General features: G+C 35.4%; 1 protein-coding gene across 1 annotated transcript; it reads left to right on the top strand.

Annotated features, from left to right (window-relative positions):
- Nucleotides 1-30961: 30961 nt before the first annotated feature.
- LOC133522364 (uncharacterized) lies at nucleotides 30962-50102 on the top strand. Its single transcript, XM_061857679.1, has 4 exons — nucleotides 30962-31138; nucleotides 47056-47135; nucleotides 48863-48940; nucleotides 49159-50102. The coding sequence occupies exons 2-4, from the start codon at nucleotides 47078-47080 to the stop codon at nucleotides 49665-49667; spliced, it is 645 nt and encodes a 214-aa protein (XP_061713663.1). The 5' UTR covers nucleotides 30962-31138; nucleotides 47056-47077; the 3' UTR covers nucleotides 49668-50102.
- The last annotated feature ends 21987 nt before the right edge of the window (nucleotides 50103-72089 follow it).

Below are 72089 nucleotides of genomic sequence, written 5' to 3'. Positions count from 1 at the left end.
CTTTAAAGGTATTTAAACAACGCGAAAACAGGAAAGTCGAGAAGAAAGATATTTGTGTGTAATCGGACTCTTGAATGGTGAAATGTTAAAAATAAACAGGAGTTTATTGGGACAAGATAACCTTCGAAAATCTTGGGTTTCAACAAAAAATAATCTCTCAGAAAATATGGTGATATTTTTACACTAAACTGCTATATATTAATAAAACTTTAAATTACAAGATATTCCTTCCATTCTTACTTAAATACATATTTAGAAATTCCTTCCTCGCACAAATCAGCATTGCGATAAAACGAGGAAGTGCCGCCAGCATCCTCGGTACAATGCCTCAAGGGCCTATTTGGATTTATTTATTTTAATCTTTATTGCACAATAGACGAAGGTACAAATGGCAGACTTCATGCCTTAAAGCATTAATTAAAGTTATTAATAGTAATACCTCTGTAGAGTCAAACCCAGACAGTGCAAGTGTTCATTTACACATCAAACTTCCATAAAATTATGACGTTTACTGTACACTTGCACTGGCTGTCAAAATCGCTGCCAAATTATCTTGGTCCGACTCTATATATCTATTACAATAATGTACAAGCAGGTAAAATGTATACAAGCGCTTATATTTCTGTACCAAATTTTCCTGGAATCATAGCTTATTGGCAATACGCTTTCAACGAACCTCAAATTAGCCAGACCATTACCAAAAGTATTTTCAGAACCGAGCGGTAATTGATATAACAAAATACTTACATGCTCTTAAACGTAAGTGGAACGCCAACGAAATCAGAGTTGCGGCAATCAGTACAAGTGCTTTCCAAAATTGCCCCTTAAAAGCCTACTTGACTTACCTCGGTCGTCTTTTGTTGAGTTTTTCATCGCTAGTCACTTCGAATATTAAAGCCTAGGCGATATATTATATGACATTATTACACAAATTAACTAAGTCCCAAAGTAAGCTTGATAAGGCTTGTGTTGACAACGATATATTATATAATATATACATATTTATAAACACTAAAATACATAGAAAACGCCCATGGCTCAGGAACAAATATCCGTGTTCATCACACGAATAAAATGCCCTTACCAGGTTTTGAACCTAGGATCATCGGCTTCGTAGGCAGGGTCACTACCCTTAGGCCAGACAGTTCTATAATGCTGTCCTATAAAAATAAAATAATAATGTATGCACCTTGCATTGCATTGGGGTAACTTAGCTTTTTCTTTTTTAAACCAAAAAATAAATGTTTTTTTTTCAAAAATTAAAAAAAAGGAAAACCTATAAACCTAGTGTTTCATTGTGTCAATAACGGGTGCCCTCTTTTTCGCATAAAATGGATTGTCATATGCTTACATGGCATAACACGATTGGCATAACGCTATTTTGCATAAATGTCATTATAATAATGCTTCAAATTGCCTAATCTTAATATTTAAACTTTGTTTTTATTTAAAAAGCGCACTAAAGCGCTAACATTAAGAAACAATACAATTTAATTTAAAACATTGCAGTCTTCTATCTAACGAAAAGCCGTTTCCTTTATTCATATAAAGTTTGAGGCGACAGTAGTGGTCTATTTTATTTATACAGACAGCCTGCAGTGGAAGATAAAGTTGGGGCTGCTTAAACTTTCTCGAGAAGCTGTCATTAAGCTCTTTAAGTTTATATAGCGATCTATGCTTGTGGCTTTACACTGGCATCATTTACACTGCAACCGCATCAGAACGGGAGTTGGCCGATGTAATCATACTCTGCACAAGTGCCTACAAGACCTCGCCTGGTTGCGACTGCGGTGCGCCGGACCAAACAATTGCGCATATATTAGAGGAGTGTCCTCGGAGACGGTATGCTGGAAGAGTTGAAGAACTCTATGAGCTTACAGCGGGTGCCAAGGATTGGCTATTAAACTTAGATATAGATTTATGTTATAAAAACTATAATGTAAAATGCCTATAACGAGGATAAAGCCATACGATAATAATAATAATTTCCACTGCACTTGTTAAGTGTTTAAAAATTCCCGTGTTTCAATGTAACTGGAAAAGGGAACCTTTGGTACAAGCTCTTATCGCTGACTGTACTTTTCTTTCCACAGACAATTAATACTCATCGAGACAATTTTAAAAACCTGAAACTGAATTAGGTTGCGTTGTTCCCACTGCACTGGGCACTTCCTGTCTTCATCATCAGACCAGTCGCATGTATCATAATTATTCAAATTAGTTACACATTACTCAGCATTACAGTATTGCAGTTTTACTACCAAGGCATTGCGAACTACAAAACATCAAAATATACGAGAAAACACAAAATAATAACAAAATACAATTTATATATTGGATTGTATTGTCATCCGATTTAGTAGTAGTAGTAGTAGTAGTAGTAAAATACTTTATTGTACAGAAAGAAACATAAAACAGGACAGAACATACATCATTTGTACAAAGGCGAACTTATCCCATTCAGGGATCTCTTCCAGTTAACCTTTGAGCAATTGAGGAAGAATTAGAAAACGCAGTGTTGTGTTCCTGCGGGTGAGTAAGGTTGCCAGAGCTCAACGAGGGGGGGCGGGTTTAGGGTCGGCAACGCGCATGTAACTCCTCTGGAGTTGCAGGCGTACATAGGCTACGGAGACTGCTTACCATCAGGCGGGCCGTATGCTTGTTTGCCACCGACGTAGTATAAAAAAAAAGGTAGACATCAAAACCGTACTAAACGTCATTAAAGAAAATATTAAATTTCCTAAAAGATAGGTAAACCTATAAGTCCTATAACCTACAATATACATGGGATATGATATAAAAAAAATATGTAAATAGTCATATATAGTTATAATATATAATACATTCTAAACTATATATGTATGCCAAATTTCAGCTCAATCGCAGATCGGGAAGTGGGTCAAATTTAATTGAATGATTGCCATCACACTTTATCTAGGCGATATAATTGTCTCTTAAATAAACAAGTTTGTATAAATAGGGAATCAATATAACGCATATTGAATAAAAAATTAACTAGCCAACAATTCCACGCAGACAGAGTCGCGGGTAAAAGTTGGTATTTTTACACCTCTAAGGGCCACTTGCGCCATCTAGGGTTAGCCACTAACTCGGGGTTAACCGGTTAAGCCCGGAGATATCATTATCAGGACAATTTAACCCTGGTTTAACGGTTAACTCCGAGTTAGTGGCTTACCCAGGATTAGTGCAAGTGAATCTAAATAAGAGAAATACCTCAGAAAAAAAACAAAATAGAACCGTAGTTGTAGAGTCTAGCAAACACAATTTGTCAGTAAGTAAGAGCAAATATATTATTATTATATATACATACTCATCCCTTTCTTTTGGCTGCCAGTACTAGCGTATGACAAACAGTATGATACTCTCTATCTATGTTTTAAATGTGACAGTCCTGGGCCAAACCGTACAGTTTTCCCAAAGTATATTTCAACCTCGCCTAAACGTATTACACACACCTACCGCAGTTCCCCCTACGTCCTAACCACAATGATTACGATCTCGTCCTGCGAATGAAAAGGGTTAATTAATTTATTTTACACAACAAGACTTGGGGCACTTCGTTAATGGAACTATTCGTTTGATGTATTGCATAATTCAAGGTATAATCCAATCTCTTGTTTAGAAGGAACTGAACCAAGAAAATGGATCGTAGTAAATAAGTTTTGTCAAAAATTTCATTTTTGTTACACGCTTTTATCGCTGCCGTACTTTTCTTTCTAGAGTCCATATTTACCTATTTCATATTTATTTAGATTTCCTATTTTATTCTAGTTTTAATTTTGCGATTTTGTTAGCATGATTGATTAACATATCTATGCCGAATAGCAGAGTCCTAGCGGTAACGACCACGGAACAAAGCCTCGGACAGATAGACAGGCAGGCGGACATGGCGAAACTATAAAGGTTCCTAGTTTACTACGGAACCCCTAAAAATGATGCTTTGTCCTTCTAGTCTCCTTGAAAACCCTCTCTAATAATAAAAGTTCCAGTTTTATAGCTGCTATGTTACAAACAAGTCCCATAAGCTCGTGGTTAACACGTAACTTGCATTTCCTCGAGGTTCTTAAAAGGGTTGCACTAAACTTCTCCGCTAAGTTTTAAAGTTGATTATTTTTGCGGCATGAGTTGCTTTTTGAAGCGATGGGTAAACTTTTCAGGTCATAATTCCATTTTAAGAGGGGATTAATGCAAAAAAGTAATTTTTATATTGAATTTTAACACGTTGCAGTCAAAATCAAATGGCATGAAAAAAAAAAAGAAACCAGACTATAGTAAGCGTCCCTATGGCACAGGCACCAGTAATGGGATGGTATAGACAACTCCTGTAAAATAAGTATATACCATCAGTTTTTAAACGTTGCCAACTTTTTACTTTTACTTTACATCCCATGTCTGGAGCAAAAATACCTAATTTTGTTAACAACATCGACTCTTTCATTAAATATATAGAAAACAAAAATGGACGATTAGGATTTTCAATTTATAACGCATTAAGCGGTAGAAATTTTACAGGTGTCGGTGAAATATCAAAATCCCATGATTGGTGCCGTTAACATATATGTATAGTCGTTCGATTTGAAGCTGGCCCGGAGCGGCTAATCTTTTGTCCATTGTTAACTTTTTTTATACGGCTCGCCTGATGGTAAGCAGTCACCGCAGCCTATGGACGCCTGCAACTCCAGAGGTGTTACATGCGCGTTGCCGACCCTTTAAAAACCTGTACACTACTTTTTTGAAGAACCCTATACTGTAAACCTCGGAAGGGATCTCATTCCACAGCCGGAGCGTCCGCGGGAGGAAATTCCTCTTGAACCGTACAGTACGCGACCATTTAGGTTCTAAGATGTGAGAAAAAAAAACTAAAACCGCGCTTGCCACTACCTGCAAAAAACGGGTCGTATAATTCTAATTGGCATCTGAGCGCGGGCTAGTCCAACGCTCAAAAAACCAGTGTTGGTGCGCTCTCCAATAACGCTCCTTTGTAGTGCATATCGAGGACACATTTTAGACTGGTTCGGTAGCGTTCGACTCGCCGGCCGTAACCGTATAGGGACCACATAAGAAATCGCAAATTATTTTTCCATTTGTTCATTTTGAATCTTATTTCAATTACCATAGGAGTTGTAATTTTATAACCGTTAAAGTGACCGGATCCTTTTTTTTGCAGGTAGTGGTACGCGCGGTTTTTGGTAACAATAGACAAAGGATTAGGGCTCCGGCCAGCTACAAATCTAACGACTATACAAGGTCTATACAACTTTGACGCCCACTATCTTTAGTTACCCGTGAACAAGATACATGTAATTGAAAACAAAAGGTAATTACGGTCCATATTCCGGTCATTAAAGCAAGAAATATTACTTTGCTAATCCGCGAGAAAATAACGTATATATAACAACCCACCACCGAAAGTACAAAACTCGACACGTGTTCGGCACCCGGTCTGCGGGATGCCAGACCGTCAACATCTCTAGCATCTCCTGAGGATGCCTCGTAGAGAGGCGGAACACGTGTCGAGTTTTGTATTTTTGGTGGTGGGTTGTTATATTTATTTGCGTATTTATTTTTGCGGTGGGAGGGAACATTAATTGCATGTAAAAATACGCAAGTAAGTATAACGGGTTAGCACTGATTGACTAACACGTTATTTTCTCGCGGATTAGCAAAATAATATTGCTTGCTTTAATTAGCATGGATTTCCGCAAAGTAACGCCTGATTCTAATGGTTTTATTTTTTATCATAGTTTTTTTTGTGTAATTTGACATTTAGAGACAGTATACATCTCTAATAAAGTATTTATTATTTCATAGATTCGATATTTGTAATTGTTTTTTTTTTAATTTATTGTTTGTAAAAATGGACATGTAAAAGTGCCCCTGTGGCCTATTTGCTGAATAAATGTTTGATATTTTGATATTAATCATATTCCGGTCGATTTAAGTCTATATGTAGGTACAAGGGCAGATTCAAACCAAAATTTTTAAACGTTAAAATTGCCTCTATAGAAATACGACACGAAAACATCTAATTTTCATTTATTTTCAATAGTTAGTCAGTGATAGTTTTAGTAAACAATAACATACATCGTGACATAGTCCAGGGATCCGAAAAAATAATTAAGAAGCATATTTTCAGAATAATTGAGATAAAAGCTAAACACTATCTATGTTACCATCAGGCGGGCCGTATGCTTGTTTGCCACCTCATAGTATAAAAAAAATACACACGCGCGAAATTCAGTCATTCAAAGCTATCGTATCTTTTGCTAATTTCTAACTTCCTGGCTAGAGTCAGTCTAGAATATGTTTTTTTGCTCTAAAATATTATACGACAGAACCCACGATTTTAGTAATTCACACATTTTAGCTACCAAAAACATAGCGGATAAGGAATGCTTACGAAGAAACATATTAGATTACCTAACAATTTCGAGGAAGTCTGATAAAAATTTAATTAACACATTTTAATTACATTAATAACATAAAATAGCTTGTAATACATTATATAGCGGTAGCAGAATTCAGTTTTCATGATATTTAAACACAATTTTTACTGAGAAATATATGAATTAATAAAAATCATACAGGCTATACTGAAATCACAAAATTATATCAATTTGATCTAGAGACACCCACCAATTTTGGATATTTTATGTATAAACTAATATTCAATAACATGTATATATATATTTAAATATTTACTCAACAATTTATTAATAAATAATGTATATACAAATTAAATGTAAGTTACAAGAATTATAACTACTTATAAAATAAACTAATATAACTAAACCTAACTCAAAAAGTAAAATAACTAATCTTGATTGATCTTATTTTAGTATCAATATAAAGGGTTGTGACAATATAAATTAGATACGATTTTTCACGATTCTCGATTAAACCTGTAAAGGCCATATAATCGATTCTATTGGTGACGTTTTATATTTTTAAGTAAACATACTGTCACAATTGGACGCGACTGAAACGATTTGATACGAGCGGAATCGATTCGGACGATAAATAGAATCAAACTCTATTGCAATTGAGTTCCGTTTTACATAGTAAACTCAACGATATTAAAATTGATATTTTTGTTTTATAAAATAAATAAATAAATATTACCCACAGTAAGCTCAATAAGGCTTGTGTTGAGGGTACATAGACAATGATATATATAATATATAAATATTTATAAATACTTAAATACATAGAAAACACCCATGACTCAGGAACAAATATCCATGCTCATTGCACAAATAAATGCCCTTACCAGGATTTGAACCCGGGACCATCAGCTTCGTAGGTAGGGCCCACTCACCCCACCCACCACCCACCACACACATATATATAATAATAATATATAAGTATTGGTGATTTTTGTCTATCATAATGTGATATTTTAAGCTACGAAGATATGTATTTTTTGCCTTATTGGGATTCAAGTCAATGTCACCCAATTTTTTTAACGCAAATACTATTATAACATAATTAACAACAGACTTTCAAAATTCGAATTCCGCGCCTAATTCCACGCTTATAAATAACGAAGCGTTCATTTTGTACGCGTCATATTCCCTCGTAAATTAAATTTCATTTTAAAACCGCGACGTCTTCAAGAGATTTATGTGGTCTTACTGTAATCAGATTACGGGGTTGTTCGAGGAGAATTAGAGGCTAATTCGAACGTACTGTTAACATCAAAACGATATCTAAATTATATCAGAGGGACTAGCCAAGATGCCAATCGTTTGCGCTACGACAGCTTGACAACACTATATATCTCTCTATCGCACTAATATCGAAGAGTGATAGAGAGACAGCTAGCGTTTCGTTGTAGCGCTAACAATTGTCATCTTGGCTAGGCCCTCAGTAATCATTCAGCATTCATTTCGCTCGGACTTGTACGTACATGTATTAGCGCGAGCGAGACGGACGGATGATAACTAACTGACATCGTTCATATATCGTTTTTAGGGTTCCGTAGCCAAATGGCAAAAAACGGAACCCTTATAGATTCGTCATGTCCGTCTGTCTGTCCGATTCTGTCACAGCCACTTTTTTCCGAAACTATAAGAGCTGTACTGTTCAAACTTAGTAAGTGGATGTATTCTATGAACCGCATTAAGATTTTCACACAAAAATAAAAATAAAAACAATAAATTTTGGGCGTTCCCCATACTTAGAACTGAAACTCAAAAAATCTTTTTTTCATCAAACCCATACGTGTGGGATATCTATGGATAGGTCTTCAAAAATGATATTGAGGTTTCTAATATCATTTTTTTCTAAAATGAAGAGTTTGCGCGAGAGACACTTCCAAAGTGGTAAAATGTGTGTCCCCCCCCCGTAACTTCTAAAATAACAGAATGAAAAATCTAAAAAAATATATGATATACATTGCCATGTAAACTTCCACCGAAAATTGGTTTGAACGAGATCTAGTAAGTAGTTTTTTTTAATACGTCATCAAATTAAAAAAAAAAAAATTTTTTTCATCATACCCATATATGTGGGGTATCTATGGATAGGTCTTCAAAAATGATATTAAGGTTTCTAATATTATTTTTTTCTAAACTGAATAGTTTGCGCGAGAGAACCTTCCAAAGTGACAAAAAGTGTGTCCCCCCCCCCTGTAACTTCTAAAATAACAGAATGAAAAATCTAAAAAAAATATATGATATACATTACCATGCAAACTTCCACCGAAAATTGGTTTGAACGAGATCTAGTGAGTAGTTTTTTTTTAATACGTCATAAAATTAAAAAAAATCTATGGATAGGTCTTCAAAAATTATATTTAGGTTCCTAATATATTTTTTTTCTAAAGTGAATAGTTTGCGCGAGAGACACTTCCAAAGTGAAAAAATGTGTGTCCCCCCCCCTGTAACTTCTAAAATAACAGAATGAAAAATCTAAAAAAAATATATAATTTACATTACGATGCAAACTTCCACCGAAAATTGGTTTGAACGAGATCTAGTAAGTAGTTTTTTTAATAAGTCATAAAATAAAAATATATTTTTTTTTCATCAAACCCGTGTGGGATGGTGTGGGGTATCTGTGGATTGGTCTTCAAAAATGATATTTAGGTTTCTAATATCATTTTTTTCTAAACTGAATAGTTTGCGCGAGAGACACTACCAAAGTGGTAAAATGTGTGTCCAAAGTGGTAAAATGTTGAACGAGATCTAGTAAGTAGTTTTTTTTAATACGTCATAAAGGAACCCTTCATGGGCGAGTCCGACTCGCACTTGGCCGCTTTTTTGTTATCATTTCGAATTGGCTACTTAGCCCCGCTACTGTACAGCAGCGGTATCATGGTCGTGTTTTTGTCACTTATCATATCATGCGTCACTTTCGCACTTACATATTTGTTAGAACGTGACAGGTATGGTGACAAATGATAGACAGCCGTCCATCTTAGCCCTGCAGATGAGCCATAGGGAAAATCATTCAATTATTTACAGTATTTTCAAGTAATAAATTCCAAATTCAAATGGGTTTCACAACGCCGGTTACAATCATGCGTAGTACAGTCAGCACCAATAGTAGCGAATAAAACAATGCTCTTATATATCTGCCAGCCTGGAATACTTTTCCAAATAGGGATATAGTTCGTGTCATCCACGATGACGCGCAGACTTGTCAAATCTAACCTTTAATAACATGACATTACGAGTCAAGGCAGGCGTCGTCGTGAATGACACGATCGATAAATCTCTATAGTTTTCTGTTTCATATCTGTTACAGTTTAATGAGGGCTACCGTTTTTATGCTCACCAGTTGGCGCCATTGTAGAGTGAGGTCCAGAAAAACAAATCACAAAATTCAGCTATGCTTATTTTTTTCAATCAATACGTTGTTATATACTTAAAGGTATTTTAACGTCTGAATTTGCCGTTTTTTTAAATTAACATTTATTAAACTATATCTAATGTTTACCACGATTAATCAAAGATGGAAAAATATTTACCACAATTTATATAAAATTATGAATAATGAGTGAAAATTTGCGACAAAAAAGCTTATAACCCCCAAAAAATTTGATGTATTTCGACATTGTGAAAGACAATCATGTGTCTACAGCTACACTAGCGCCCTTAGTGGCAAAATTAAACATTATAGCCCTCATTAGTCTACATATAGGGACATATCTCATTTTGTATTAGACAATTGTAGATACTTTTGACGCGTAGTCTGAGAGCCTAACCAAAATGACAATCGTTTGAAGAAAACGAAACGAAACGCTATCTGTCTCTCTATCACTCTTCCATATTAATTCGATAAAGAGACTTTTCGTTTTTTCAGAAAAAGATTGTCATCTTGGCTAGGCCCCCTGATCCGCTACTTTTGATGCCAACTGTACATACAGTAAACTCGCCAAGGGTGAGTTTTGCAAGTTATTGTTTGGGAGCGCCGGGGAGTTCGTAATACAATTATGTTAGGGGCAAAGGTGTAAGGAAGAATATGACGCGAATTTGGATCAGTCTTAATGAGCTCACTGGGGTGCGGTTAGGGAATGCAATAACCGGGCGTTTTTCATTACCGGTAATTTACCGACGCGAGGTCCCACTAACCGGTTAACCGGTAAATTACCGGTTATACGTTTATGAAATAAAAAACATTGATTTTGCATTATTATTGATTGTGTCCTTATTTTCGTCAGTAACCTTTAAAAGTAATCAACAGCACTTTATAGAAACATCGACAAAACAAAATAATGAAAATAAACTATAAACATTAAACAAGATATATTTACTAATCATATTGAATAAAAAATCAAACATGTATCATTTCAAAGCGAAATGAACTTGTACATTAAATAAGCAACATTAAAAATTTTAATTATTTAAAAATCGCAGTAATCAAATGGTAACAAAAAAGTGACAGTCGTCATTTAAATGTCATACACGTTTGCATTTACACATCTATCAATATAATATTGTTATTAAAGTAACTAAAACCGTAATCAACATTCATTAAAATCTAGTAAATATAAGAAAAAAAATATTTAACAGATTAGTTTCATATCATTTTAACACTAGTTACTTTAAAATTGCACTTTAAGAGGCCGTTATCGATTTTAGTCGCAAAAATGTCTAACTATTAAAAATAACAAGTACTGGTTTCTATTAGCACGTCTTGTTATCTTTCATTATAATATTATTTTTTTTAAAACAGACTCACTTAATTAGTAATGTTTTTTTTTCTGATGGACGTTTAGGTAAACGCGCGAAAAGCAGTGATTTTGTCGATCTTATTTGTAAATTTCGTTAAGTTTGGACTGCTAAAAATGGTAATTTTGTATTACACATATCCTGTACTTCAACTTTAATAAACTACATTTTTGTTACTATAAATTTGAAGTAGTGTAAATGAAAGTTAGACGAAATCAATTTTCTCCAGAAATTACTTCAAAACAAGTGACAATTTCTCTGAAAATTGACTTAATTTCAACGTAATTTTGATACTTAAACAATCTACAACATTTGCTGAAACTGTTCTTATACATCATTTTGTATAATTTACTACCATAATTTATATGAATTTTTAAAAACTATCCCGTCTCGTCACCTATTACCGGGGACGCACGCTTGCGACCTCATTATTAAAAGGCAAGATGAAAAAACGTGCTAATAGAAACCAATACTTGTTATTTAGATATTACGTAACAAAAGGTGTACAATTCCAACGACTAAATCTTTCAATTTAAAATTTTTGCTCTAAAATCATTACCGGGCTCTTAAGATAGGAGTTGGAATCAAGAACATGTCATCATCAAATCATTCTGTTAATTATATATAAAATATAGAACGTTGCTTAGATATTCGTGAACGATATCTTGAACACAAGTAACCAGCGGTAGAAAATGTTCTTTCGCATTCCACACTTGTCTGACACTACAGACTAAAACAAAGGACACTGAACATAGTAAGGCGGATCGGGTAGGGGTGGCGAGAAGGGAAAGGGTGAGGGATTAGCGACCACTCATTTGTCACAAAACATTGCTTCCTAGTTCCTACTCCGACGAGATCATAAGATGCAGAAAAGTAAGTATTTTAGGTGTCTCTTCGTAATCGTAAACCGTAGTAATTGGTTTTTTTTGTAAGTACGAAGACATAGATGGGCTAATTCAACAGGTTGTTACATTTTTATTTGCCTATACAACGTTCGGTAAATTCCCGGTTACGGCTGGAAATTACCGGTATTTTACCGACTGTAATATTGGTCAAATTACCGGGTAACCGGTTAACCGGTTAACCGGTTAGCATTCCCTAGGTGCGGTACAGACATCTGTATATAATTATATTGCATAACGAAGTGCGTAAATTTCTGATTGATTTAATTTTCCAAGACATCTTTGCATGATATTATATAATGTAACGTATCTGTTACAGTTACCAAGCAAGCAGTTAGCAAGCGGTGGTGGCCGAGTGGATATGACGTTCGACTTTCAATCCGGAGGTCGCGGGTCCAAATCCTGGCTCGTACCAATGAGTTTTTCGGAACTTATGTACGAAATGTCATTTGATATTTACCACCAGCTTTTCGGTGAAGGAAAACATCATCGTGAGGAAACCTGCATACATCTGCGAAGAAATTCAAAGGTGTATGTGAAGTCCCCAATCCGCATTGGGCTAGCGTAGGGACTATAGCCCGAGCCCTCTCGCGCATGAGAGGAGGCCTGTGCCCAGCAGTGGGACATATATAGGCTGAATTATTATATAATGTAACGGGACTGCGGCCTGGCATAAACTGGAGGAGACCTATACCCAAGAAGGGGTTCCGATCACTAGAAATCGTTAAAAATAAAAATAAATAAATACCAAATAAAAAAAATAGAATAAAAATTTATGAACTATAATTTATATAAAAGTAACTGAAATAAAATGCAGGCTAAAAGAAAAGATGCTGTTTGGAAATAAAACGGGCTTTATAATTATAATAATCGCTTTATATATATTTAATACTGTTTTGTTCTACAAGCACGTTAATTAAATTAAATATCGTTTATTTCAGGCATCGGGTCCGTAAGAAATGTAAGTGACAATATATTAGTACTTACTTGCATAAAAAGTAGGTAATAAAATAACAATAAAATTGTTAATAATTAAGCATTTACCAAATAATAATGTTCGAAAAAAACAAATAAATAAAAATAATCAAATTAATAACTCAACATACAATTTACAAAAATTGTACACCAACTTTTTGTTTAACAACTTTCAAAATTAAGTTTTTAGATTTGCCATTTTACCTTTAAACGAGCTATTCTTGTATATATTTATATATTTCGGGATGTCGGAAACGGCTCTAACGATTTCGATGAAATTTTCTATATGGAGGTTTTGAGGGCGAAAAATCAATCTAGCTAGGTCTTATCTTTGTGAGAACGCGCATTTTTGAGTTTTTACATGTTTTACGAGCAAAGTTCGGTCACCTAGATATTAAACTTAACAAAACACAAGTAATTTGGATATTTGTTCCTGAGTCATGGGTGTTTTCTATGTATTTAAGTATTTATAAATATTCATATATATTATATATATCGTTGTCTAAGTACCCTCAACACAAGCCTTATAGAGCTTACTGTGGGACTTAGTCAATTTGTGTAACCATGTCCTATAATATTTATTTATTTATTTGTATGTAAAGTAGCTACACAAATTTTGGTTAGTTCTCTACACAAATGAAGAAGTTACCCTGTATCCAACTCGCACAATAGTTTTTTTTTTTTTATTTTTTTTTTTTTTTAAATATATCGCCAAACTGCGAGGCAGTTTGTTGGCGATGAGCTCGCTCGTTATACTTATAAAAAGGTACATAATTTTGCACTATCCTACCGTCCCGGCATGGCCAATTTTTATGTAGGTATTACAATTATGAAGTAGGTAAACGTAGGATTGGTGACTCAACACTGGTGGCGCGGGCGCGGGACAGGAGCACAGCGGTGCGTAAAAAACTACCTTAACGCTAATTACTACGTTTGGTTATAAACTAACAACTCGTTATATTTTTACAATACAAGTGGCAAGAGGCACTACAATAGTTGATTTATATGAAGTTATTTTATGATACTAATATTAATGTTAGGTATTTAATTTACTATTCATGCTTTATGGAGTTATCGAATCTGTCTATTAATATTTCTTTAATTTTTTCTTTCAGGCTACCTATTTTTAATTTAGGGATATCTAGCAATATTGGGTATTCATTGTAAATTTTTGGGATTAAGTATTCTTGGGTTCTCCGACCATAATAGTTTTTTGGCTGCAGGTTGATACAATTTTACTTTTTTAGATGAGCGAGTCACACGTTTATTCTTTTTCTGTACTTTAAAATCATCTGTATAATACGTATTGATAACATTTAAGTATGTGACTTTGCAATGCACTGGGAGAATTCTACAATATGAGAACAGTGAGTCATACTGATGTTTATACCTATTCCTTGTGTTTCGCCCAACTAAATATTTAATTAACCTAATTTGGAGTTGTTTTATTTGGTCTAAATATGTTTTGAAGGTACGTCCATAGTAACTGAGTCCATAACTTAACAATGCGTCCGCCAGGGCATGATAGACAATATACAAGGTGCGCTTGTTGACTATTCTGCTTAAATGATAAAATTGCCCCAATATAGCTCGCAATCTATTACATACCTGATTGATATGCAATTTCCAGTTGAAATGTGTATCAATTAATAATCCTAAGTATCTAAAACTGTCAACTAATTCAATATTACTACATGTACAATTATTTTTATTCCAATGATAGGCGCCTCGCGAAACTAGAATGCTCTAGTAGCTAGTAGCTGAAGTAATTCCATTTCGTATATGAACGTTTGCTGTGTTCTAAGCAATATAGTGTTTGTTAGACACAGACAGTGATGACAGATGACAGATGACAGTGAACGTAGTCCTATAATCTATTCTATTGGACCCGGGTACGTCCTTAAACTACGTCTAAAAGAAAGGTATGGGCATTGTGAATGTCATCTCGCTTTGTGTGGTAGGACACAGCACAGCGGATGTCATTCCAGATCTAGAGCAGAGCCCAACTGGGGAAGTACCTCCACCTTACAGAAAATCGCAGCCAAATAACACTAGACCCTACTCATAGTGTTGTGTTCCTGCCGGTGAGTAAGGTTGCCAGAGCTCAACGAGGATGCAGTGTTAGGGTCGGCAACGCGCACGTGAAACCTCTGGAGTTGCAGGCGTACATAGGCCACGGAGACTACTTACCATCAGGCGGGCCGTATGCTTATTTGCCACCGACGTAGTATAAAAAAAATCTATTCTATGAAACCCGTTACCAAGCTGAAGCCGTGAAAATGAACTTTGGAAATAGATTGACGGCCAAACGGGAGAGTTATGCCGAAATGATTCGACGCGACAGGGGCTAGTGAGAAATAGAGAGACCACAGATCACCAACCAACTACAAGATAGACTCCGTCTAAGCTAATTTGGCACCGATTTGAACAGAAATAATTTTTTGGCAAAAATTTCATTTTTGGCACAGGCTTTTATCGCTGACTGTACCTAATCATCGAGACAAGTCTAAAAACCCCAAACACAATTAGGTTGCGTTGTTTTATCACAGAGTTCCTGTGGCTACCTCCTGTCTCCATCATCAGATCTGCTTGATGGTACCATAATATTACATTTTCACCCGACTTATATAATATGATAATGTATGCAAATTTTCAGCTTCATCGCAAACCGGGAAGTGGGTCAAATTTAACTTGCAAGATTTGTCCCATACATACTAACAGGGTAAGTTTAATAAAAGCTTGTAAAAAATGAGCAAGTGTTATTATAAATGTTATATTTTCATAGGAATTTGACATTAACGATTACATTGGCACTCTTTGTCATTGCAAATGATATGTAGAGTTAACTTGGTCCGACTCTAAACGATAATATAGTTCGAAAGGGTTGATTGTGATGTAAACAAAGGTAGAGAAAATAATCTAACTTGCTTGTTGTAACCCCAAAAATAAGGATGAATATAGATTTACATTTTATTGTTACTGACAAAACTTATTTGCCAGATTATGTATCTTGCGCTTAAATCATATTCATACGTTCATTCGCTCTTTTTTTGCAATTATTCTATAATAAAATAGCTTATAGCTGTACGTATGTATGAAATACCACAACAACTTTCCTGCCGATATACTATTACGTATCTATTCTATGGCACTACAACAGAGATGCGTTACATCTTATACCCGTTGCAGAAGCCGAAGTGAATAGGGTTGTTTCCACCTACAAATATTAGGGCAGAATTGTATCCCAATAAATTCTTTTGGATTAAAAGAACATGTTAAACTACTTTTAGGGGACCTGTAATGACCATATTTTTGTAAATATTGAATTTAAAATATCTTTTGGCACACTTCACGTGACCAAACTCGAAACGTTATTGAAGATTCTGATGACGTCACAACTCTCGGATTGACACTGTTGACAGTTAGGCAATAAACAACAAATGACAAATGTCAGTTGACAGTTCGTATTTTCTACGTGTGTATGTAGTTATGTGTCAAACCGTAAACTGTGACGTCACACAATTTTCGAAGAGCGTTTTGGGCGCGAAAGCATTTGTCAAAATATATTTTGTTAATTTAACATATTTAAAGCCGTTTTTAGTATAAAAGTTGAATTTTAGGGCAACTTTTAGATAATATAGAACGTAATACAAGCGTTTCAAAAAATTGGAAACAACCCTATTGAACACGGAAGAATTATCTCGAAATGATAGGGCGTGATAAAGGCTAGCGAGAAATAGCAAAAGGCCCATCAGATGGTAAATGGTCACCGTAGTCTATGGAAGCCTGCAACTTCAGCGATTTTACATGCACTTTGTCAACTCTTTAAAGTGTTATACACTTCTTTATCGGCGGGAGGAAATGCTTCATCTTGTCTTATTTATGTTATATATTTTTATTTTATGTAAATGAGTTTTTTCCTAACATTAGCATATTAAGATTAATTTTATTGTATTATTAATAAATGAAGAATGAAGAGCTGGTAGCCTAGCGGTAAGAGCGTGCGACTTGCAATCCGGAGGTCGCGGGTTCAAACCTATGAGTATTTCGGAACTTATGTACGAAATATCATTTGATATTTACCAGTCGCCTTTCGGTGAAGGAAAACATCGTGAGGGAACCGGACTAATCCCAACAAGGTCTAGTTTACCCTCTGGGTTGGAAGGTCAGATGGCAGTCGCTTTCGTAAAAACTAGTGCCTACGCCAAATCTTGGGATTAGTTATCAAGCGGACCCCGGGCTCCCATGAGACGTGGCAAAATGCCGGGACAACGCGAGGAAGAAGACTAACAAATATGGGCTTGTCATGTCTAAAATAAATTATTGAATTGAATTGAATAATGCGGTGTCTAACTCTAGTGTACCGTAGTCTATAGACCGTCCTCGACAAAATTCAATTATTGCTGGAGAGCAGTGTATTGTTTCCATTTCGCAGTTCAGACGAAAACTGAATTTTGTTCGAACTGACTTGGGCAAAAATCGAAACGAATGTCGAAATCGAAATATTAGACACTATCAGTATAGCAGTGTATTGACGGTGCATTTATTTATTTAAACTTTATTGCAAAATAATATATAAATACCTACCTACGTACCTACTTAATGCCTACTAGCATTATCTACCAGTCAACCAACTAACAAACCCACAAAAACATGTAAAAATGGTGCAAGAAGAAAATATTTAACCTGCCTAAAAAGTATGATATGTATTAAAACTATCGCAAATAACTTAAAACTTGATAAACAACTTTTCAATGCTATCCATTGTGTCTATTTAATAGAACGGTAAGTAGAGTTAGTAAGAGTCATAGTTTGTTTCTACAAAGGCCGGGAAATAGGGATTTGCCGAGCGATGCGAGACCATTTTAATAAGTACAAAAAGCCGGTATATTAGTAGGTATTTACGTGACTATTGAGGCCAGGAAACGAAGGGTTGCAGGCCAAGTGCGAGGTCGGAATGGATACGCGGCCGGCAACCCCGTTTCTCGCCGAGATTTGCATAGTGCTTTTCTCAAACTTGCAATGAAAAAAAATAGGTAGGCATTTTGTTTTATTAGTAGGTTTACACAGCTAAAAACAGATTACGAATCTACTACTATTTGATGGTTGAATGCCAAGACGTTATGTCACAAATTGATCTTTGAAAACAAAAGAAGGTTGCTTTACAGACCTAGGGCCTAGGTGTGTAAGAGGCTGTAAGAAATTCCTTTACATATCATCTTCTCTCATCGCACCGGAAACGTAGTATTTCCGGTTCTAATTTGAAATAAGTCATGTCAAAATTTCATTGCATTGCATTCAAATATCAAATTGCTTGAAATAAATAGCAAGCTTTGAGAAAGGTGCTTTTTTGAGAAAGGTACCTTTTACATCTCCAGATTTAATGTATTTTTAACCATAGAGACTATACATCTCTATTGTATTGTAGTAATTATTTATTTTAAGATTATTATAATGTAATGTTTACCCATGTATTTATAAATGTTGTTTTGTATTTTTCATGTCACTATAATGTTGTATTGACTTGTAAAAGAGCCCTTGAGGCCTACTTGCAGATTTTTTTTTTGAATTTTGAATTTTGAAATGCCTAAAAATCTATATTAAACTAAAACTTCAATGTACGGCCGCGGTGCGTGACGTGTGCACAAGCTAGGCTATGTATTCTTACTTAAGAGGCTGAATTCAAAATATATATATATGTTACCGGAAATGTATGTAATCCGTCATTGTATACAATTCCTAGGAAATGTATGTAATTCCTAAAATCGCACGGAAATGTGTAAAACAAATTATATTAGACACATTTCCTAGGAAATTTATACATTTCCTAAATAGCAATCGGAAATGTAAAATAGTTGAGTGTTTTATTACAGAAAGCATTGTTTTTTATACATTTCCTAATCCGATATTGGAATTATATACAATTCCTAGGAATTTTACATATTTCCTAGGACAAGTATGTATTAAATAGTTTTTGAAACCATATTTTATACATTTCCTAAATAGCTTCGGAATTGTATAAATTTCCTAGGATTTGTATACAATTCCTAGATTTCATACATTTCCGGTAACACAATTCCTAGGAAATGTATGTAATTCCTAAAATCGCACGGAAATGTGTAAAACAAATTATATTAGACACATTTCCTAGGAAATTTATACATTTCCTAAATAGCAATCGGAAATGTAAAATAGTTGAGTGTTTTATTACAGAAAGCATTGTTTTTTATACATTTCCTAATCCGATATTGGAATTATATACAATTCCTAGGAATTTTACATATTTCCTAGGACAAGTATGTATTAAATAGTTTTTGAAACCATATTTTATACATTTCCTAAATAGCTTCGGAATTGTATAAATTTCCTAGGATTTGTATACAATTCCTAGATTTCATACATTTCCGGTAACATATATATATATATATATTTTTTTACTTTCTTGCACGATATAAAAGTGTACAAATGGCGGACTAAGGCATTCTCTAACAGTCAACCATTGGGTAAAACAGAAACTGAATGAGTGAAACTTATATTGAGTCTAAGCTAAAAAATAAAGCTACACCTTAAGCTAATTTAACTTTATCACTCGTGTGACATGTGTCGGAGAGCTTAGATCTCCATTTTTAAGCACTAAAACTAAGGACCTGAATAAGCTACCTGCCACTTATCTGACGAATAAAGTCATCGTTGGCGTTTCATAATCTTCAAATAAGCTTAACTGGTGGATAAAGTGCTAAGTTTCTATGAAGTTTTATTTGCGAGTGAAATTATTTGTTAATTAGCTATCCAATACTTTACTTGGACATTGTGAAACAGGCCCGAACAGTGCCAGACAAGAGTAGCATTCACGATAGCCGCGCGCCGCGCCGCGTACACGCGTAGAATTCTACACGTGGCGTTTGGTATTCTTACCACGTTCTAACAAAAGTATTCTTGTGAAAATTTATAAATAATCCCGTAGCATTGCTCGTTTTGTTTTCGAATTCTTTTATTAATTTATTTCAAGAAAAAGCGAGGGTGTTTGGTCTGCAAAATAATCAACGTTGTCTGATTCATAAATATTCATGTTTTCACCCTTCGAAATTGAACAAAGACTGATTTAATAGGCCAATTTTTTGTTGCTTGAGTACAATTAGGTAATAATATATTTTGATTAAGATTGTTATAGGTAATAAATAATACTAATATAGAGCTAATATATAAAACGTTAATATAGCTTTTATATATTTTTTATTTTCTAGTCCTTAAAGTCATTTTAAAGGTATTTTCTCTACTGCTATTTAGTTTTAATTTAGTTTTATTTCACTTTCTAATTATTTAAATTAAGAGTTTCATTTCTCCACCACCTAAAGGTTGTCTGGAAGAGATCGCTCTGGATCGATAAAGTCGTTGTTGTTTACCTCTATCTTCATGTATTATATGTGTTTCCATATACATTTATTCTGAGGTTGTGCAACAAAGAGGATTTGTATTGTATTGTATTGTATTGTCATTCGTTCATTCATTCAGGCTGCTAACATTAATCAGTTGCTATTAACTGATGTGTTGCTGGAACAATTTGTTATTAGAGATAAGTTCACATTTGTACATATACTTACACCTTTTACTTTATTTTGTGTAAACTTCTTTATATGCAATAAAGTGACATTTTTAAACTGAGCAAGAGTACAGATTTATTTATAATTTTATTATACTTGTCTTAATTTGAAAAGTTGATTAATTTGGAAAACTAACACTAATCTTTAAAAAAAAATGCATTTATTTCAGACAAACATGGTCCATATTTTGTTAGTACTTCTTAAGAATTAAAAGCTACGACTAAGGTTAACTTAAAAAAATAAACTTAAATAACTATCTTAGGCACTAGAGATAAATGCAGAGAGGACCAGTGCCTTATCAGGCCACTGTCCCATCTGTCAGCCACGACGGTCAGGAGACTGTGGCGGCTGTCGCGCACCCTGCGGAGCGTCGCGGCGCAGCGCTTGCGCAGTGTCGCGTGGAATCCGTCCACAGGTGCATCGGCGAACATGCCTGACGCACTGCAGTATCGAGGCACAGACATTTTAACACGTTGCTTAGGAGTTATATTTAAAGTCATTCAAAAATACTACAATTGCATTATATTCATAAGAGAACAGCTAAGTAGTTGTCTTATGACATTAAGACAAGTGGACTTCAGTGCAACGACGCCGCGCTTCAAATGCAGTGGATTTGAATATCACTGTTAGGTAATCATTTAATTGATAGATTGAACATGGTACATGTACAGTTGGGTTCCAAAGTACATGGACAAGTTATGAATGAAATCATTCATAAATTGTTCATGCAAATTTGAACCTGATGGTACATACAATTAAATTTGAATCTAACTTTGGTAACATATTGTGAAGAGAGCTTCGTGTAGTCTGTATTGGTTTTAAGTAAGTATTTTTTTAAACTCAAACTGGAAGTTTAATATCTCAAACTTAATGTTTGGCATTTATTTAGTTATAAGGCCACTTTTACACGTCAAAGATTCAATTTATAGAGAAGAGTTGAAGTCATATATAATTTTATTAATATAGCGTTGAAACTCTAGGTCCATGGGGTCCCAGCGAGCACAAGTTTTTTGGAGAAATCGCGAGACGTCTGGTTGACGTAACTGGTGACCGAAGAGCTGGCGGCTTTCTCGCACAACGTATCAGTATTGCGATACAACGAGGAATTGCCGCCAGCATCCTTGGTACAATGCCTCGAGGGCCTATTTTAGATATAAGCTAGTTATAGTAATCATCTGTATATATCCATTATGTATATTGTTATTGTAAATAAATAATTAAAGAGTATCGAATATAATGGAAAGATTAATAACGGAGTGACATCAGGAATGGACCGATCATGGTCTTATAGATTCATAGCTTAGTCCGTCTACTAAGAAGCTTGCGCGGGCATTTAATAAACAAACATATAAACGGTTACATTTTAAACACGAGTAGAATAATTATGCTTAAAAAGCAAATTAATGTGGTTAGAATACAGAAAAAAAGCCTTTCTTGACCGCCAGAAGCGCCTAATAAGAACCGTGCATCATTAAACATTATACTTTCGACTAATTAGGTCAGACGGGTATCTTTACTTCATGAATAAACTACAGTAGGCTGTATAAACAGACTTTTCTGTACTGTTTTTATAATTTTTAACGGTTTAGACTTCAATAAAATGGAGAGAAATGAGCGGTCGCTGTTTGTGGAGATTGGTCTTTTGAAACTTACATGGGCTATATATTTTGTAACTTTATTTTTGAGTGGATTCGACGTAAAACACCTCCTTTGGTTCTTGCTTGTTTAGCCCTAAACTAATCAAAGATTGTACTATGCGTACTAGACGACGATATACATAAATTCATATAAAAATAAATACATACTTATATACATAGAAAACACCTATGACTCAGGAACAAATATCTGTGTTCATCACACATATAAATGCCCTTACCAGGATTCAAGCCCAGAACCATCGGCTTCATTCGGTTATTCAATCAAAACATCCTCTAAAAATCCCATAACCGGCTAATTCTGGCTTGCGGATTGCTACACCGAGTAAGGCGCTATACGTATCGCGCCTGCATTACACCGGCATGGCTGCTGAAGTGGTGGAGTTGTACTCCAGGAGACCGGCTCCACGCTGAGAGTGTATCAGCTTCGATCGCGCCACTACATGCACTTCAACTCTTGTGTGGTGGCGACGCCCGCGACCACTGCTATCTAATTCTTCATAATTTGGTATAAGTAGAACCATCGAATATCATCTGCCGACTAAAATTCGTTTATCTAACCTCTTTTGTTTAGCTAATGCTATTTTACGTTAGATATCTTTTGTTAAAACAAGCTCAACTCGCCAAAGTTGAGGCAATTAATTTCTAAATACCTGCTGAAAGCCACCATATAATTTGTTCTCATTAAGAGCTCTTAAAGCATTTTGTTCCTGATTACAAAGGGGCTTAATCCTTCTCCGGTTTTTGTTGAATAAAGGGCCGAGGTTACACCGCACCGTGCCTGGTACGGGCTTCGTCCGCTGCTCGGTCGACTTCAGAGTGGGATCACGCTAAATTGTAGTTTCCATATTAAAATACACGTAAACTATACTCTGTATCTTTAGGTATGTAAATAAAAGTAAACAAAATCTACCCTCAAGTGGCAGCTCATTATTTTTTCAGCAGCATTGCAGTCGGTAGTAATGTCGCGCTGTAATACTGCTACTATAATTCTGGCGTAGTAACGGAACCTTTATAGTAAGTCCACATTTTACGTAAGTGCACATTACGTTTCTTCCTAGAACGTAAAGAATGTGGAATGAGTTGCCTCTTGATGTGTTTCCTTTGCACTACGACATGGGATTCTTCAAGAAGCGGGTATTTAGGATTCTCAAGGGTCGGCAACGCTTAAGTGGCTCCTGTGATGTTGCTTATATCCATGGGCGACGATGACTGCTTCCTATCAGTCTTGCTGACTATCACAATATAAAAAAAAGGTACGTAGCGCGGCTCGGTCTCAGCACGGCAAAGAAGATTCTTTGACTCCCAAAACAAATAATCGATAAATCTCCTTCTCAAAATAAAGCTTAATAAATGAATCAATTACTGCAAAGTTCCACCTAAGACAGCTGACAAAGGACTGGAGTTCGCGGCTTCTGAATAGGTATTTGCTGCTAATCACCCAAGTTTTAATTAATGACATCATTCAGTGAATAAAAGTCAGCCATCCCGTAGCGCTTACTTTAAAGAGGGACCTGATTGTTCCGTTCTTGGGTCTTTAATCTGTATTCAACGTGAGAAACTGAGGCCCCTGATAAGGGAAATGAGAATGAGATTTTATTTGATTTGACCAAGAATCTAGAATGTCATATTTTTAATTGCAGAATAATTTTTGATCTCTGTCTATTGGTCTGTCCCTCTTTTTAAACCGACCACGGCGAAGCAAAAGTAGTTTGGCCGGTAGAATAGAGACGCTTTGTCTGTAATTTTCTGTACAAAACAATCTGCCGATTTTTGCGGGGCTGCGTCAAACGTATGGCTATTTGTACAAATACGAGTAGACATGTCAGGTAAACGTCAGCCCATACAATAAGTATGACATAAGTGTGACCATTGGCCAAGGTGTTCGACAGAGGGGTAAGCTCTTAATTGCTTGAGAACATCTCATGTTACTAGTGCCTATAATTGGTGTTTTTTCAACCAATGGATTTACTTAATCTAGTACCTTACGGAGCCCTCTTAAGGACGCGGTCGATCGGTGTAAAATTTCCCTAAAATATTTCCATATTTTATAAGTGTTGATTGACATTACTATATTTAAATACTAACCTAGTTTGAACGTAACGTAAAAAAACAAGGAATATCTCGTACAAACTAAAGTCGTTTGCGGGCGTGCAGTGAGACAGATGGTGCCAACTGAAATAGTTTTCGAGGCGTGTCTTCTTATACGACACGAAAGTTCCAAGTAATTTCAGACACCGGATGATACTGTGTTCATACGCCGTGGGTCCGGATAAGTTGACAAACTTTAATAGTAAATTATGATCACTAATTTTAGTAAAAATAATTTTAAATAAAAAAACATTCTTAAAATTTCTGGAAACTTCCATGAAATAATTCCTTTGCTAGTTTCCACTTAGAAAGTTTCCATACAGTACCCCTAGTGTAAATTTGATCGACATCATAACGTGACGAACGCGTTTGCGTTAAGTCTCATTTTGTATAGGATTTTGAGTTTCCAAAACGTCCCGCTTGGCGCGCTCCTTCTAAATCCAATACAAAATGAGACTAAACGCAAACGCGTACGTCACGTTTCGAAATCGAATTTATTTACACTAGGGGTACAGATTAGCGATTATACGCAATGTTCACTGTGGAGGACTATGTCATTTAGCAGAAGATGCAAAAAAGGCAGAACGATTTGTACGGTAAGATATCGCTGGGGCTTCTCCTTTCCGACATGTCGGAAGCCGGTGTTGCTCGAAGTTGCTATACGTACAAACGTACATGATAGGCAGAATAACTACTCTGCGGAGTGCCAGAGGTGAAAACCAATACTCGTAAGTAATATACTTCGAAAGGGAACCTTTTACTTTGTATTTTAATAGCTATTTACTTAACCACAGGGCAACCAGACCATAAATCATAAGTTCATAACTGGCAAGTCATTAATAATAACAAAAAAAATTACAAAAATAATCATAGTGATCGAAGTTTCGAAGGTAAAAATACGTATTAATCAAAATGCTTAAAATAACCTTCATTAAATAAAATTAAGCAGAAATTGTGTGGCATTCAGATTTTAAAATCTTGATATTGATATTGATTGCTTGCGCTTATTGATGTGCATGAAATGCGTAGCGAGTCGTGAGATAAGGCGTCTACCTCGCACTTTGGCGGTCTTCACGTTGGATGCGGATATGAGATCTGGGGACCTACCGTGAAAACCGAAATACGCAAATTGCGGGGATATATTTATCTTTTACTCTTACTAAGACGTAATTAGTGACAGAGAAAAATGCCCGCAATAGACGAACTTACAACCCCTCTGGTGTTGCAGGTGTCCATGGGCGGCGGTAATCGCTTACCATCAGGTGATCCGTCTGCTCGTTTGCCTACTCTACCATAAAAAAAAAAAACTTCGATTTTCGCGGTTATAGCCCTGCACCGGTGTGGTAATCATACCACACCGATGCCCGGTCCACATCTATTCCAGTGGCATTCCAGTCCACGGGAGAATATTGTGCAGCGGTTTGGCTTGGCAGTGCCCATGCCACCAAAGTGGATGTCTTGCTGAACAAAGCCATGCGATGCGAGTTATCTCCGGAACGCTCCAATCAACTTCTTGCGACTGGCTGCCAGTGCTCTCTCAAACTGCGCCACCGGACTGAAGGAGGAAAGACGGTTCATAATTCGTTGTAATTTTTTTTTACTGAGGCATATTGTTGATAATTTTATATATTTTTCAGTTTTTGTATTAAAGCTAAAGGATTAATATGCTAATTAATAAATAAGGTTGATTTTGAAGTTGGGTTGATTTAGAAATTTTCTTAAAGACAAGAAAAATATTCCTAAAAAAATTGTTTGTCATCGTTTTTTGGAGCTCCCTATCCTCCTGACACCCCATTTTTTGTACATATTCCATAATCGATTTTGAACTTTTACTGAATAACAAAAAGTTCGAAATTCAATAATAAAACAACTGCTTTTGTGTCTCAGGAGGCTATAAAATCTGAATACCGCTCAGTTTTATAAAAAAATAGCTGAATAACGATGATCAACCGCAGCCTTATAAATAACGGTATCGTATGCTGCGTGTCAGAATTGCGTGATTTATAGCGTGCGAAATTCGACTCACGGCGCGTTGCGTGTCGGGGGATCTTAATCCAAACGCTTGGGGGCGAAGCAAGTATTTTCAAGGCAAACGAGCAGGCGGATCACCTGATGGTAAGCGATTACCGCCGCCCATGGACACCTCCAACACCAGAGGGGTTGTAAGTGCCTTGCCGGAATTTAGGATGGGAGTACGCTCTTCTCTTGATGGTTTGAAGGTCATATCGGTCCGGAAATACCGCAGGCGACAGTTCATTCCACAGTTTAGCTGTGCGAGGTAGGAAGTTTCTGGAGAAACGCACAGTTGAGGATTGCCAACCATCTAAGTGGTGAGGATGGAAATGTTGTCGCGTAGGGCGATGGCGAAAATAAGCGGAAGGGATTAATCCGAACAATTCCTCGGAGCACTCCCCGTTATACATGCATTCAAATTGTAAAGAAACGAGATGCGACATGCAGGTTCTGCCAGGAGTCAGAGGAGACAGCAATGCACATTCTCTGTTCCTGTGGACCACTAATGTCAAAAAGAAGTACCTACTCTAGGGCGGCATGTATTGAACTTAGCGTGGGACTTAGTCAATTTGTGTAAGAATGTCCATATAATATTTATTTATTTAATTCCTAAATTGCTCGTGTTGCGGTGCAAGGCACGTGTCTTTGCGAATAACACGATCATAGATTATTAAAAATACATGTATTCTACTCTATTCTACAAACTATGCTATGCTATTGTCGCCTAGCTGATGGGACAGGACACAATAACATTATAAAAAAAATCTGCCTTTGGAGGTCACAGTTGATATTTTCTACCACCTTCACGCGGTAAATTGGAATGTGGTCGGGTTTCCTATCGGGCCCAGGGGATGCCAAAGAGGGCCTACGGTATGCAAGTATCTTGTAATTAAGACCCAGAATTATATATAAGTATTATATGTGCATCTATTGTACATATTAGTTATTATGAAAAGCAAATATAAAAAGGAAATACATAATTGGGTCATAATTGTTTTGAAAAACGGGTGTCTTTCCTATGGGCAGTAAAATAATTAGGTAATTTAAGTCCATTTATTGAGTGATGTCCACAGGAAAGACACGTAATCTACGTCATACTTTTCACAAAAAAGTTTTTGACATAATTAATAAGTACTTTTAAAAAAATTATCGCGAAGTATGAAACGATACGAAATTGCGTGCTGTATACATAGGTAAAAGTTCCAAGTTTTAGATTTTTTATTGTTTGTGTACTAATAATTCATTTGTTCACTTAAATACAATGTAAGTTTACAGTATGTCATCACACCGAAGCACTTACACGCTAAATTATTAATTATACATAAAGAGAAAATATGTCAGAGAGAGAAATTACAATTATTTATCGTTCACAAGAAAAAAACTAAATAAAGATAAATAAAGAAAAACTAATAAAACAAATCATGATTCATTCAAATTATTTAGGAACTGTTTGGCAATACAACATAATTGGGCAAATTTGGTGGCTTACATGCCAAATTTGAGCTTTCTAGGACTTCAGGAACTACCCTAAGAGTTTCGATGATCATCAGAGAATGAGTGAGTGAGTCAGTGAAGAAATCGTTTTTTTAGATATCCATAAAAATGTAAAGTATATAAGAGTAGTAGTAGTAGTAAACTCTTTATTGTACAAAAATGAAAACAAAACAGGTAATAAAACGCTTATCATTAGTACAAAGGCGAACGTATCCCTTTAAGGGATCTCTTCCAGTTAACCTTTGAGCAATTGAAAGAAGAACAACAAGAGCTATGCAATTGTAACTTTTTATGTTCAATAAGTCCACTATTAACATCATATCCCGAGAATTTTGTTTATCTGTGATAATACAAGCCCAAGTCATAGGGGTTAAAAAACGACGAAGCGCTTCGAGAAAAGGTAGGTAGTGCCCTTGCGCTTCACTAGGCTTGTCAGATGAATACTTAAATACATAGAAAACACCTATGACTGGGGAACAAATACTCATGCTCATCACAAAAATAAATGCCCTTACCAAGATTTGAACACGGCACATCCTCCAAAATTCCGCGCCCCTCTATAGGGAGCGTGCATAAACTGTAGGAGGCAGCACAGGAGCTGTCAGATTTTTGGCGCCAGGCGTAAATGTGATGTTTATTGTTCCGATGTAGCCCACAAGATGGCAGAACCTACTATGCACAACAAAACACGTGATGTGTAAATGTACATGTTTATAGTTCCGATTCAGGCCACAAGATGGCAGACCCTCCAACGCGCACGGTCCCTATTGTTATATGTACATATTAACTTCTTGATTAAGTCTGTAATGCACGCAGGGGTAAAGACAGGCGGAGCTGTGCCAACTGGCAAGAGGCCGAATCCGGTAATCTGCTATGTGTGGGCCTACTTAGTGGGATCTCCATATATTTTGCATCAACTTACCGTATCTATAGATGCTTATAAGCATGTTGTATTGCTAGTAAAATATGCCTCATACATCGTATTACAATCATCCGTATTTTTTTCTATGTAACTATTTCCATTGGTAATCACTCGTAATTAATTTTGTTTGTAAGTGTTTCTACTTGAAATAAAAACAAATTAAAATATTTTCTAAAAATAATTTAATTTGCTCTACCTTAATTTGTTGTTTGTTTAATTTGTTGTAGTATTTGTTTGTTGTTTGTGTATTTGTTTTATTTGTTGTTTAATTTGTTCTAATAATTCTAATAGTATTGATTGGCAGCGCCATCTCTCTCGCTAGCTCGGTATCACCTGAGTTGATCCAGTTAGAAGGTATGAATCATACTGTTCTACCTTAGAGATGGCTAGGGGGCGCCGTAAGCCTTCAGTAAGAAATGCATATACCTACTTGGAAAAATTCGCCTAATGCTGCCGTGACCCCGGAGGCCGAGTGGCTCAGGCACCTGCCGCGATAGCAGAGGACGCTGGTTCGATTCCAGCCTGGGGCACTGGAGGCCTTGGTCACTTTTTCTTAGAATATGACATTTATTTCAGTTTATAATAGCTTTGCGATCCTAACAAAATAACGGTACATTTTCTATGAAATTCCATTTCCGGCGAAAACGGTTTCCACTAACTAAATCTTAACAAATCACTTTGATATTGATGTCGATCGCTTCAGCATTATATATTCTAGGTTTCGCTTTAAAAAAAATGTATTGCTAATTATGAAAAAAAAAGGAAAATCTACTCTCTCTCTCTCTCTGTTTACTTACAGAGGCCCAAACAAAATGCCTACTAAAATGCTACTAGGGTATAAACTTAGTTTTTCATTGTGTGAATAACATAAAAAAAACATGGAGAATGGATGGATTAGAAGTGGAAAAACATTTTCTCTTTTTATTTTTACTTTTTTTTTTGGTAACACTTATAACAAATTAAAAAAGTAATGATGTATAGACGCGAACATTCGAAAATCATTTGGATTAGCGCTCAGACGGCGGCTGTCCGTTCTCATTTGGCTGATCTCCTCGATCCGGCCATAACGCAAATAACCGGCAAATAATAAAACATTTCGGTATTCCAATCTACCCATCGCAGGGTATCACGACAAAAGTCGGGGAAATCTAAAAAAAAAAGCCATGAAAATATCACAAAAAACAAAGCTGGGCTTACGCAGCATTTGAGAAGGGTTACTAATGGACATTTTTGTTAAAACGGGGACCGCATTTAATGATTTCGTTTTGTTTGCCGCACCGGAGATAATAAATGTTCAGCCGACGTAAATGACATAATAATGGTGGAGATTAACATATAAATATGATGACAGGCAGATGGTTGGGTCTTTCGTTATATTAGCCATTTTATTATCAACGAGTTTCTGCCCATGTCTTCGCTCGTTAAACGGACCTCCCCTTTTTCTCTCCTTAGTATTCTCGAATTAAATTGTACGCACTAACGCAGAAGTTTTACGTCGAGGCAAAGCCTTGAAAATTCAATTCAAGCAAATCATTTCATGTCAATTGAGAGCGAGAAATGTCAAAACAAGACAACCGAAAATAGTTAACAATCCTTAAAGAAAGGCTTTTAAAACCTATCTTTAAATACAATGATACTTATAGGTATTTATGCCTTCGAAATAAGTAGAGAATAACAAGAAACAAAACGATAACTGGTTCGTTAATTAATATGAACATAGACACAGGTATTGGAAATGGACGCATAAAGAATAAGCAAAAAAAAACTGACAGACATTGTGATACCAGAGTTAATTAACTTTAGACTTTTGAATGCAACTCGATACTCTCTACCGGTTTAAGGGCAGCGCATCTGATTGAAAAGCCCACCTTCTCTACAGACATACAATACAGGCTTAAGCACTTTGAATATAGGAGAATGTGGGGTGGCTGCAAAGCGGGCGGGTCCACCACCACGCAACGCAAACGAACGAATAAATTACCTTACATCATATCCACTGACGCGACCTGAACACAACTTAGAGCGTACGTTCTTATTAAGCACGCAATGTATGCTTTGTGGTTTGGGGTGTAGTAGTAATAACGGTAAGGGTGTTTTAGTCGACTATACGTCGGTTTCGACTTTAGTCTGCTACGAACTCTCCGGGAGACCGCGCGTACGGCAGCAGAGCCGAGATTCGTAACAAAGTAAAGTTTCGTGATTTGGAAAAAGCTTTATTTTCAAATTTAATTCGCCGTTGTTGTTGCTTTTATTGGCTACTCTTGGAAGTTATACGAGAGATATAAAGGTTTGTTTATTTTATTAATTCATGGTCTAATATTATATTTTAGGTTAATTCGTAACCTTGATTGCACATTTAAAAATATGGTTATTTTAAGAATGTAGTAGAATCAATAATTGATTTTCAATTGTTTGGTTGAGTTAAATACTCGTATAATGCCCGTGTTACAACAACGCTATAGGCAACATTTAATTACGTTTTATAAAAATAAAAATAAATAGAGTTCCTTATTTTGTACAATAAATATAAGCACAATTTTACTGTATGTCCTGCTAAATCTTCCTCTGAGTTTAAACGTATGGTATTTTCGTAACTCAACGGAATATTACATACATTTTATTATTCCAAATTTGAATTTATTCCGCCCGGAATCAGTAGCTGAAGACCAAATTTTATCGAAGTCTGGTTTAAAAAAAAAAAGTAAACAAAATATAAATCTGCCCATGAAATAAAAATCTAAACTATTAACTATCAGAATTAGTACGTATTATTGAGACCATTTAATGAAAAATTAAGAACGGTAATCTCATTGCTATATAATGGAAAAAAGATTATAGAAAAATCGCGTGCCAGAAAAATAATAATAATTGGGAAATCAAAAAATGAGACCGGTATTTTATGCTTTTGTATAACACGAGTTCTTAATTAGTTTTTCTTCTGTAAATCGAAATCGTTTCTAACGAATCGAAATCTCATTAAGTTGAACAAGAACCTCATTAGTAAATAAGTCAGTAGGTAAATATGCTTTTCATTTCTCATGGTCTGAAAGTAGGTAGTTTTCGTTCTAAAAACTGTGCAAAAAGATACGTTTTTGCACTAGAGCATTTTACGTTCCTAGTACGTTTTTTTCATTTATATTGCGATAAGCATTTTTTTTAATCGTATGGCAATATTCGAGTCGCTTAAGGTATTAGAAAGTATAATAAATAGTTAAATAAATAAATAAATATTATAGGACATTATTACACAAATTGACTAAGTCCCACAGTAAGCTCAATAAGGCTTGTGTTGAGGGTACTTAGACAACGATATATATAATATATAAATATTTAGAAATACTTAAATACATAGAAAACACCCATGACTCAGGAACAAATATCCATGCTCATCACACGAATAAATGCCCTTACCAGGATTTGAACCCGGGACCATCAGCTTCGTAGGCAGGGTCACTACCCACTAGGCCAAACCGGTCGTCAATAAAGTTAAAGAACTATAATCCAATGTCTTGGCCCATATGGCTGCGTCTTCACTAGGAGCGAGCAAGTCTTCATGGTTACCAATAAACTTTCTCTTAGGGCAGTCGACTGGTATGTGGTAGATAGTCTGTTTCAGAGCTCCGCAGTCACACTCTGGCGAGTCTCGCCACCCGCACTTGAACATATAATCGGCAAAGCGTCCATACTCAGTTAAAAGTCGGTTGATCTGGCACCATTCCTTTCTGGGAGCCGAAAAACATCCTGGCTTTTTTGTAGGGTCGAAGTTCGATAAGCATTTAAAATTTGATATGAAATGGATTTGTTGCTCAATTTCCATTTCAATATTTAACTTCCCATTCCATAAATCACTAATTTTACCTAATTTGTCAATTGAACTTCTGTCTGTCTGTTATCTGTCAAGAAATACTATTAAAGTTTATACGTAGTCATGTTTTTTTAAATACACATGTATTATATGGCTGAGATACACGTCATACTCGTGAACGGGTGCTGTTTGTGGAGACCGGTCTGTTTAAGCTTACACGGGGTACAGGTTATGTTAACTTTACTTTTGAGCGGGATTAACGTGAGACACTTCATTCGGTTCTTGTCTGTTTTAATTTTTTGTCTTTTAATTATTTATATAAGAATTCAAGCCTTGGAGACCCTCTACATCTCTAAGGATAATTTAATATCTTTTTCAATATTTTATCTCTGACACTTAGAGACTTATACATCTGTAATAAAGTATTTATTATTCCATCGATTCCATATTTGTAATTTTTATTGTTTGTAAAAATGGACATGTAAAAGTGCCCCTGTGGCCTATTTGCTGAATAAATGTTTGATGTTTGATATACTTTCTTCGTATTGGAAATGAAAAGTAGTATTTAACTTGGGTGAAAGGCACCATTTCAGTCTCGGACTATTAGTGCTTTTACTGCGTTCGAGCGCCTAACTATCTCGACAGGAATGAGTGCCTTTCATCCCTTGGTTAACAATCTACTATTATGGCACCACAATAGAAAAGAGTTTTTTTTTTGCTATACTTAATTTTACTTACACTAATAATTTTACAATTAAATCTTGCTAAACTTTAACGTTTGATGGCAAGATGCGCCCAAGGTGGTCTTATTGCTGTAAGCTCCCTTCTAGCCTACCGGAGGGTAGCAGGATATAAGGAAAAAAAAATTGCTACGTTTACTTATAGCACTGCCTGTTCCGCGACTTCCGCGGCATAGTTTTCCCCGTATGTAGCGACAGTTTATCGTAGAGGCACAAGGAAAATATTTCGTGATTAATTATTCGACATTTGATAATATTTCGTGATTCGCTAGATTAATGAAAAACAAGACATAAACTTGTTTCTTCGCTTATTAGTTTCTAATTTCCCTTGAGACATGTGTTATTAAGGATCTAGTTTGATTTGCCTTACATACATATACACAGGACATACATGTTATGAAAGATTGATGTAAATCAGAATTATAAAATAATGAAAAGTTCTCCCAAATGAAATAGTATTTTTATTATTCATTAATTTTTCATCTCAGGCATTTTATAATATGAATATAAAAATGAAATACAAAAATCATACAAAGAAAATACATTTAAACATATTATAAAATACCTTCCTAGGGTGCCGCCAGCGGCGGGGCAGGGCCCAAGCTGCCGGTGGTGAGGGCTGCAGAGAGAGGAACCACCGGACTAGCCGCGCCGGGTCCAAGACTACCGCTTAACCGCTAATACTAATAGTATTTTATTATTGTAAAATGTTCCAATGGATTAAATGCACTTTGTTTTAAATATGCAAAATTGGAATTACTTTCAGTACCTATAAACTTAATAAATATAATTATATTAATTACATATTTAATTTTATTTTATTCTATTCTATTCTATATTTACATAATCAATTACAATAGCTATATTATCAAAAAACTAAGCCTAAATTAGCCTGAGGGATTGTTCCCAGGACACTGGCCGCGTTCCCTCTCTTTTTTTAAATTATATTTGTAATACCTTCATGAGCCTATGTTATTCAAGTTCGTTGGATTATTCGTGCTCACTTTGTATACAGTCAAATATGCAAAAAAAAAAACGTATTAGTTAGTATTGGTTTGTATTTCTGAATCAGGAAAAAGGTATATATGGTGGACTTAATGCGTGCATTCTCTACTAGACAAATATAGTATGATTGTGAGTAAGGTAGCCAGAGCTTTTGAGGACCTCGATGGTGTCGCTAGATATCCTGAGGTGTAAATCTTAGTTCAGTCAGCATCTAATAGGTGGTGACAGTCCAAAACATGCAAAATATATCGCAACATATTTGGGGAATGACAAACGTTTTGTAATGCAACATATAGATTAATAAGAAAAAAAAAACAAAACTAAAATGTTGGGGAAAGTTTGGGTGTTTTAGAATTTGCAATTCTTGTACCTGAAAATGATTTTAACGCAGCTATTTTTATCGTGAATTCAATGGACGTTAATGGAAGTCAAATCCTGAACTTTAGTTTTGCCGGCGAAATCAACAATGACGCATATTCTTAATATTGAACTTGGGTCTCATTTCACATTTATGTTTTAGATGGGATACAATTTTACAAAAAAAATTAAATGCTGCATATAGCGTTGTTGTAACACGGGCATTATATTTAACTCAACCAAACAAATGAAAACTATGACATATCAATGTCATTTCGTATATCGATCGTCTGCAAATGTACTCTATTTGCAGCAACTGCATCCTCGTACTTTACAATAACCAATATGTAACAAGGCCTGAGGCAAATTCAGACGCTCGTAAGAATTATTTTTGTAGCGAAATGTAGTCAATTAGAATACCAGTGTCTTTGAGAAATTAAATAAAGCTCAGGAACGCATCCTGGAAATTAACGAAGTTGAAAAACATAACACGGTGTCCGCTTACCACCAAGTGGGCTCTACGCTTTTATTCTTATTAAATAGTGCCTGCTTAGATATTAATGGTTTATTTCTACACAATATATCACAGAAGGTTATTACCTGAGACATTAATTTCGCTTCATAAATAACTTCTCACCTGCCTTATTACGATAAGGAGGTAATAACTTTATTTATGTAGACACATATTTGATCCAAAAATAGGTATTAGGTATAAATAAATAAATAAATATTATAGAACATTATTACACAAATTGACCAAGTCCCACAGTAAGCTCAATAAGGCTTGTGTTGCGGGTACTTAGACAACGATATATATAATATATAAATATTTATAAATACTTAAATACATAGAAAACACCCATGACTCAGGAACAATTATCCATGATCATCACACGAATACATGCCCTTACCAGGATTTGAACCCGGGACCATCAGCTTAGTAGGCTGGTTCACTGCCCACTAGGCCAATCCGGTCGTCAAAAAAGGTATATATAAATAACATTACCTATGAGCAGGTCAGGATGGGGTTCAAATTCTGGTAAGTGCATCCCAGATTGGATTCTCATGCTCTTTTTGCAATTAAAGATACAGTCCGCCTCGCCGTCCGCCTCATTATGTAGGATTATGTGGTGTCCTGCGGCGGCATCATGGTTCCATTTTTATCACTTGTCACTATGCCCGTCACTTTCGCACTTACATACTTATTAGAACGGGACAGGTATGGTGACAAATGATAAAGAGCCGACCATCTTAGCCCTACTGCAACACCTAAATAGGATGCCTCTTGGGTCCTATAAAGCCTGCTAACCCCGTCCACCGCTTGCAATCCGCCGCGTGGGTTGGCGTCCTGCGTAGCAGAGCTGCCATGTGGTGAATTGGACCGCGAATGTTAAATAACAATGAAAAACACGAGCTTAGCAGACGTTATTGAAATATATAAAGGAATTCGCTGTTTTTGTGATCAAAAATCATCAATAAGTATATTGATGATTTTTGATTGCTATTTTTTTTAAATAGCAAGTAACACAATTGAAAGAGCGCTGACACGAGGGCCTACCGCGGAAAACGAAAAGCGTAATTTCTTTATCTGCCTCTCTACCACTATACTCTGTATCTTTAGGTATTTAAAAAATGGTAAACAAAATCTACCCTCAAATGGCTTCATAAGCCAGTTGGTAGATGAAAACATTACATGATCAAATAATCTAGGTTTAAAGTGAGGTCTTTCAGTGACAGATCCAGGCGGTTTTGTATTTGGTTGGTTAACCTATAAATGTTATAACTACCCGAAATTTTACAAATTGTTTGTTTACTTTTATTTAAATACCTAAAGATACAGAGTATAGGTATTGTAGTCTATCACAAGAATTAAATCAAAATTAAATTATCACTTGCACACGTCCATTGAACGATGTTTTTTTAAAATGTCATTTAGCACACAGCCTATCTGTATTTAAGTCAATTAAAACAAGAGTTAAAATTGAGTACAAATTCAATTCAAAACCCATTCAAGTGCAGACAATGTAAATCAAAAGTAATTAAATTCCATTATGAAAAGGTCAAAACATTTCAATTAAAGGGGAATAAGGTCAAGGGCGTTTGTTTTAAACGGGCTTAAGCAAATACCTTAAATACTGTTTAACGTTATTAAAAAGGAAATTGTATGTAAAAAGCGGCAGGTGTACGGATTGAATGAGAGAAAGAAAGGTCCACATTTTAATCCGCAAGGCGCGGAAAGGAAAGGAAAAATTAAAAGTTGGACCAACTGTGGCTTACTTTGCGTACTAAAGCCCGATTCTGAATAAGAACTTGTCATGGGTTTTTAGTGTTTCGTAATAGTATGTATGTATATACTTTATTGTTCATAGAAATAAAAACACGAAAAACACATATACAGAGTAAATTAAATACAACAAAGGCGAACTTATCCCTGTATGGGATCTCTTCCAGTTAACCTTTGAGGAAATGAGTAAAACAGAAGTAGCGGTGAATGAATGACAAACACAAAGAAAAGTGTACAATCACTGAAATTAATGAAATGCACCTAATAACCCTTAATAGTCGCCTAGAAACCTTTATAGTTTCGCCATGTTCGTTTGTCCGTCCGTCCGCGGCTTTGTTCCGTGATCGTAAGTGCTAGAAGGCTGCAATTTGGCATGGATACATTAATTATGCATGGCGACAGAACGGTAAATTAAAAACTACACATTTTTTTAGGGTAGCTCCCATACAAAATGCAAAATGTTTTTTTATTTTATTTAATTTTTGCTTTTTTTTTATATATATTGAGCTTGGCCGGACATGCTCTTGGCCGATTTTTTATCTTATTTTGATACTACCTCAAAGATCGCCCACGCTGATAGGTGATGCGAAATGAAGTTTCCGGAAGGCTTCCGCGGTTGATTTTTGACAAGCTTTGATCCGTTACTCCTACATTTGTACTACAGATAGAATTATAAGACAAACGGCTATCGGTTCTTCAATCTTATTTCCATTCTTGTCTGTCGGATTTTGAAAGAAATGAACGCTAATTTTTTATGATTTTTTTAAACATTGTCTAGAAAAACACTTTTTTCATAACTCTTTTGTTGTAAAGGATCTCACATATACGAAATCTATATATTTGGGCTCGTCTTCCACGTCTCTAAAATCTGGTCAGACATTTTAATTTTAAACTAATTAACACAAAAGTTATGGACAGAATACCAGTTTTTGGAAAAAAGTTTATTGGGCTAGAATTACTCAACTTTGATGCCAAATATCTCGAAACTTTGATGTGAATATGAGATACAATATTGCTTAAAGACGTTGCTGTTAATATGATAAGCTACAAAAACCATTAGAAAACTAAGGGTTTCAAATCGAAGGTCATTGGCGTTTAGAGTCGTGCGTGAGAAGCAACCTAATAACCATGACAATCGTTAAGAAGTCAAAACCAGTTAAAAACCATTACAAATTGTTAAATTATAATCGACATCCTACTTTTTAGTTTCGTGAGCTAGGTTTGTCTTGAGAAGAATCTGTTATGAGTTGTACTTGTGGAATTCCTCTCTATTCTTGTGTGCTTCCAGAAAAAAAACTGCTACCTATAATTCTTTTTGTCTCATGTTTTTGTCTAACCTGACTAAGTTTTTGTGACAAAGAACTTTTAATGAGTTTTTGTTTTGGAAGGGGACAAAATTGTTGTTTAACTCCTCGTGTTAATATTGATATTTGATATCCGAGCAAGCGAAAGATTCCAAAATTCTTGAACGTGTGTATCAAGAACTTGGGTTACATGGAGGTCTGGTACTAGTTAGTTGTTAAAAATTATAATACAATAGTAGATTGTTAACCAAGGGATGAAAGGCACTCATTTCTGCCAGGGTAGCTTGGCGCTCGGACGTAATGAGAGCGTCAAAAGTCCGAGGCTGAAATGATGCCTTTCACCCGAGTTAAACACTCTACTTTTAATTTCGAATACGAGGCAAGTAAAATATTTACATGTGTTTTTCTAAACATGACTAAGTATAATATTAAATAAATAAATAAATATTATAGGATATAATTACACAAATTGACTAAGTCCCACAGTAAGCGCAATAAGGCTTGTGTTGTAGGTACCTAGACAACGATATATATAATATATATTATAAATACTTAATATCAGAATGGAAATTGTGTAACAAATCCTTTTAAAACCAAATTTCTATTGCATATCGAAAAAAATATCATACTTGGAAAGTAAAATGCTCTAGTGCAGAAACAAATCTCTTTCTGCACACTTTTTAAAGCTACAGTGAGCCTCTTTCAGGGGAAAATAATGTAGTGCTCTAAATTAAGAGTGTTTATATACAAAACTACTTAAAATTTCATGTTATTTCAGAATGTTTCAAAATGAGAGCTTCGTATCTTCGATTGTATTGTGCCTTATGTAATTGTGGGTTCCTTTGAGTGGTTATTATAATAGAAACCCACGAGCAAGATTGCAATTATTTATTGGATAACTAATCACAAAGAACGATCTCGGTACAATAATAACAATATCACTCGCGTCGGTTCGGTACGTATATCGCACTCGCGAGAGCGGCGAGCGTAGGGACGAGAAGCGTGACCGCTCGCTAGAAGTGTCTGGCTCGCACTAGATGATGGTGGAACCTTGGAGAGACATACCAAAGTCTTCGATGTGACGGAGTGGGTAGCGGTCTGGTAGAGTGCGGGCATTGAGTGCTCTGTAGTCGCCACAAGGGCGCCACCCTCCCGACTTCTTGGCTACCATATGTAGTGGAGAGGCCCAAGGACTGTCACTGGGTCTTATAATACCTTGCTGGAGTAACTCGTCGAACTTCTTTTTAGCGACTTCTAACTTTTCAGGCGGAAGACGTCTAGCTCTACAGGCGGATGGTGGACCTGGAGTGGTTTTGATGTGGTGCTGGATATTATGTTTAAAGTTGTTGATGTTACAGGTCGGGGTCACCAATGTGGGTTCCTTTGAGTGGTTATTATAATAGAAACCCACGAGCAAGATTGCAATTATTTATTGGATAACTAATCACAAAGAACGATCTCGGTACAATAATAACAATATCACTCGCGTCGGTTCGGTACGTATATCGCACTCGCGAGAGCGGCGAGCGTAGGGACGAGAAGCGTGACCGCTCGCTAGAAGTGTCTGGCTCGCACTAGATGATGGTGGAACCTTGGAGAGACATACCAAAGTCTTCGATGTGACGGAGTGGGTAGCGGTCTGGTAGAGTGCGGGCATTGAGTGCTCTGTAGTCGCCACATAATAAACTAAACCTATTTCTAAGAAACTCTTCAAATATTATAATTATCAGCTATTATTAGATATTATTTAATGAGTAACGTGACAATTACACCAACTTGCCACCAACAACACGGTAATTGTTGTTTCCAAATTACCACGTTACCTCCTCGTGAATAAGAAATCATTTTCAACGTGTCGTAATTCATAACGGCCTTGTTTCATCACCATAGCTCGCGGTTTTGGGTGTCGAAATGATTTCATGTATTCGTGTGTTTATTATTACTTTGTTTACTGTATTCTGTTCCTTCTTGAGCTTACTCTGGGGCATAGTCGATTTGTGTGAGAATGTACTATAATATTTATTAATTTATTTATTATAAAGTAATTTATTTATTATAAAACTTTTTACAAAAAAAGTAAACCGACTTATAAAAGGACATAATAAAATATTATTCTTTTTTAAGTATATGCGTTACCAATTATATATGAAGTCGGTTCCAAGCCAAATTTAGGAGTATCCCATGATTTTGGTGCGATTCGATAAGGATGTGGCTATATAAGCATATGCAATACGTTGGATTGCCTTACTCGACAGCAATGAACATAATTTCTGTAGGTAGATACCTAAGAACACACAATTATCAAAATACCCTATACTAAGACACCATAAGACACCATCACCATAATCCGAAATTGTTTATTTTAGGCATGGTCGGATACAATCAGTTGAAAGTCAGAAGGGAGCTAGCACTCGTTACATATATCTTTAAACTGCTTAGGGGAAAGATATACAATGCCGATATATTGGGGTCGGTGGGTATTTGTGTTCCGCGCTCTTGTGTGGCGCGCCGTCAGCCCGGGCTGCTGGCCGTGCCGCGCGGGGGTACCAAGTTGCTGCGCGCGGCGCCGATGACGCGCGCCGTGCGTACCCTGAACATCATAGCCACGCATATAGATCTATTTTCATGTACGACGAGTAGTAGCTGTATTAACTCTTTGTTATATTGAATAGGTAGTATGTAGGTTAAAAATTTAGTTGTTAGATATAGGTACTTGTTTTTTGTCTGTTTGTATATTTAATTTGTTGCTACATTATCGCATTGGGTTCAGCCTGTAATGATAATTGTATGTGTGGAAAAAACATACACCATAAGAGGGAAATTCCACATATCGCCCGTGGTCTTCATAATCAGTAAGTAGCCTTACGACGAGTTTGATACTGACATATTCGCTAGCGTAACTTACTTTCTATGCATCTCACTCGTACTGGCATCCTATCAGTGCGAGCAAGATGTGTAAGTTACGAACACGTCAGCTAATATATAAAGTCAAACTCGTGGTAAGGCTACAGTTGCACTACATCAAGTTGATAGTTATCGGGAGGAAATGCTTGAGTTGCTTAAGAATACAGTCGAATTGCCATACATGTGCTTCTAAAAATTGTGGAGTTCCCTCAATTCCTCGTGGATTGCATTATCAGATCAGAACCAAAAATATTATGGGACCACCTTGGAGATAACTCTTTTCAAACAAAAAAAGAATTACTTAAATCGGATCACGGGTGTCAGAGTAATCGGTGGACATACTGCATAAAAAAAAAATCATCATCATTATCATAAAAAAATCATCATCATCAGATCCACTTCATAAAATTGATGGTTTCTGATTCAATGCTCGATTAGCTTAAGAAGACATCCAAATCACCATACACGTGCCTTTAAAAAATGAGGAGTTCCCTCAACTCCTCAGGGATCCCATCATCAGATCAAAACCAAATTAACTGGGACCAACTTGGAACTTGAAACAAAAAAAGAATCGCTCAAATCGGACCGTCGGAGTAATCGGTGAACGTACAAAAATATCCACAACCGAATACAGAACCTTGAAGTTGGTTAAAAATGGGTAGTAAGCTCCAAATGTGCTTGGGAATGTCAAAATAGTTTCTGTTTTTACAGATTTTACCAACTTTTGGACAGTGGAAAACATTTTCGTGCCCAAAACTCCTGGGATTGCGCTAACTCGGATTACACGCATTTAGGACCAAATGAATATATTGGCTGGAAGGCCTGCTGGAAATTAATTCCTTGAAAAAATCTAATTTGATTGGCCTCTTTGGTTAAAACGCGCAAACTGTCTATTTGTCACTAGACTTCAATCGACCGGGATATAAACCGTGATTACCTTTTATAACAAAACAATATGAACACTATAAAAGGTAATCCCGGTCGATTTAAGTCTAGTGAAACTAACCGTGAATCTTTCAAAACTGTTATTGTCTATTTGTATCGCAATAAATGAAATAGCACTGACGAATGTTACTGGGCGTGGGCAAGGGAATAATAAGAAAACTATTAAAATAAAATAAAAATGTGGATTATTTGTGAAATATTACTCGTTAGCGGTTTAGGTATAATTTTTTTGAAATTATTTTAATTACAGACCCATAATTAAAAAAAATTAAGGCAGAACCGTTTAATGGAACCTTTGCAATTATTTTCTAACGAACAGATTTTGTTCAATAATGTATCGAGTAAGATCGTAATCTTTAACATATAATAAATGTAAAAAAAAATTTGTTTATATATAACAAATAGATTTTCTTAAAAAAACTGCTTAAGTAACGACAATTTGAAGGACATTGGGTGTTGACAGCCCCTTAAGTGCGCCGTAAAAACTTTGTTCACCAAGTATTATGTGTGGGTTACAGGTGTTTTTATTAGAAACAAGAGTTTGTAATAGTTTATTTTAATATTTATGTCAACAGTAAGTACCTATCAATACAAAAATCCTATCCTTTACCCCTAGTGTAAATAAATTCGATTTCGAAACGACGTACGCGTTTGCGTTTAGTCTCATTTTGTATTGGATTTAGAAAGAGCGCGCCAAGCGGGACGTTTTGGAAACTCAAAATCCTATACAAAATGAGACTTAACGCAAACGCATTCGTCACGTTATGATGTCGATAAAATTTACACTAGGGGTACTTGTCTGTGCGGTTTTGTAAATAATGTATAAGTAGGCAAATATTTACGTAGGTATTTTCTTCGATCTTCTGTCTATGTAGCATTGTATATGAAATTCTAAACTCTTGATAATGTATCATTGAATCCCAATAGGTTACGTTGATAAAATATTTTACCATCACGATACATCAGAATACTTATATCAATAATATGCTCTTAATGGATTCTGTTTCGTGAAAGCCTAATAAATGTGGGCGGATATTACTTGATTTCATACGAGTATATTCTCAAAGCGAAACCTGACAATATCTCATTTTTTATTCCACGCCCATTAAAAACAAGCTTATGGCACACCTGATGGTAAGCGACCATCGAATATATCTTAATTTCTGTACCTTTAATTATGTATTATTATAAGAATACGTATAATCAATTCGATGATTCTACGACCGGTCTGGCCCAGTGGGTGCGTGCTGGGCCCATAACCTATTGGGTTTGGAGTGGAATTCTACCAGGATTGAATAGAGTAAAACATTATTTTGTCGCAGACAGCAAAAACGATACGTGTATTCATTTGTTTGTAAACTGACAAAATAAAGAACCACAGACAAAACAAAATAGCGTCCAGCTAAGGAACATTGGGTTTAAAACCTGTTTGGTTTATATGTTCTAACAAGTGACCCCTGCCTATGAAGCCGATGGTCCTGGGTTCGAATTCTTGTAAGGGCATTTGTATGATGAATACAGATATTTGTTCCTGAGTCATGGGTGTTTTCTATGCATATAAGTATGTATTTATATATACGTATTTATATCGTCGCCTAGTACCCATAGTACAAGGTTTGCTTAGTTTCGGCTAGGTCGATCTATGTAAGATTGTTCCGAAATATTTATTTATTTATTTTATAGATATATAAAGATACGAAAAGTGAAAATTATACACAAGATAAATGAGATCAATTACCCGATAGCTACATGAACTAGATGGTGAGATGAGGCCATTTCGTGGCACTTTATACTTTCTGTTTTTGTTATATTATGTAATTTATTTGTGTTTGAGAATCTATTCTACATAGCTGACGCGATTCTGTCGCTAAAATAGTGTTTAGTAAGTAAGTGACGGTTGGCCCTTACGAGTCTTAGTACCGCATTGGTATTGGCGTGCCGCTAATAATGGCGTAAGCGCCGACCGCCATAAAGTCCCTTTTGATTTGGATTGTCATATATGTATGTTAGTCAATAAGGTACATGTTTCAGTTCTAAGTATTATATTTATATTTATATTTATTTATTCCTTAAATTAACACTTACAGTCAAGCTACACATGTTAAAAGGAGTGACATTATATACGCATTGATACTAACAATTTACTTACTGCTAACTATACATTGATTGAGCTGGTCGTCGTTATTGACTCTAGGTATCGGCTACTAACTGCCAAAAAACTAGCTTCAGTGCATTGGAATATATCTAGTTTGCTGTCGCTGTCCAATATATCATTCAAGAGAGACAATGCGCGGTGCAGCGGTGAGTGAGATAATGCCCGGGTCCGCGCCGCCGGGACTGCGAACAGTGCGCGGCGACGAGGGCGCAGTTGAATACTGCTGTGGACAGGTACTCGAAGCGGAACCAATGCTAGCAACTGAGGGTTATGTATTTGGCCACGAATCAGGAGATAAAAATATTTTACTAGTGCCACATTTCTTCTGGTCTCAAGAGTGGTGTAGTTAACCATTCCGAGAATATACAGACTAGGGTACATGTGAGGATAGTAACCATAAAGTTTATTGTATAGATGACGGATGAATGATTTTTGGACCCTCTCCAACATAAGTGTGTACTGTTGTTCATGGGGACTCCAAATTATCGCATTCGTCTCAAGTCGGCTTCGTACATACGCGTTGTACAGCATTCTGAGTGCACTCTGACTCTGAGCATTGAAAGATTTTGACTGGCGGATTACAAACCCTAAGCATTTTCTTGCAGCCTTACATGCGCTGACAATGTGGTCATTGAATGTGAGCTGTTGATCGAATATTGTGCCAAGATCACGAACAGATGTAACTTGCTGCAGATTATTATTTTCAATTACGTAATTAAATTGATGAGGATGGCGAGCACGGGTGTATGACATAACCGAACATTTTTTTACGTTTAGAGACAATTTGTTTTCGACACTCCAAGCACAGACGCTGTCAATGTCTTCTTGCAACTTTACACAATCCTTCTGGTCACCAACCTGTTTGACTAATTTTAGGTCGTCAGCAAACATTAAGCAAGTGGAGCTCCTTATATGTAGAATTGTACTGATTTATTTTTTACATATACATGTACAATATGGGCCTTGTTGCCTGACTCAAATTTTAAAATAAAAAATAAATTAATAAATCCTGTTGCAAATAGAAACAGGTATCGACCTGTCTGAGTGCAGTTTTACAATACCTATAATAGTTTCCGTTCACACGGCTGATCAATTTCAGTACCTACATTGTGCAAGATTGCCGATTCAGTTAAAATAATTTGATATTTTTCATTTTGTTTTTTACGATCTTTACGGCTACCACGAGCTTGTCACTGACCTGACACTAACATATTCGCTAACGTCTGCGTAACTTACTTTCTATACAGTAGTCTGGAGTTGCAGGCGTACATAGGCTACGGAGACTGCTCACCATCAGGCGGGCCGTATGCTTGTTTGCACCGACGTAGTATAAAGAATACATCTCGCTCGCACTAATATGCCTGCCGCCTGTTGTTACCTGGTTCTATTTTCCTTTAAAATTCATTTGTAGTTTTACATGTATGTAAAATGTATAATTGTTGGTGATATGAAGAATATTTACTTACTTACTTAATATGCCAGAACGAGTTAGTTACACGCTAGCGAATATCAGTGTCATTCAGTGACATTCTCGTGGTAATTCTACGTGATCGTGACGAAATGTAATCAGAAATGGACTCTTAAGGCATTTCACTTGCACTTACTGATACGCGTGTGATGCCATCGCTCGAAAAGATGCCGCCATACTTTTGGCCTATGCTCTAGTAGATGGCGCCACCTTTTGATATAAACAAATTAGTGAAAGAATAAGGATCAAAGTCAAACGGCATTCTAAAAGTTTTAATCATGTGTCGAAAGATGGCAGTAAATTTACTGTGGTTTTAAAGTTTACTTGGACAATCCACCTCTATTTCAAATAATCTTTGCTAATGACAATACTGAAGATCGTATCAAAATAAGATGACCATATGAAATTATTGAAACATAATCGGCCTCAGTGAATTTTAACTAGTACCAATAAATCAAAATATTTTAACTAAATAAAAATTCAGCCTATATATGTCCCACTGCTGTGCATAGGCATCCTCTCATGGCCGAGAGGGCTTGGGCTATCCCCACGCCAGCCTAATGCTGGTTGGGGACTTCCCAACCTTCGAATTTCTTCGCAGATGTATGCAGGTTTCCTCACGAGGTTTTCCTTCAGCGAAAAGCTAGTGGTAAATATCAAAAGACATTTCGTACATAAGTTCCGAAAAACCCACCTACACCTATTCACCTATACGCAAGAGAAATCAGAAAAGAGGTGTTGGAACAACATAACTCGAAAGCTACATAAATCCTGTGTCCGATAGAAAAACTAGCCTCTAGTAAAAACACTAGGTTACCTGGTATCGACCTGTCTGGCTGGGTGCAGCGAGCGAAAAGTGTAGATATCGCAATTTGTAACGCTATCGGTTTCCGTCCGCACGGCTTGACATTAAGTGGTATATTTAGATAGGGATTTCATGTTATCAATTTGTAATGCATATGTATATTTCTATTATAAATTGATAACAAGAAAATACTATCTGAACAGACCTTCAGCATATTGTGCATATATGGAGACAGGAGGTGGCCATGGGAACTAAAACACCGCAAACTAAGTGTGTTTGGAGTTGTTAGAATTATCTCGATGACTATAAGTTATCCGTGGAAAGAAAAGTACAGTCAGCCATAAAAACTAGTACTAAAAAGGAAATTTTTGCCAAAAACTTATTATGTTTGTCTCAATTCTTAAGCTAACCAAATTTTTCTGTTTGTTGCAGGTGGAAATTGAGAAAAGGAACCATGCCACGTCTTGCACCATTCACTTGTTGCCTGATTATTATATTCACCACGTTTATAGGTAATTATTGCTTCATTCTAAAGTAAGGACGCGAAGCACGAAGAATGTTGTACATTGTTCCGCCTGATCCGTCTCTATCGCACACGCCTAATTAGACAGAAATAGAATTGTTCGCTTGCGATAAAGAACAGGCGGGGTAATGTAAGAAAATCTCAGTGTGCTTAGCGTCCGTACCTACTTTCTTCTTGATCATTGGTTCGGGTCAAAAAGCAAAATTGCTTTTTAAATTTTGTTATATTTTGGGAATTTTATGAGTAGAAAACTTCAAATGGTATGTTAACGGCACCAATCATGGGACGTTTAAGAGAAAATTTGGAGTATTGTTGATATTTCACCGATACCTATAAAATTTCTACCGCTTTACGCTTTAATTCAATTCAATTCAATTCAATTCAAATATACTTTATTCATGTAGGCCTAGCAACAAGCACTTATGAATAGTAAGACAGTATTACATATAATTATCTTAATCTAATTATCAGAGCAATTTATTGATGTTGTAAATATTATTCCATATATAATACTAATGAATATAATTCATAGATCAAATTTAATACTAAAACTTTCACAAAATACAGTCATACAAAAAAGTTAAAAGTTGAATGTCCAATTCGTCCTTTATGTTTTCTATGTATTTAATGAAAGCTTCTGCAATAGGTTTCAATATTATTAACCAATTAAAACTGTGGATTTTTGCTCCAGTCATGGGATGTATGGCGCCATTCATTTTCATACTAATAAATGTGAATGAAAAATTAAACTGAAGCAGCTCTTTGGCTCTTGTTTATGATACAATGTTGCCAGCGATTAAAAACTGATGGTAAATACTTGTTTTACAGGATTTGTCTATACCATCCCATTACTGGTGCCTGTTCCATTATAGGGGTGCTTACTAAATTCAGATTTTGGTTTAAGCAGGAGAATAAAAGTTGCCAACAATTTGGCGATTTTGTACTGTACTATTTTAATACTTCTATTTCTTCACCTGTTTTATAATGAGTATCGGGTTGGAGGTTTGTTATGATATAGAAGGCAAACGAGCAGACAAATTGTCTGATGGTTAGCAATTACCGCAGCCCATGGACACCTGCAACACCAGAGGAGTTGTAAGTGTAGGTACATATAAAGGTACCTGTATATATTTTTAATTTTATTCTGAAACCAAACAGTCATATAAACACATTAAATATGCAATAAAAAACATGTACTGCAACAAAAGAAAAATACCTGGAGGTTCATAGTTATAAATAATGTCTACTGAAATAAGTACTTATAGGTACGAGTATATCTAAAATGTATAGATCTTATGTATCACATAGAAAATGAACTGCATACAAAATAAATATATAAGTACCTGGGAACATTAAATATTTATTACCACTTTAAACAATCACTTTTAAAGCAACGTAGGCTTCGTAAGGTACTCGGGTACTAAACAAACTTACGAACTTTATTTTTTTAGACTAGCCAATGAATTTTGATACCAAACTACATCGAATAGATGTTTATTATAGTAACTCGGAACTCGTCTGAAAAAAGGAATGTCTGGAATAGTTCTTGACAGGAAAACTGATATGAAACAGCAATCGAAGGGAGGCTCTATAATGTAGAATTTCATCAGCGTATTGTAGGATTTACGAACGCTCGAACGCGTATCATAATAGGCGTTCGTGCATTCGTGTATATTTTTAATAGAATTATGGCTTTATTTATGTTTTTGTTCACAGATGAGGGTAATGGAAAATGGAAAAGTAAAAACAGAGAAAATCTACAAAAAGACATCGCCAAGTTCCAGGAAATGGCGGGTAATAATATTAACATTTATAGGGTTGTAGGGACTCTTTTGATGGCTTGATTATGTCAGAACATATCAATGAATATAAATAGCTGATAGAATTCGATAAAAACATTTTTTTACGTGATTAACCCAATACTTTTTTCGTCTCCGGAGATTTCTAAGATTCTCTTCTTTTTATTTCTGATGAAACATTTATTTTTTATTTACACGTACATTTGCTTACAGAAAAGATTGAAGATGAAATAGAAGACATTTACGATGAATATTCTGACAACTGGGTCAAAAACGAAGAATACTCTAATGAAGAAGAAACTTTAGAAATGTCTGATATAGACAATGCACATAATACTTACAATGATAAAAATAATATCAATATTCTCAATTTGATAAGCAATTATACGAAAGATCTAACCGAAGGTAAAGACAGACCTGTGCCTGAAAGTACTTCCAAGGCAAATGGGACGCCTACAATTGATACAATAAAAATAAGTACGACTGAAAAAGCTAATTTAGTTCGTTCAAAATGGCCAAAATTTGAAGATATTTTGCTAGACATGGGCAAAAAATACGATTGGAAAAATGACAGATGGATTAAAGTAAAAAAGAAAGCCGACCAATCTAGCGAAGAAAAGCATATAGCATTCCATGAGAGACATTTTAGCTACAAAACTGTGAAATTAAATAGAAGTAAAAGTAGACGTAATGTCGTGATAGCGGTCACAGCGGTAAGATAGGATGTGCCAAGTCGCCTGTGTCTCTAAATTGGTAGAAAAATCTAAAATCTATTTTTATTAGTCGCTGCGGGACCAAAGCGTCATCTAGTCGATAATTTAATATTGAATCGTAGCATTTCAAGTTCTAGAATGAAGGAAAGGCTATGTGATCCCATTTAGCAGTTTTGTATCGATGAGAATTTAGGTTTTCTGTAATGTTCTTCTTGTTAACGTAGTCATGTGTCATTTCGAATGAACCAGACCCCATTGTATTTAAAGCCTATAACATTTCACATTGCTTCAAAGTCTCAGTAAAAAACCTAAATATGTTAAGTATATCTTTCATCTCTAATATATGTACATAAATAATTACATGTAATTCTCCATGTGGATAAATGGACAGGGAAGGTGTGAAGAGATTCTTCAAAAATATTACACAATAAATCATTATTTACACCTGTCATGTATTATTAAAACAAATATCCCAAATTACAATGAAACAACAAAATGAATCCCAAACCACGGCAAGCAGAGTAATTTTCAAAGGTAAATTCAGAAAAGGGTCTTCTTTCGTAAATATTAAGATTCAATCTTCTACTCGCTGTCAAGCAATGGAAACAGGGTGTAAGGTGAAATAATTGACTTATTTATCATACTCATCCCTGACCTCTTTTTCGACTCCCGTCTTATCCCATTCCTTTTATTTATTACAGACATGTGTTATCCCTCGCCTCTGGGAGCGGCAGATGGGAGTCTCCCTAATTATGTTGTGCTTTGTGAACGTATTTGTAATAAGGATAAGTGAATGTCAAAGCTTGTTTTGTATCTTGGAGCAGGTGGTGAACAAACATTTTATTCATAAAGAAGGTTCATTTTAATAAATGCTCCTGTAGAATTTACTTTGATAAATAAAGCGTTCATTGAATTAATCTCTTTGTGTATGGCAAATAGAAGAGGCGGAAATTTTTAACAATAAGAGGACAAAGATAAAAAGGTCATGATTAAATACAGACTTGCATAAACGATGAATAAACGTAAAGGTAATGGTGCCTACGTACAACTGTAGTGTTGAGATAAGTACTACCCCTGTAATGGACAAAAAATAAACCTTGCAATCGTTAATTTAATATGTATCAGAATTAAATACAGCAAACTGAACTGACCACGTGTTTAAAGACATTACCACGTTACATACGAATCTTACCTACTCATTTATATATTTTATTTATATAAAAACAATGATGGATGTTTTGCTAGGTTGATTGTAACGCAAATTAATTTGTATTTAGTAGTCCTATATTTTCGACGACTAGTCTGGCTTTGTCGTTAGTGACCCTGCCTATGAAGCCGATGGTCCTGGTTTTGAATCCCGGCAAGGACATCTATTTGTGTGATAATTCCACAAATATTTGTTCCTGTATGGGTGTTTTCCATATATTTAATTATTTGTATATTTTATACATCGTTGTCTGAATACCTACTCCAGAAGCCTTCTTGAGCTTACTGTGGGACTTAGTTTTATTGATTTATTTTAATGAAGTAATGAAGAATGAAGTATTATCCAATGCACACTGCATTGGATAATACTAAATGGTAGGAAAAAGGGGAAGTGTCTATGCCCAGTAGTATAGTGAGATGCTCATATAGGCTAGAAAAGTTACTGATATACAAGGTGTACTGTGATGACCTGTGCGACTTTGATGACCTGCCCCATATATGTATATTTTATAGCGTAAAACTTTCGTTCTACTTTTTCCTAATCGAAATTGATACTCGATACCGAATAGGATCTTAAACGGGATCCCCACTATGTTACACCTTGTGTCGTTTGCTCCCTTTCAGTGTTTTAAGCGTTAGTGATACTTTTATATTATCTAGCTAAACCAGAGAGCTTTAGGGAGAGGAAGATCAGCAGCAGCTGGAAGCTACCAGAAGCTGAGATGAGGCCATTTCGTGGCACTTTATACTTTCTATGTTTTTGTTATATTATATAATTTGTCTTGTTTGTGTTTACGAATAAAATAATTCTAGTATATTCTATTCTTTAAATCTAGTCATTTCTGTGGGTAGGAGGTACGATTAATTTAACGCCGACATATGCGGGTGATAAGTGATAACGCAACTATATTTTGTGGGTAGACAAATAACATCTCTAATATTTAATTCCAATAAAATTCTTTTACTATACTTTTAAACTGTGTAATAAATGATTTAACTTTTTATTTTCGGAAATACGAAAATTGTGCATTTCTCATATTTATTTTTAACTGCTTATTATGTTTATCAGCAAACAAGAATTGCCTCATGCGATATTAGCCAAACTTTTTTCCAAACATAATTTCTCTGTCTTGACTTGACATAATTTCGTTTATATGACGAACATTCCAAAAAAGCTTAACTGCAGGTACTTGTAACCTGCAGGCATGAGTTTTTTTAGTTTTCACTGAAGTACGAGTAGTTATTTCTACGAACTAATGGAACAACGATACCAAATTGCGCAAATTTATGCAAAAAAGCTCAGCTTTCACGAAAATGCTTCGAGATTGGTACTTAACATAATGACAGAGCCGTGCCACAATTCCGCAAAATGTGCACGCGAAAGACAAATTTATTACAAAACCGGTACACCGTCGCTAGATCGAGAATTTTATAAGATATATTGTTATGACAAAAACGCGGAGTATTGTAGTACTTTTGCAAACAGCCTTCAGGAGAGCTCTGGAAACAAATATTTTGATTTGTGATTTTAAGTTGCCACACTACTATAATATATAATATAAACTGAAATAGATGTGATATATTAAGAGGCCGTTATCGATTTTTGTAGTAAAAATGTCAAATTGATAGATTTAGTCGATGAAATTGTACAAGTACTGGTTTTTATTAGCACGTCTTGTTATCTTTCATTTAAATATTAATTTTGAAAACAGACTTAAGTACTTAATTAGTAATGATATTTTTTCTGATGGTAAACGTTCGACCGTAAACACAAAAGCTCCTATTTGTTCATTTCGTACAGTTATTACTACGACCGTAAACACAAAAGCTCCTATTTGTTAATTCGTAATAATTAAATTATAATTTTGTATTACACATATCCTGTACTTCAACTTTAATAAACTGCATTTTTGTTATTATAAATTTGAAGTAGTGTAAATGAAAGTTCGACGAAATCAATTTTCTCCAGAAATTACTTCAAAAAAAGTGACAATTTCTCTGAAAATTTTGATACTTTCAACATTTACTGAAACTGTTTTTGTACATAATTTTGTATAATTTACCACCATAATTTTTTGATGAATTTTTAAAAACTATCCCTTCTCGTCACATATTATACCGGGGACACATGCTTGGGACCTCATTATAATAAGGCAACGCGAGAAGACGTGCTAACGGAAACCAATACTTGTTATTTAGACATTACGTAACAAAAGGTATACAATTTCAACGATTAAATCTATCAATTACCGGGCTCTTAAAGAAAAAGTGACAAAGCTCTCCAGCTATCTGCGATAGCTAAAAACACCGGTTCATCTCCGGCCTGCACTATAAATTTGAAGGCTTCGTCACTTTTTCTTAAATACATATCATCTATTTCAGTCTAGTCTTCAGGAGGTCAATAATTTAACAATTAGTTATGGTATTGAACTGCCTTTACGGTCGTATCAAAATTAAATCAAACCCGTAACATGTTATTAAATCTGAATCGGGCTCCGTGTTACGACAAAATAGATAAGTACCTACGTAAGTAGTCAGATAACTATAAGTATTATAAGATTTATAAGTTTCTACTTTTGCATACGGTTTTCGTTGTAAGTATAAGCTTTGTAAGAGGAAGTATTCTTACAAAACACTATCAGACACAAAAGTACATTTTATCAGATAATAAAGTTAAAGATTGCCGACAGCTCAAAGATTCTCTTCAAACGGCTCAGCGAGAACAAAAACATATTAAGTATTTTTATCGACTTATTGTACCTATCGACAAGTCAAAAAATAGGTACTATAAAATACAAATGACAGTAATTGTGCTGCATAATGCATGAATCCGAACTGTGGCGCCGTTTAGGGTTGTCAAATATTAAAATCAAATAGGGCACGGGGTTGTCTAGAGTCTACTTGATATGGGCTGATCTGTCAGCAAACATGCATAGCTCATCAGCAAACAGATCTGTTTTCAATCGAGGCCCTAAGTCAACAGTAAAATCCTTATTGTTTGAAAGACATTTGTAAGACATGCTATTCTGGGTGTTTGTGGAAAGAAAATGTAGAATAAAATTAAATGTTAAATGTGTAGAATAAAATTGTTAAAGAGCACTGAGGTAGTTAGTAAAATCTGCGAATGAATTCCCAGTATTATATGAGCATTCATTATGCACATTAGGTAAGTTAGATACTTATAGAAAGTGTGCAGTATAATTTCTAATACCCCTTGACTTGGAAATTTACCTCACACGCACTTAAAAATAGCAAATGAAAATGACATCTCTGTAAGTGTTCACAATATAAAGCACGTTAAAAATATATTTTTTATTTACCCCAACGCATCTTATACCAACGTCATTTGGTCAGATAAATAAAGCTACATAAATACACGTAGTACATTAATGTTGTCGAAGATCAAACCCTAATAGAGCATGGAGTCGTTTAGAGCCTACTTGATACGGGCTGAACTCTCAGCAAACTTGCGTAGTTCCTCAGCAAACAGCTGTAGTTACGACTGAGGTCCTAAGTCAACAGTAATATCCTTATCGTTTTCGAGAGACACTTGTAAGACATGCTATTCAGAGTTCTTGTAAGGGAAAAAAGAAAGTGCGGATTAAAATTTAATGTTAGGCACTGGGGTAATATCGATCTTTGGATGAGCGATGAGTACCTATTTAATTTCATTTATTATTGAAATAAAACAGATAAAACCATAAACTAATTATTTAGCAAAAACGTCTGCGAGCGTCACTACAAATAAATAATAGGTAATAAGATAAAACCATGTTTTAACTTATTCCTAAATTTACCTTGATCACTATCCCGTCAAGTGTAGTCAAGTTTTTACGGGATTTTCGAGTAATAAATTTATTAGTAAAATCCGTATAAAAACTAGGGCAGGCAAGTTAGGTAGGGTAGTACACGGAATGTTTTTAAATACCCAGAAAAAACACATAATAGCCTATGATTCGGAAATTCATACTTATACAGTTCACATAGGGTAAACCGTCTATTACTAGCCACCCTCCAATTACTGGCCACCTTATACTAAAAGGGATTCTGTGTAATAATCACACAATCTGAGCTAATCATCGGAACGATAGTTATTTAGTTTATTTGAATTGTGTAAATAAATAAATAGAATTCTTATTTTAGCCGTTTTAGTATAAGGTGGCCAGTAATTGGAGGGTGGCCAGTAAATCCAGTAATAGACGGTTTACCCTACTTACACCTCGCACCTAGCGACACGACTCACGAGTGAATGGCAGCAGGAATGCAGATGAAAATGGCATCTCGGTAAGTAACCCCAGAGTACAAAGTGCATTGGGTTTATAAAAAAATGCAAATAGAAATATATTTTTAGCAAAAAACACGCTCATTATACATAAACTAGAATTTCATGTATAACAGAAACAGAAATAAGAAACTTATTTTACTTATTTATATAGGTGCTTAATATGCAATACAGCAGTTACTATCAATGAATGACACAATGTTAATTGGATAATCATCGATTTATCGAAAATTAGTGATTTCAAATTAACTCAAGACTGTCATATTAAAACGACTAGCTAGACTGCTCTGAAACTTTGTACTTACGATGTACTTTGTACAAACGCGTACGTTTCGCTATCGAAAAAATTTACACTACGGGTAATGTACCCCTATTGTAAATTTATTCGATACCGTGACTTGACGTACGCGTTTGCGTTAAGTCTCATTATGTATGGGATTTTGAGCTTCCAAAACGTCCCGCTTTGCGCGCTTTCTAAATCTCATACAAAATGAGACTTCACGCAAACGTCACGTCACACTATCGAATAAATTTACACTAGGGTTTCTGATGTCAGTGTACGTTCGAATTGGTTTATGTGATAAGTTTCGGAATAGTACATAAGTCAAATTCCTTGACGGTATCTAACCACCATTGACAAGTTGTTAAACGAATATCGACAACAAATTGAAATTCTCAGGCAAAAGCAACTCTCGCTACGTTCTCGTAAAAAATCATAAACTTAACATTTTCGCTTAATACTATTCAAGGCACGTACGCGAGCCGGATCACGTACCTTTTTGTTTTTTTTATAAATAATCAGATTTTTTGTGCAAGCCCGCAACATATGGGTTTGATAAATTGCCGAGTCACAGAAAACATGTCTATGAAAAATTGATCCGCGAATATGACCCGAATTTCTTCAGCTTTTGCCCGTTCCTGGAGGAATTCGAACTTAAAAATTCGATTATTGATCTGTTATCTCTAGCAGCGTATTTCACTTGCATTAATGTACACGGTGTTTTTTTTAAGTCCCTTAATTTCAAGGGCGCATTCCTGAGCTTAAATTAAGTAACTTCCTAATAGAAACTAGAATTCGAATTAACTATATTTTGGAGATCATCAATGATTTATTTTTATCTAATAACGAGCGTGAACAAGTGACCTTAGGGCATGTTTACATATTAATTAGTGTTTAGTATGAATTTGTACATTTGCTACTAAATGCAATTATCTCGGACGATCGATATTCGAAATGTCATTTGTATGTCATAAATTGCATTTTATTGGTGGATTTAACGGACAAGATGAAAAAAAATGTACAGGAAAAAAACACATAAGATGATGTTATAAGTGGTCTTTTTTGAGACCACTGCCCCATAAAGGGTTAAATAAATATAATGTCCGTGTTACAACAATGTTAACGAAATAACTATGTCAATCAATTTCCTAAATGTACTTAGCCATACCCCGAAAATAACGAAGTTTAAAAAACATCCTGTATAGCAACAAAAAATGAAGATTTCAAACATTTCGACTGATCGCCCCCTGATCAGTAGAAATGACTGACTGACATCCTGACTAGTCAAGATGACAATCGAAACTTAAATAAAAATACTTTTCATAGATTTTGTCACCCTGCGGTGGCATCATGGTTCCATTTTTATCACTTGTCGCTATGCCCGTCACTTTCGCGCTTACATACTTGTTAGAACGTGACAGGCATGGTGACAAATGATAAAGAGCCGACCATTTTAGCCCTACTGATACATATTTTCTTTCCTTCGGCGTCTGTCGATGTACGAATGACATCTCGGCCCCCCGATCAAGTGATTATATGCTCTTTGCCCCGATGTCAATTATCTATGGAAGATGGAATAGGATCTTTAATATATTTGCCTCGCAAAATTTGACTACAAATTGAAAAACACTCCATATAGGTACGAGGGAGATGGATGGATGAAAGAGGCGAAACACCAATTATAAAATGAAGTCGCCCTCCAGCTCCAGGAGGTAGATTAAATAATAAAATAAAATAATACAAAAAATATTATAGGACATTATTAGACAAATTCACTAAGTAAGGCTTAGTGAATTTGTCTAATAACTCAGTTCAAGAAGGCTTGTATTGTGGGTACTCAGACAACGATATATATAATATGTATATATATATACTTAACAGGAACAAATATTCGTGCTCATCACACAAATAAATGCCCTTACCAGGATTTGAACCCGGGACCATCGGCTTCATAGGCAGGGTTACTACCCACTAGGCCAAACAGCGTCAAAAGATTCTAATTTAATAATATTTTTATGCTTATCGTCTCTTTTTTATACGACCTTGACGATCATCTTGGTGATTGGGGCGCATCTCATGCACGAGTTTCACTTTATTCCGCATGTTCCAATCAGTGTGAGCGATTTTCAAGGTCGTGTCAAAATACGATCGAAAGTATCCAAGTATTTAATCAAAATCGGCCTGCAACTCCAGTTCAAGCGAGGTTTTTATATGAGTAAGAAATGTTTCAACGAAGTGGAAAAGAGACAGGATACTAGGAAAGTTGATGCACAAATTAGATTATTGTGTACAGACTTATGAAATAGAAATGCTTTGCGTTATGTTTTCGTAGCAGTTATTTTTGATATTTATTATTCGCCAGCTTTGGTATTTTATGTAGCTATTATGGAATTATTTTGGTTTATTTATTTGACGACCGGTCTGGCCTAGTGGGTAGTGACCCTGCCTATGAAGCTGATGGTCCCGGGTTCAAATCCTGGTAAGAGCATATATTTGTGTGATGAACACGGATATTTGTTTCTGAGTCATGGGTGTTTATATGTATTTAAGTATTTATAATTATAACATATTATATATATATCGTCCTATAATATTTATTTATTGATTTATTATTATTTATTAATGGACAGGGCTCGACCAAATCATGCGGAGGACGCAAAAGTGACGTAATTTTGCACACAGGTGATATTTGTATTTAATTAAACCACCATATCGCACTAACAAAATAATCGTAAATAATTCTAAGGAATTTAGGTGACAGAGTGATGTCTTGAATAAAATAATCTCACGAAACTTGTTACTGTAAGACATAGAGGTATAGCCAAACTTATAGTGCTCACTCCATGGGCGTTTCTCAGAGCTTTTCAACCGCTGACAGCCCCCTGCCCACATTTATGATGAATTTCTAGAAGATCGGTGGGTCAATTTTGTTTATTTTAAATAAGAAAGGTACTAGTTTACCGTTACCAAAAATCGTATACCAATCTTGGGGAACTTCGACATAAACAGGAGACTGTCAGCGGTTGAAACGCTCTGAGAAACACCTATGAAAAAAAAAACTATTTGAAATCACCTATGAGTGGCTTGACGTCTTCGGCATGATTTGTTCGAGCCCTGCCGGGCTAGGACATGATTGGCGGATCATGTGCTAAGCCTGCTGTTAATGGACATGACTGAAATGCAGTGATTTTGTTAGAAAAAGTGATTATATTGAGTGTTTCAAATAATATTTTTTACGAGTTTTTGAATCACATTTTTACTCGGAAACCCGCGGTTTGGCACCATCCGTGCCGATCACTGATGATAACTATAACTAAATCAAAGTATATATTTTTATTTATTCCCTTCAAATAAAACATAGAAACATGCAATTATCATCAAAAGCTGTTGTAGCAGAAATATGAGACCATTTTAAAGAATATTTAATAAAATGGCGCTCATATTAAAATGTCGCTCATATTAAAATGTCGCTCGTAAATTTAATTTATGCATCCCGAACACACCGCCATATTGTCAATAAATATTGGAGAATAATGTTATTTTTAAATTTTCTACATGGTTTGTGCAAGTAACGATGGGTCCCCGCGATTCGTATTGTTCGGCGAAAATAATTGTTTCGCCAATGTTATTTTTCGCATGATTCATTTCGATTCCAGATAAGTTATATTTCCGCAAAAGAAACGTAGAGACAAATTGGTTTGTTAAACTTAATTTATTCGAACATTACGTTTGACAACAGTTTTGCGTATAAAAAGACTAGTCAGCGTTATGGAAAATGGCGTCGCTGCGCAGTTGCGCCAAGGTTGCGTCGAGCAGCAGCTATAGAGTTGACTAGACGCCGACGCTCGGGAGACGCTAGTGTGGGGTGGTGGCCCTATAGGTCAGGAAACTCGTATCAGGAATAACATAACTTTTCACTCTGTTTTTACATTTGTATCCTAACCAGCGGCTGTATCACGCTTACTTTTTTTATCACTTGTCCACTATACCTGTCACGATCTAACAAGTATGTAAGTGCGAAAGTGACATACATAGTGACAAGTGACAAAAACGACCGTGCTGCAGCTGCAGAATAATTAGGGCAATTGATGGTCTTACAGGCATGACCAGGTATTTTGTGTGTACGAACATAGCTCGCATAACATTTACGCCGAGATACGTTACAGGGCTATATCGTTACCAGGCAGATATTTACAAGAAAATACCTATTCATACAAAAACATATTTTGCTCGTAATGTATTACCAAAAGCTTTTACCCGAATCGAAAGGATATTCCAATGATGTTCCAATGGCTATAAGGGTAATGAATGCGCATCTTAAGGATTTATCGGCAATGCCCGTTGCCCGTGCCCAAGGAGGTACATTAAATATTCAACATGGACGTGGGTTTGCAGTTACTCAAGGAATTTAACTTTGTTTATTTGTGTTAATGTTGAAGGGAGCGTGAATTTATTTGCCACTTGGCTTCGACTGACCCTTTCAGGCGAATTCCAACAATATAATGTAAAAAAAATACTGATCTAACATGGATCCGACGTCATTCCAATATGAGATGGTTCCAATCCTCTTTTAGAGGATCTGCTTAATTGCGCATTATGTCAACCTTCAACCGTAAACGTCACTTTTGATACTGACAGATCAGTAGCATATCTAAATGAGATCAAATAACTGAAACTCGAATACAAAAATGTCACTTTTGACAACGACAGATCAGTATCATATTTGAATGAGATTCAATAACTAAAACTCGAATTGGCCTGTTTGTCATTTGCAAATTGGTATTTACGAGTATACTGACACTACAGGGTAAAGATGAGACGCTTTCCAGAAGATTTTCGTAAATGAAACCACCTGTTGCTATCTCTATTGTACGCGCAAAATAAATAAATAAATATTATGGGACATTATTACACAAATTGACCAAGTCCCACAGTAAGCTCAATAAGGCTTGTGTTGAGGGTACTTAGACAACGATATATATAATATATAAATACTTAAATACATAGAAAACACCCATGACTCAGGAACAAATATCCATGCTCATCACACGAATAAATGCCCTTACTAGGATTTGAACCCGGGACCATCAGCTTCGTAGGCAGGGTCACTACCCACTAGGCCAAACCGGTCGGCAAAAGTAATTATATTGCTGTCAAACTGGCATAGTGATCAATGTATGAAAATCTGTATAGAAAGCGTCCCTGCGTTAGCCTTAAACATGTTGACAATGATTCTTTTCAAGATAAAATTTGCTTATTAATTAAAATATAAACTTTAAAAACAACTAAATAACAACCTACTTGAACAAATAAATTAACAGAAAATTTAGATTTTAATTACTTTTTTTGTAAACGATGTATCTAAATACTACATTTTGCAAAGGTTGAACATCGGTTTTACAAATTAATTATTCTCAGAAGAATTTGTTCGTATTTAAATTACTGATAGGCAATAGTAGCTGTAAAAGATATACCAAAAAGGTAAATAATAGTATTTTACGCAACCATTGTATAAAAAGGGTCAATAAAGGTGAGTGGCGTGGGATACAATGTGAGCCGGAGCCGCAGGCGTAGGAACACGTACGTCACGAGCATTTTTTGACCTACTTATACAACGTTGAATACAATACTTTTTCTAGGACTATGTTAACGGCACCAATCATGGGACATTTAAGAGAAAATTTGGAGTACTTTTGAAATTTCTACCGCTTTATGCTTTAAAAGTTGAATGTCCAATTCGTCCTTTATATTTTATATGTATTTAATGAAAGCTACTTCAATTGGTTTCAATATTATTAACCAATTAAAACTATGGTTTTTTGCTCCAGTCATAGGATGTATGGCGCCATTAATTTTCAAACTAAGAAATATCAATGAAAAATTAAACTTAATCAATTCTCTTGTTTATGGTAAAATGTTGCCAGCGATTAAAAACTGATGGTAAATACTTGTTTTACAGGATTTGTCTATACCATCCCATTACTGGTGCCTGTTCCATTATAGGGGTGTTTACTATACTGAGTTATAAGTAAAATGCAAAATTAATTTTACAAGCGCGGAATATGTCAAAATGAAAAACATTGTCTATGGTGAAAATTGTTTTTAATTGACGTTCACTAGACGTTGATGACATAATAAATAGTTTGTGTAAATTTGCAGCAATGTTTGAACTATTCATTTTGATTTGCTAGGTTGGTAGCCATTAATCGCAGTATCGTTTTAACGAATTTAAAGCACACGTACTGTTATGAGGAATATACAATATAGACTTTTCTTCAAACCTATCATGTATGTTCATATATTAGTGTTCATGAATATAAAAATTACAAATACATTAGAGGAGTAGAAAAAATTGTAAAAATCCCATGTAATGTGACCCGTTTAATTTGCTCTTGCGTGTATAAAATCGTTTAAAATCCTTACATATTTTACTATATATATCAGCAGGAAACAGGTACCGCAGTGCGCTAATCTAATTACATATAGTAACTTGGGAATTAACGCATAACGCACCGGATCGTATATTTTATCACAGTTGTTCTTCAGAACGCAAACTCCGCTAACAAACTCGAGATAGAGGCCGATTATGATTAATAATATATTTTTTTAAATGTATCAGTCGCTGCGGTTTCTTTTGAGCATTAAATTTCTATAAAGGAGCGATTGCATTCAATCAATACAAAATTCAAAAGCGACAGTTAAAGTTTGAAAATCGTACACATCGCACAAAACGCCCGTTACTAAACGTTGCCAAACGGTACGTGATCGTGACGTCACGATCGCGATCACGAAGCATTAATGAGATATAGAAAACAAGAAAATTGCTATTTTGACGATGAAATAATGCGTTTATGTATATACATTTTTATGGCAACAATATAGTTGCTATAAAAATCTATGAATAAAATGTAAGGAATAGATTTTTTTTCATTTTTACAGGTACAAACTTCGAGCAACACCGGGAAGGGAGACGGCATTTATACTATTGCCCCTCTTCCGAAGGATAGGTACAACTGTACCTATGGCGGTGCATGTTGTAATTCGTCCGTACACAAAAAGAGATCGAGGTGTGCAAGATTTGTCTTTTAACTTGTGTCATTTTCTATGTATTTGTGTCGTCATTACAGATTGGATTTTGTATGTAGTGAGTGAGAAGTGCGACTGTGTGCACGTTTCCCCCCGCCAGAAATGGCAGAATGATTTGTTGGTTAAGATATCGCTTAGGCTCCTCCCTTCCGACGTGTCGGAAGCCGGTGTTGCTCGAAGGGTACAAAAAAAAACAATTTTTTTGTTTTTTTATTGTATTTTTATTTGTTATGAGAAGCGTTATCACCCCAAATTGATATGGCTTTCATCTTATTTAAATACGACCCTGACCAGAATTTAAATACGACCTTGGCCAGAATTTAAATACGACCTTGACCAGAATTTAAATACGACCTTGACCAGAATTTTAACGGCTCATGCTGATTGGCGCTGATTAAATGCAATCTGCCCGCGTAGCCAACATACCAATTGTTAACGCTCCGTAGCAAACGTCACTAATATGTGAGAGTGATAGAGAGAGATGACTACGCTATACTACTTAGCGTTAACGATTGGCATGTTGGCTACGCGGGCAATGGCAAGTCTTCTCATAATTGAGTTTTTTTTATGCTCGCAATTTTTAGTACGCGTGAGATATCTAATAACATTACTCAAGGCCTTACGAAAATAAGATCAAAACCTTATCAAATCGTAAAACAGAATTGGTCTCTTGAGCTGGAACAAAGAAAATTACCTCGTCAGGTCGGTTGAACAAAGATAACTTCTTCGTCAAAAATATCCATGCGTTATTCGCCCTTATTACAATGGGTTAAGGTGCAAAAGTGTGCATATCTAACGAAGACTGTAGCTAATGAAATATTTTCATTAGACGAGTGGCAAGTGGGTACGCGTGGGTAAACACACGTACGTTTCTTCACATAATGCCAGCGGTACCTAACTTTTTTATAGGGTGAAAGTAAAACAAAGAACCGAGGTCACACATATGATCACAGATTAAATTTATAAAAGATTAGGTAAATCTAGGGCATTGTCCTATTTTAATTTCTAAGCTTTCATTTTACAAACAAGATCAACTTCTAAAAAAGCGCACGTACTAGTTTCGTGCGATGACTATTTATTATTATGGGCATTTTTGCTTATAACTGTACTATTTACTTTTTTCGAATAACCATCACCTTTTAGGTTATTTTTACGCAGAATCAAGAGGACTATCGATTTAAAAAGAAAAAATGCAAAGTGCCGGAAAAAAAATGAACAAAATGTCACAAAACTGACATATTTTCAGATATATTTTGTACAGACTATCACAAAACGGACACCCAAAATATGTATATAATACTGCAGACACTTTTTTGTGTCAATCAATATTCAATTAGTCCTCCTGCTTTTGAGTCGAATTCAGAATTTTTGACCCAAAAATTCGAAGATTTTCGAAAAATATAAATGGTACACTTTTTCCTAAAACCCCCTTATACACTGAAGTGTTCAGTAATTTATTGTCCTGTCAGCTTAATTAATGTTCAAAAGTCAATATAAAAAAATTACTACTTACATTATTTTTCATACAAAGTGGGTTCAAAGGATAGGTTCTTATAATTTGTGTGTTGCAAAGATTTATTAAGATGTATATAGATAATTATTAAAATTAATTTTGATAATTTTGATACGAATATGGCGGATCATTGCTAAGACTTTCAAAGATTTAAGAGCGGCATTAAAACTTCGAACCACAGGTTGGGTACCAGGCTCAAGCAGTTCATCGGAATCACTTCAACCAAGCTAGAAAATAAGGGTAAGCATGAAATACTATAGAAACTGATTTGATTAAGACAATATCTTAACGAGGTCTTTTTATAGAACAAGGAAGGTGAATGGCACACTGCATTCGATTCGTACGTCGCGTTAAGCGAATCTGATCTTAACTTGTTAAATTAATACAAGGCTTATTTCTTTTATGCAGCGCGGGATTTGGTAGCTGACCTATCCTCCTGAAACTTCGTTTTCTATGACAGGTGATCACGAGATGCTTTCTGTAAAGTACTGTATTTACCTCAGTAAATCATACGATATAATGTATTTCCAACGGTTCACCAATACAAACATCACGCGGTACGGTCACGTCTGAAAATATCGATACGGACCAAGTGCGAAAAATATGTATACTGTTATAATTTTATACGTATCTATATTCAGTTGTCAGTATTTTACTCAAAATATTACTAAAGAGTCGTTGTATTGACTATCCGTGATTGGCCGGTATTAACAGTTTGTCGAGACGGCCAATCACAGACAAGTAAGACTATGACGTTTTCTACGTTGAAAGTTTGAACCCGGCATTCGTTTCTCGGCAGTCGCAAGTGACGGTTGTACAATTGTTTAAGTGAGGTGTCATATTAAATAAATAGTTTTTTTTATTTATATAGATAAATATTATAGGACATTATTACACAAATTGACTAAGTCCCACAGTAAGCTCAATAAGGCTTGTGTTGAGGGTACTTAGACAACGATATATATAATATATAAATATTTATAAATACTTAAATACATAGACAACACCCATGACTCAGGAACAAATATCCATGCTCATCACACGAATAAATGCCCTTACCAGGATTTGAACCCGGCACCATCGGCTTCATAGGCAGGGTAGTGAACCCACGAGGCCAGACCGGTCGTCAGTTTTTGTCAAGTCTGTTGTGTGATTTCACGTCCAAAATTCATAACCTGAGTGTTAAACCAATCCATTGGTTTACAATACGCTACCCTAATAATATATACCGTGTTTTTATTGAATTCGGTAAACTCCGGGGTATGGGTAAGTACGTTTAAGGAAACTAAATGGCATAGCTAATTTTAAAAAAATATTTTTTATAAGTCTTTTTATTTTTGTAAAAAGTAATTAAATGTTGCGTATAGCGTTGTTGTAACACCGGCATTTAATTCAACCAAACAATTGAAAACTGTTACATACCAATGTCATTTTGAACACCAATCGTCCGAGATGGTACTTACGTTTAGTAGCAAATGTAGACACTCGTACTAAACACTAATCAATATGTAAACAGGCCCTAAGGCAAGTGTATACCCTCGTAATGACCTTATAAGATAAAAATAAATTATTGATTATCTCCGAAATGGAGTTAATTAGAATACCGGTGTGTTTGACAAAGTTACTTAATTTAAGCTCAGGAATGCACCTTAGAAAATAACGGAAATAAAAAAACACGGTGTATAGGGCATAAAGTCGTGTATACATATTTTTGGCACTTCGATCGTGTCGATGTTTTCAGACGTGACTATACGACCGCTCTGCTCGCCGGTCTATCTAACATCGACTGACCGTAACTGTCAGTGTCACCATGACGTAAGCCCTCGAGACGTCTATACCCTACACGATACACTTTCTATAGATAACTGAAGTGTCGGGTGCCTTGACCCGGATTGTTCTACCGTGGGTCACCTTAACAGATTAAGGTTAAAAAAATTACCTCAGAAAATTTCAAGTATAGGCATCCTTGAAATGCCTATCCTAACTCCGCAGTAATCCAAGTTTATGAGCCTGTGACTTAGGCGTGTGACATCTAGCTAAATTGCCGCGACTCTCGTGTAAACATGAGGATAAATTGAATTACCCATCTACCGTGCCTATATAGGCCGTATTCTTGAATGTAATGTAACAAAATGATATCGAAAATGTGTTGTAGGTAATAATAATAATTTAGCCTATATACGTTCCACTGCTGGGCACAGGCTCCTCTCATGCGCGAGAGGGCTCGGGCTATAGTCCCCACGCTAGCCCAATGCGGATGCGGTGTTGTAGGTAATTATTAAAAAAAAAGCGGCCAAGTGCGAGTCGGACTCGCGCATGAAGGGTTCCGTACCATTTAAGACGTATTAAAAAAAATCTACTTACTAGATCTTGTTCAACATTTTACCACTTTGGAAGTTTGGACACACATTTTACCACTTTGGAAGTGTCTCTCGCGCAAACTATTCAGTTTAGAAAAAAATGATATTAGGAACCTAAATATCATTTTTGAAGACCTATCCATAGATACCCCACACGTATGGGTTTGATGAAAAAAATTTATTTTAAAATTTTATGACGTATTTAAAAAAAAAACTACTCACTAGATCTCGTTCAAACCAATTTTCGGTGGAAGTTTGCATGGAAATGTATATCATATATTTTTTTTAGATTTTTCATTCTGTTATTTTAGAAGTTACGGGGGGGGGGGGGGGGACACATTTTTTCACTTTGGAAGTGTCTCTCGCGCAAACTATTCAGTTTAGTAAAAAATGATATTAAAAACCTAAATATCATTTTTGAAGACCTATCCATAGATACCCCACACGTATGAGTTTGATGATTTTTTTTTTATTTTTTTATTTTAAGACGTATTAAAAAAAAACCTACTTACTAGATCTCGTTCGAACCAATTTTCGGTGGAAGTTTGCATGGCAATGTATATCATATATTTTTTTTAGATTTTTCATTCTGTTATTTTAGAAGTTACGGGCGGGGGGGACACACTTTTTACCACTTTGGAAGTGTCTCTCGCGCAAACTATTCAGTTTAGAAAAAAATGATATTAGAAACCTCAATATCATTTTTAAAGACCTATCCAATATCCATAGATACCCGACACGTATGGGTTTGATGAAAAAAGATTTTTTGAGTTTCAGTTCTAAGTATGGGGAACCCCCAAAATTTATTGTTTTTTTTCTATTTTTGTGTAAACATCATAATGCGGTTCATAGAATACATCGACTTACCAAGTTTGAACAGTATAGCCTTTATAGTTTCGGAAAAAAGTGGCTGTGACAGAATCGGACAGACAGACGGACATGACGAATCTATAAGGGTTCCGTTTTTTGCCATTTGGCTACGGAACCCTAAAAAGGAGCATTTTTCAGGTGACATACCCAGTTTTATCAGTAAATATTAAAAGTATTTTATGCAACCGTTGTATAAGAAGGGTCAAAAAAGGCGAGTGACGTGGGTTACGTGTAAAGGAAAGGTCACGAACATTTTTTGACCTACTTATATAACGTTGCATATTCGTACAATACTTTTAATTATTGTACGAGTTTCTTCTCGTCTCTTATTCTTATCTGAACGTCCTCTAAGAACAAATTAAAGTAATTTAATTTGTTCTTAGAGGATGTTCAGATATTTTTAGAACCAAGGTGCTTCGCTATAGATATATTCTATATAGTTGCTTGGGGGTAGTATTGACCAGTATTCAATTTGGCTGTCATGGTCAGTTCAAAAGGCCGATAGAAAGCGTTTAAAAAATAAGGCGTAAAGTGTATGTTGTTACATTATTTTAGTTTCCGAATACGGCTGAGCACTATCCTCGAGACCTGACTTTATTAAAGCAATATCAATATCACGTTACGGCTTGGGCACAAAATAACTTACAATTAGTCAAGAAAGCGATATCAAGCGTATAGAATTATTAATTAAATATATTAACCCTTGCAGCCACGGTTGTTAGTAATAATAATAATAATTCAGCCTATATACGTCCCACTGCTGGGCACAGGCCTCCTCTCATGCGAGAGGGCTGGGGCTATAGTCCCCACGCTAGCCCAATGCGGATTGGGGACTTCACATACACCTTTTTGAATTTCTTCGCAAATGTATGCAGGTTTCCTCACGATGTTTTCCTTCACCGAAAAGCTAGTGGTAAATATCAAATGACATTTCGTACATAAGTTCCGGAAAACTTATTGGAACGAGCCAGGACTTGAACCCGTGACCTCTGTATTGAATGTCGGACGTCATATCCACTCGGCTACCACCGCTTACTTGTTAGTAGTGGTAGCTTTTTAGGTATATGGTGTACGAAGTTTACCAGTATTTGTGACATTCCACGAGTAAAGATAATATGGCGGTTGGCGCTTAGGCTATTATTAACATCTCTCCAATACTAATGCGGTACTACGCGACGTAAGCACCGACTGCCATATGGTATCTGTAACTGTGGAACGTCACATTTGTTGGCCTACCGTGAACCACGTTTGACGTGTTGCCTTTTTTGTCGCACTTGTAAATTCGTATGTAAGTGAGACAGGGAGGCAACATCGAACCTGGTTCACTGAAGGCCCTCTGACAGTATGTCTGGCTGGTAGTGCTGGTACTAGTTTACGTTGCTAAAAATGTCAGCCTACGTAGCTTTCATTTTGTAACAAGTATTTAGGTAAGTGCAAAATTGAGTGAAAATAGAATACATTAAGAAAGATGCCAATAGAAGGTGACACTTGAAGAAAAATTTTACCTATTAAGGTACTTATGTATAGTGTTGGTTAAGAGTCTTAACTTAAGACGTCCTTTGAGTCCTATTATTTAAGACAACTCAGTTTTTGAGACTCTAGTCATTAACGGCCCGATTCGAAGAATGATTAAGCCACGTTTAAGATCTTTAAAAGATCGATAACTAAACGACATGTCAAAATTGACGTTTATTTCGATTCCGCTGTGATCCCAATAAGATCTATCTACGATATTTCTAACGTCAAAGTGACGTTGGTTGCCCCAATCGAGCTGCTTTTGTCAATTATACGACATACAAACGATATCTAAATGAGAACTTATCGTTATCGTATCTCATTCTTCGAATCGATTTCGATTGACATGCAAACTGTATTGTATGTTTATAAATAAAAATCTGAAATCTGAAATCTGAATCGGCCCGTAAACGTTACCTAAGTAAGTTATCCTTATCGAGAGCTAAGTCTTTAAAGACTTGAGCCCTTTAAATAGAACTCTCGAATTATGTAAAAAATTTTTTCTACAATGCATTGTCTCCACATTAAATTCATTTGTTATGCACAAATTAAAAAAAAAATGCAGTTTTCCTTTGCGTTTGTAGATAAAACCAATAAAATTGTTAACGAAGTCTTTATTCGAAGACTCGAACCAGTCATTTTAAGTTGCACTTAACCCTTAATAAAGACTCTACTCGGGATTTAATAGATTCGGAAGTTTCTTAGGCGCAAAGTTGCGTAATAACGACTGGAGTTCTTCAAATTAAGACTGAACACATTCACTGCCACCAACGCATATATGCGTTCAGCGTCATACAAATTTGTTTCTAGGCCACGCCCCCTGGCAGTGAATGCGAGCTTTACCAAGTCTACTAAAGAAACCTAATAGAGGGAAACCGAACTCATTTTGCGTTAAAGGGTAAAGGTAAAGTTCATCTATTACGTATTCTTGAGTTACTTGGAAAAGCCTTTGAAATGTGAATAGTCTGGGGCCGCTCTCAAATTACAAATTCATTAAATGGGCTTTAAGATATTAGTACTTACATAAATTAGTTAAATTACAATGCCTATTGGGTAATGTATTAACGGTGTAACGTTGCGTACCTCTGAGGTAAATGAAGTATAGATAGGTACCTAAAGATTATTAGTAGCATTAAGTAATACTTTGATAAAGGAATCTGTTCTTACATTAATTAAGGAAAAAGTATTGTAGACACTTAAATTTGCTTAATTAATGTAAGAACACACGAAAGAATTGGTAACTGACGTTCGAGTCTCGTGGACCCATATGCAAAGATACACGTCAAAACATTTTAAAGATAAGCTTAACATATATATATATTTTTTTTTTCGATCATAAATAATTACGAAAATACATTTAAATCATACAATGTCCGATTATTAACAAAAATAACACATTTAAAAAGAAATTAAATTAAAATTAAATACCTAAAGCATACCTAAAGGTTGTTTGGAGAGAAGAGAGAGAGAGAGAGAGAGAAATTAAGACTGCCTGCAATGTGCTTTATTCTTTGTATTGTTTCTGTATTGAGGGGTGCAATAAAGTGTATTTGTATCGTATTGTATTGTATTAAATTCAAATTAAATGTCACAGAATTCACGGATGTCATAAAGTGCATTATTGATTAGCCATTTCTTTAATTTCCTATAAAATGAGTTATTACTTTCTACGTATTACTTACTTTCCTGTATGACTATTTAATAGATATATATTTCGATTTGGTATTTGATACTTAGTCTGTCTAACTAAGCAGATCGTTTTTATAAATATTCAATAGAAATAAGTAAGCGGATTGCAAATAATTCCCTTTCAAAGGGTGACTAATTTCTGATATTCCAGAACGAAATTCTATCGACCGAATTTTAAAAACGATATCAAGTACTATGCAAGTACTTGGCTAGCTCGAAACTTAAAGACTAAATGCTAAGTGCGTTTATACGAGTCGACCCGATATAATTTGCTACGAAAACACGACCAATTGACTTGATCATACCTCTTCTTATTCCTTGAGACGAAAGCGGAGGACTGGCGTGAAACCACCTTTGCATGCAAACGTAGTCCTCATTCTCCTCTCTGGATACCTATAAACATTATTATACATATTTTGATACAATTTGTTATATTACAATCACAACTATGCCCCTATGTTTGATTCTTTCGATTTTTAAATTATTATAAGAGTTAGGAGCATTTCAAAATTTGCATGAAAACTGTTTTTTTGCTGCTAATTTTTACAATAATTAAATAAGTTTTTGGCAAAAATTTAATTTTTGGTACAAGATTTTATCGCTGACTGTACTTTTCTTTCCACGAGCAACTAATTAATACTCATCGAGACAATTCTAAAAACCCCAAACACAATTAGGTTACGTTGTTTTATCACAGAGTTCCTATGGCCACCTCCTGTCTCCATTATCAGATCATCTCGATGATACCATAATATTGCATTGTCTCCCGACTTACATATGTATGCAAATTTTCAGCTTCGTAGGATACCGGGAAGTGGGTCAAATTCAAAATTCAAAATTCAAAAATTTATTCTGCAAGTAGGCCTCAAGGGCTCTTTTACAAGTCAATACAACATTTATAGTAACATCATATAGTGACATGAAAAATACATAACAACATTTATAAATACAACAGCCAATACCTGGGTAAACATTACATTATAATAATCTTAAAATATATAATTAATACAATACAATAGAGATGTATAGTCTCTATGGTTAAAAACACATTAAATCTGGAGATGTAAAAGGTCCCCAATGTCAGAGTACTAATACAATAAAAATTTGGAGGTGTAAAGTCTCTCCAAGTGTCAAAATAAAATTTATACTAAATAAATAAACCGCGTCTGGACTGTTAAACTAGCAGTCTCATAAACTAATGCTACATTCTGTACATAACTAGTATGTACCAAGTCAAGTATATTATACAATATGACAGAGACGTATAGTCTCCACGGTTAATACATTAAGTTTGGAGATGTAAAAGGTCCCCACGGTCTGAGAAAAATAATAATACACAATAATAAGATTTGGAGGTGTACAGGTTCTCCAAATGTCAAAGAATAAAAAAAATAAAAAATTGTATGAAATACATATTTCACGTCAATTTGCAAGATTTGATTACACGCAGAAAATGGGACAGGTGAAACTAAATAATTAAAGCTTGTAAAAATCTACCTTCAAATGGCTCCATAAGCCAGTTGAGGGTAGATGAAAATATTACATGATCAAATTATGTAGGTTAAAATCAGGTCATTCAGTAACATATCCAGGCGGTTTTGTATTTGGTCGGTTAACCAATAAATGTTAT

The sequence above is a fragment of the Cydia pomonella genome, chromosome 10, assembly GCF_033807575.1.
Source record: "Cydia pomonella isolate Wapato2018A chromosome 10, ilCydPomo1, whole genome shotgun sequence".
NCBI lineage: Eukaryota > Metazoa > Arthropoda > Insecta > Lepidoptera > Tortricidae > Cydia > Cydia pomonella.
This window is presented reverse-complemented; position numbering and strand designations above follow the sequence as displayed.

Excerpts from the sequence above, each read along its gene's own strand:
- LOC133522364 (XM_061857679.1), top strand. The coding sequence starts at position 47,078 with ATGCCACGTCTTGCACCATTCACTTGTTGCCTGATTATTATATTCACC. Across the intron at positions 47,136-48,862 it reads TATATTCACCACGTTTATAG|ATGAGGGTAATGGAAAATGG; the intron begins GTAATTATTGCT and ends TTTTGTTCACAG. Across the intron at positions 48,941-49,158 it reads CAAGTTCCAGGAAATGGCGG|AAAAGATTGAAGATGAAATA; the intron begins GTAATAATATTA and ends ATTTGCTTACAG.